Raw genomic sequence first — 72,089 nt, 5'->3', positions numbered from 1 at the left:
AAATTGGGTATCAACAGCTGTCCCTCTTTACCCGGGAAGGATGAAAGAGTTGTCGGGTAAAGATATGATGGCCAATTTTGACCGAATGAAATAATTTTGAAGAGTTTTGACCGAGCTCTGGTTTTTGAGCTACCTACATATCCCTGGTATTACATATATATATATATATATATATATATATATATATATATATATATATATATATATATATATATATATATATATATATATATATATATATATATATATATATATATATATATATATATATATATATATATATATATATATATATATATATATATATATATATATATATATATATATATATATATATATATATATATATATATATATATATATATATATATATATATATATATATATATATATATATATATATATATATATATATATATATATATATATATATATATATATATATATATATATATATATATATATATATATATATATATATATATATTGTCTTTGGACGGTTAGGATGACGTCCTCCGACCATGATGCCCTAGGCCATGAAGCGTATGATAAAGGATTCGCAGGCTATGAAATGATGTTCTCGGGCTATGAGGATGATGCCTCCGAACCATGATGCCTTTGAATAATGATATGCAAAAGATAAAATGGGGTCCTCAGGCCATGGCATGGCGTTTTCGGGCTATGAAAATGGTGCCTCCGAACAATGACGCCTTTGGACAATTTGGCGATCTTACAGCCCATGAAAATACAGAAGGTGGTGATCTTTCAGCCGATGCAAGACGTAAATAAAGGGTGGCGGTATTTCAGCCATACAAGAGAGATAGACTGGCGATATTTAAGCCATGCAAGAGAAATAAGGTGGCGGTATTTCAGCCATGCAGATGGAGGTAGTGCTTAATCTCAGAAGGCATAAAGTTAGCCTTATGCAATGTAGGAGATGCAGATGGAGGTAGAGCTTAACCTCGGAAGGCAGAAAGGTAACCTTATGCAATGCAGAAAATGCAGATGGAGACAGAGCTTAGTCTCGGAAGGCAGAAAGGTAGCCTTATGCAATGCAGAAGATGCAGATGGAGGTAGAGCTTAACCTCGTAAGGCAGAAAGGTAGCCTTATGCAATGCAGAAGATGCAGATGGAGACAGAGCTTAGTCTCGGAAGGCAGAAAGGTAGCCTTATGCAATGCAGAAGATGCAGATGGAGGTAGAGCTTAACCTCGGAAGGCAGGAAGGTAGCCTTATGCAATGCAGAAGATGCAGATAGAGGCAGAGCTTAGTCTCGGAAGACAGAAAGGTAGCCTTATGCAATGCAGAAAATGCAGATGGAGGTAGAGCTTAACCTCGAAAGACAGAAAGGTAGCCTTATGTAATGCAGAAGATAAAAGGCGAATAGTAATGAAATCTCTTAGCTGATAGATGATAGTTGATAGCTGATTGCTATATTGTGGTTGCTGTGGATGTCATATATGGATAGCAACTATAAATAGGTGATGATTTCGAGATTTGTGTTTCCGGAAAGTATGAGCGTATAGATATATCTGATGATTTTATGACTTGAGTGCCTGTATCCAAAGAAATATTGTGAGTTTTGTAAGGGGGGGAGGGGGGAAAAGGTTAGTTCATTTCCCCATGAGCTTCGCTTGTCCTGCTTGGCGTTGTGTATTATTGAGGTAGCGTTGCTAAACAAAGCAATTTTGATACCAGACATGCATGATTTAGAAAAAATGTAACATAAATACATAATTTAAAATAGTTTTCTTTAGATGGATCGATGAATGCGATGCGGTTCAAGACATTGCAACCTCTCCCGCTCCAGAATTTTGAGGATCCTCTTTAAAATTCTGCCCTAGTTTACTGGGCTGGTGCTTCTAAAGGATGCGTGCGATAAATGGCTGAAATCAACTTCGGAATTTTGAGGGTCCTCCTCAAAATTCTGCTCCAGCTTCCAATAGCGGGGGAAATGAAAATTTTATTGAATTGTGACTGAACCCATAGGGCTGCCTACGTATACTCTCTTAAACGGGAATCATGTCAGGCGTAGTTCAAATACATTATACAGGAAATCATAAGAGTTACACATAGTATCGCTTCACTGCATCTGAATTGATCGGCTTCGGCCAAACTTCACCGTCCATTTCTACAAGTATGAGGGCTCCTCTGGTTAGAAACCGGTAAACCATGTATGGACCTTACCAGTTGGGAGAGAACTTCCCTTTGGCATCATCTTGATGCGGGAAAATCTTCTTTAACACGAGCTGCCCCGGTGTAAACTGTCTTAGCTTGACTCTTTTGTTGAAGGCTCTAGACATTCTATTCTGATAAAGTTGACCATGGCAAACTGCATTCATTCTTTTCCCATCTATAAGAGCTAACTGCTCGTAGCGACTCCTTACCCATTCTGCATCGTCAAGTTCTGCTTCCTGTATGATTCTCAAGGAGGGAATTTCTACCCCGGCGGGAATAACTGCTTTTGTACCATAAACCAACATATAGGGAGTTGCCCCGGTTGATGTGCGAACTGTGGTGCGGTATCCCAATAAAGCAAATGATAACTTATCATGCCACTGCTTATGTTTCTCTATCATCTTCCTTAGTATCTTTTTGATATTCTTATTGGCGGCTTCTACAGCTCCATTCATCTGAGGTCTGTATAGCTGTAGAATTCTTGTGTTTGATCTTGAAGGTTTCACACATGGCTTTCATCAGGTCGCTGTTGAGATTGGAACCATTATTAGTGGTGATTGACTCTAGAATTCCGAACCGACAAACAATACGGTCGCGGACAAAATCTGCTACCACTTTCTTAGTCACTGCTTTGTACGATGCTGCTTCAAGCCATTTGGTGAAATAATCAATTTCCACTAGAATGAACCTATGCCCGTTTGATGCACCAGGCTCGATAGGTCCGATAACATCCATTCCCCAAGCGGCGAACGGCCATGGCGATCTTGTTGCAGTAAGCTCGTTTGGAGGCACATTTATCATGTCTGCATGTATCTGATAGCGATGACATTTTCGGACATACTGGATGCAATCCGTTTCCATAGTCATCCAAATATAACCAGCACGAAGTATTTTCTTGTCTAAGACAAAGTTGTTCATATGTGGTTCGCAGGTCCCCGCATGAATTTCCTCCAATAATCTGGATGCTTCCTTTGCGTCGACACACCTTAGTAATCCCAAATCAGGAGTCCTCCTATACAGAATTCCTCCGCTATGAAAAAATTTAGATAATCTCCGAAGTGTGCGCTTATGAGTAGGATTTGTGAGTTCTGGATATTCTCCCTTTGTCAAATATTCCTTGATATCATGAAACCAAGGTTTTCCGTCTGCTTCTTCTTCTACATGAGCACAGTAAGCTGGCTGATCATAGATATTTACCAGAATAGGATCAATGAAATTCTTGTCTAGGTGATGTATCATGGACGATAGGGTAGCCAATGAATCGGCAAACTCATTCTGAAATCTGGAAACAAGTTGGAACTCTGTCTTTTGGAACCTCTTCCTCAACTCCTGTACATGATGTAGATAAGGGAGTATCTTGGAGTTCTTGGTTGCCCATTCTTCTCGGACCTGATGTATAAACAGGTCTGAATCTCCGATTACTAGTAATTCCTGAATGTTCATGTCAATGGACAGCTTGAGCCCTAAGATGAAGGCTTCGTACTCGGCCATGTTGTTGGTGCACGGGAACCTGAGCTTGGCAGACACTGGATAATGCTGGCCGGTTTCTGATACTAGGACCGCTCCTATGAAAACTCCTTTAAAGTTTGTTTCTTTGTCGAAAATCATTCTCCAACCATCATAGGATTCTGCAATATCTTCCCCTATGAAAGATACCTCTTCATCAGGAAAATACGTCTTTAGAGGCTCGTATTCTCCATCCACGGGATTTTCAGCAAGATGATCTGCCAGTGCTTGTCCTTTGATTGCCTTTTGAGTCACGTAAACAATGTCGAATTTACTCAGCAGGATTTTCCACTTAGCTAGCTTTCCAGTGGGCATGGGCTTCTGAAAGATGTACTGCAAAGGATCCATTCTTCATATGAGATAAGTAGTATAGGCACAGGAATAGTGCCTCTACTTCTGAGCTACCCAAGTTAGAGCACAACAGGTGCGTTCCAATAGAAAATACCGGGCCTTGTGCGGGGTGAACTTCTTGCTAAGATACTAGATGGCCTGCTGCTTTCTTCCTGTTTCATCATGCTTCCCCCAGGACACAACCGGAAGCTCCATCCAGTACTGCAAGGTAGAGTAATAGAGGTCTACCCGGCTCGGGCGGGACCAAAACTGGCAGTGTTGACAGGTATTCCTTGATTCTGTCAAAGGCTTTCTGACAATCATCAGTCCATTTGGTAGCGGCGTCCTTCTTCAACATCTTAAAGATTGGCTCACAAATAACAGTGGATTGAGCTATGAACCGGCTGATGTAGTTAAGTCTTCCCAAGAAACTCATAACCTCTTTCTTTTTCTTCGGTGGTGGCAATTCTTGGATGGCTTTGACCTTTGACGGATCCAGTTCTATTCCCCGGCGACTCACAATGAACCAGTAGTTTTCCGGTAGGAACCCCGAATGCACACTTGGCAGGATTCAGCTTCAAAGTGTACCTTCTTAGTCTGTTGAAGAACTTCCTCAGATCTTCTATGGGGTCAGTGGCTCTCTTGGATTTGATGATGACGTCGTCTATATACACCTTGATCTCTTTGTGTATCATGTCATGGAATATAGTAGTCATGGCCCTCATATAGGTGGCCCCAACATTCTTTAACCCAAACGACATTATCTTGTAACAATACATCCCCACGGTGTAATGAAAGCCGTTTTCTCCACGTCTTCCTCATCCATCCATATCTGATGATACCCAGCAAAACAATCAACGAACAACTGCAGTTCTTGCTTAGCACAGTTGTCAATTAGAATGTGTATGTTCGGCAAGGGGAAGTAATCTTTCGGAATGGCCCGGTTGGGATCGCGGTAGTCGACACAGACTCTAACCTTCCCGTCCTTCTTCGGCACTAGCACAATATTGGCTAACCATGTTGGATACTCTACTACCCTGAGAACCTTGGCTTTGACTTTCTTGGTGACTTCTTCCTTGATTTTCAAACTCATGTCAGGTTTGAACTTCCTCAGCTTCTATTTTACTGGTGGACATGTCAGATCGGTTGGCAGTTTGTGAGCTACAATAGATGTACTGAGACCAGTCATGTCATCATAAGACTAGGCGAATATGTCCTCATATTCCCTTAGAAATTCCGTGTACTCTTTCTTTTCTGATGGTGACAGATGAACACTGATGCGCGTTTCTTTGACATTTTGTGCATCTCCCAGGTTGATAATCTCAGTTTCGTCTAGGTTAGACTTAGGTTTGTTCTCAAAATCCTCAACCTCTTTAACAACCTCTTCTAGTATATCATTTTCTTCTGAGTCTATATCCATTTGTTGCGTTGTCTCATTGCATCTCACAATCGTCGGTTCATCAAGATAAGTAATAGTAATGTTGTGTAAATAAAGTAAACGATAAAAGTAACAAGAGCAAGATTTATAAGAAACTGAAATGCTTTGATAAATTTCATAATTGTTTTGAACATTGGAGCTCTTATTTCAATATTAAAAATGCGGAAAGAAAGTCAACTAGCAAAAAATAAAGATAATGCATGGTGTTTTGTTCAGCCTTGCTACCCCGAAGATTTTCGGGCCCTGGTGGTTCTGAGGGACTAATTGTTGAGGCATGCTCCTCGGCTTACGGCCTGTATGGAAGGGCCTTGTGAAGTAAAATGATGATGCGAGAGTTCATGAACTAACCTTGGGGGAGAGGAATAAAAATGAAAAATAAAACAAAAGGTAACAAGTTAGTGAGGATTATAAGGAAAAGATGTTGCAATATTTAAACACATAGTGCAATAATGTAAATCGTGTCCTAATTTGGGAGCCTCGTTGTGCCCGAGGTAGTCCTAGCGACAAGTTGATTTGGAGAAATTATAATGCTAAATGCCTCATTTTATTGATAAAAATAAGACAAATCCCAAAACGACACTAAAAATAGCAGAAAATAAAATGTCACTAATGGCCATTAACCTTATTACATTTAAAGCAAAATGAAAAGATCCTAACTACTTGGTCCCAGAAGGACCTTCCCCAGACTCGACATCTTTAGCTCCATTGAACAGCTTCGCAGTCCCAGCAGCAAGTAGGCTATATCCAGGTATCCTCCTTCGTTTCCCTCAGCATTCTGGCAGTTTTTGATCCTCTGGATGAAGACAAGGTCAACAAAAAAGCATACCTCGGTGCTATTGGGTTGTTTCATAGATTTGCAAAGATGGAAGACGACCTTTTCATCACCCACTTGGAAAGTGAGCTCACCCGCTTCAACATCAACCAATGCCTTCCCTGTTGCAAGGAAAGGTATACCCAAGATAATAGGAACCTCATAGTCCACTTCACAATCCAAAATGTCAAAGTTGGCCGGCAAAATAAATTTGTCCACCCGGACAAGCACGTCATCAATAATGCCTGAAGGTCGCTTCATCGATCGATCCGCCATTTAAAGTCTTATTGAAGTTGGTCTAGGTTGCCCGATACCCAAAGTTTTGAAAGCCGAGTATGGCATCAAATTGATACTAGCTCCCAAGTCACATAGAGCCTTGGCAAAATTCGCACTCCCTATGGTGCAAGGAATGGTGAAAGCACCGGGATCTTTAAGCTTCGGGGCCATTGAATGCACTATAGCACTAACTTGGTGAGTCATCTTTATAGTTTCACAATCCATAGAACGCTTCTTTGTAACCAATACTTTCATGAATTTTTCATAACCCGACATTTGTTCAAGTTCCTCCACCAAAGTCACATTAATAGATAAGCTCTTCATCATGTCAATGAACTTTTTAAACTGATTATCATTCTTCTGCTTCGCGAGCCTTTAAGGATAAGGTGGAGGTGGCCTTGGCAAAGGAGCCTTGGCTTTTGGCACAACCGGCTCCGGCATATCAATTATGTGTTCCCTAGACGGGTTCACATCATTTTGGGTTTCTACCTCAACTTCTTGAATATCATTCTTCACATCATTATTCACATTTTCATCAACCACATCTTCAACTACCAAAGGGACTTCGTCATCTTGCAACTCAACATCATCATTCCCGACTTGCTTTTGCTTAGAGGCATTCACATCACCGCCTCTCCCACTTCTTGTTGTGACCGCCATAACATGATTATTCCCACCCTTTGGGTTCACTACTGTATCACTTGGTAGAGCACCCTTCGGGCGAGTATTCAATGCCTGAGAGATTTGTCCTAATTGCACCTCCAAGTTTCGGATAGAGGTGTTGTGAGAAGCTAACTATGCATCAGAATCCGCATTCCTCTTCATCATCTGCTCAAACATCATTTCAATTCTACCCATATCATTACCAGAAGAACTAGGGCCTTGAGAAGGGAAAGGGGGTGGATTGTTCGGTTGTTGGTACATTGTGGGGCCTTTGAAAGCCTTGCCCCTGGTTGCCTTGGTTTCCACTGTTGTTCCACCCGCCTTGATTGTTATTGTTGCGCCAATTGTTGTTATTTCCATCCCAATTGCATTGGTTGTTGTTTTGATTACCCCAATTGTTGTTTTGGTTGTCATTGTTCCAATTACCACCACCTTGTTTTTGATTGCCCCAATTTCCTTGGGGTCGCCATTGTTGGTTTGAAGAGTTGCCTTTATTGCCTTGATAGTTGTTGACATATTGTACCTCTTCACTTTGATCATCATAACTATCATTTTGAAACCCATCACATGTATCATCAAATTGCTCAGAATTCCCTTGATTTTGTTGCCTCATTTGCCTTCTCTTATTGACAAGCATACTAACACCCTTCATGGCATTCACTTGGCGAGGATTCTGAACTTGTTGCAACTGAGCCTTAGCCAATTGGTTCATAGTAGTAGTAAGCTCAGTTATTGCTTGCCCGCGATCATGTAATTCCTTGTGCAAATGGATAACCGTAGGGTCACCTTGAGGCACATTTGATCTACTCTGCCTTGCTGAAGAAGTGTCCGCCATTTCATCAAGTAGATCACATGCCTCATCATAAGAAAGCTTCATAAAATTGCCCGCGGCCAATTGGTTAACAATTCATTGATTTGTATTATTTATGCCCCGGTAGAAAGTTTGTTGGATCATGGCCTCGGTCATATCTTTGGGCACTCCTTCACCGTCGTTCTATACCGCTCCCAAATCTCATGCTAAGGTTCCGTTGGCTCTTGCTTGAAGGCTAATATTTCATCTCGAAGTGCCATCATATGACTAGGAGAGAAGAATTTGGCAATAAACTTATCTGCCAACTCATCCCAAGTTGTGATGGAATGGTTGGGGAGTCTCTCGAGCCAGTCTAATGCCTTCCCCCGAAGTGAGAATGGGAAAAGTCTCAATCTCAGTGCATCCTCGGATACATTCGTCTGCTTGCTCCCCCAACATGTATCTACAAACCCCTTGAGATATTTGTAGGCATTTTGATTCGCATCGCCCGTGAAGTACCCATGCTGCTCAAGTAAGGTCAACATCACATTGGTTATCTGAAAGTTGCCCGCCCGGATTCTGGGTGGGACAATAGCACATGGATAACCCTGGTTCGGAAGTACTCTGGGAGCCACTCTTGGAGGTGGCGGAGGAGGGTCTGGAATATTGTCATTTGGATTCGCATTGGCATTGCGGCCTCTACGTTGTCCTTGAGGTGCAAGAGGCACCTCATCTTGCTCAAGATCATATACCTCCTCCCCCGCTATCATGTTTCCAAGAGGGTCATTAGCGTTGTTTAAAGCCATGTTGGTACCTGAGTAATGACACAAACAAAAAAGTAACAAAGAAGAAAAGAAGAACAATACACAAAACTAACTAAATAGATAGCCAAAACCGTTAGCTCCCCTGCAACGGTGCCAAAAAGTGATCGCAAACTACTCCACACTACTAAAAAGTAAGAAGAGAGGGTCGCAATAGCTTTTACCCAATTTGTGGGTCGGGATTATTTCCACAAAGAGCTAGGAATGGAGTCGGGCATCTATTTAGGTTGGAATTGCGTATTGGTTCCAAATATCACTTCTAATCATTTTTGGGTTTTCTTTATATTCTACTATTATCAAACTACAAATTATAATTGCTACTAGATTAACTATGAGTAAATTTCTACAAGTTGTATCTAATAGTTTAAAAGGCACTAGGGTAGTGGCATCCACCTAGGTGGCCAATTGACGGGTAAGTGAACCTAAGGCACGATTGACATGATTGGGGAATATGCTATAACCTTTGAACAATTTTACCCACTCTCACACCTCTCGGTAGAGAGAGTGATTTTGCCCGATTGACTTTCTCAAGACCAATAGGATAGGAAAATTTGCTCAAGCAACTAGGGTTCAAGTCGGGTATTACTCTCTCGAGGTTTAACCCTTTAATTGGGACTATCAATTCTCTTGAGTCCATCCCAATTCCTTGTTTGGAGACTTAAGCTCTCTTTCTCAAGAAGAACCCAAGTCAACGTAGCACAAACTAGTGTTTGCAACCACTAATTCATAGATTAAACCATGAAATTGACCCAAATAACAAACACCCATAGTCAATCTAACCTTAAATCACAATACCCTTCAATTACCCACACTAGGGTTGAGCCACAACCCTAGCTAATGGGTCTAGCTACTCATGCTTGAAAATAAAAATAGAGAAATAGATGAAGATAAAGACATATTAATTAATTGCTAAGGTAAATACAAAGATTTAATGATAAAAACTAAGTAAAAATGCCCAAAATGGCTAAGAAAAGTCTTCTCACGAGCGCAGCTAACGTCTGATAATATCTGATACCCTAAAAATGGAAAAAGTTATATTTATACTAAGATGGAAAAACTGGACAAAAATGCCCCTGCGGGGTCAGTGCGGACCGCACAAAATGGTGTGCGGCTGTACTAGTCTCTTGACTATGCAAAGTCAACTCTCTGAACCCAGGCTCCGCGGACCGCACAGAATGAACTACGGCCGCAGAGGCATCTAGTGCGGTCCGCGCAAACATGACCGCGGACCGCACAGGCTTGATCTTCAGAACTTGGCATCTCTCTGAACTTGGTTTTGTGGACCGCACAGAATGGTAGTGCGACCGCAGTGCCTTCAGTGCAGGCCGCACACTATCTACTGCGGCCGCATTACTTTAATGCTTGAAAATCAAACTCTCTGAATCTCCCTAGTGCGGACCGCACAAAGTGTAGTGCGACAGCACTAGGCCTGTTTCTCCTGAGTTTTGTCTTGTCTTTGGTACTTGTGCCGGATTCACTCCTTTTGAGCCAATTTTTGACATCTCGTCACTTTGTTGATCAAACCTGCAATCAAGCACAACTTATGAGCCTTTTGGGACTATTTTGTATGAATTTATAATCAAAGCGTAAGCAAGAAAGAGCATGAAATGCGTCAAAATCCTTAGTTATCAAGGGGGAGAAGGGATCACGCACAATTTCTCAACACCAAGGACTCCACAGCAAAATGGTGTAGCTGAAAGAAAGAACGGAACTAGAAAATGTTGTATGGACAGTGCTCATCGCCTATGGAATCGCCAAGAAATTCTGGGCAAAAGGAGTGAATACTGCTCTCTGCTTTGAGAACAAGTGTCGAACTAGGTCCCTTCTAAATCAAAACCGACCAAGAGCTACCTAATGGAAGAAAATGCCTTGTTCTTGACAACAGGATGGATCATCTTGGGAAGCTCAATGTAAAAAGATGAGTGAAGGAATCCTTCTGGGGTACAATCCACAAAATAAGGCCACAAAGTCTCCAACAAAGGGCACACTAAATGGTAGTAGGTGCTCATAGGGTATTCAACAAGACACTCTCCCTTGCCAAGAAAGAAATGGTGAGGATCAATATGATGAACCAATAATGTCTCTAGAAAATATCTGAGGCTTCAAATAGGGAGGATGATAAAGTGAGCAAGATAAAGGATATTGGCGAAAGACAATGCAACATCATCCTCCACGTCTCACAAAGAACCTGGTACGTCACCTACTACTACTGAAGCTGAAGGAAGAGTAAAGATGTAGCTCATGGCATTGCACAAGTAACAGAACACAAAGTGTGGGGAAATCAAATCAACCTCCGATCTCCCTCTTCAATCAACTTCTATCTCAAATTGGAAAACCAAAAGTTCCCATCTACGTAACAAGTCAATCACTCCCTTTCACTCTAGAGCTAAATAAGAATGTTGTCCTATGGAAAAGAAAAGTGCCTTTTCGAACGGTTCACCTGTCATGTTTAATGCCTCATTTTTTAGGAGACAAGGAAGCAAAACGGAATGGCCTCATCAACAACTGGAGAGAAACTTCAAAAAAAACAAGAGGATCAAACACATTGAAGGGTGAGATCTTCTTCTGAGGGTCAATATGAAGAAGGGATTGATCGGTGGAAAGCATTGCAGAATAGAAGACCAAACTCCAGATATCTGCATCAAAGCCTCCAGCAGAGAGTATTCCGGATAAATCAAGGTGAAGATGGGGTCACAAAGAATCTAATGAAGAACCTGATCCTCCATTTGTTGGTTGTGTATGACACCGTCAGATAAAGGTAGCTAAAGTATTTTCTGACCAAGCCTACATCACATCAATACCGTTGTAGGTAAACACGCATGACGATCATAGAAACTAAAGGTACAGTTATGAACTGCAAGAGGGGAGCTGCTAAAACCTTGTTCAAAAGTTGGCTCTGGCATCAGGTTCCTGTATCTCAGGTTAGTAGTAATGTGCTTAATTCTGCATGTTATTTCTAAGCAAAATAATAATAATAATAATAATAATAATAATAATAATAAATATTTTGTAATTCAGCTGCCACATCATCCGACTTTTCAACGTCTGCGTGTCATGTTTTGTCTTTCAAATCCTTTCATCCCCTCTGCACGGTAACACTTCCCCACAAACCTACCACCGTTTTCAGGACTATTTAGAATCTGTTTTCTTCTAATAAAACTTTCTTTCTCTCTCATGGCAAGTCATGAACCTTCATCTCCTTTGTATAGCTAGGATCTTCTCCCCATCTCTCTCTTTCTCTCTCTACTCGTCTACCAAGTACTCATGTAATGGCGATCGAACAATCATTTCATTCTCCCACCATTAACACCGCTCCCACTTCGTAATTATCCTTGAAATCATCTTCAGAGCGTCATTATTTCACGCCTTCTACCATCTTACCCACTCCTGGTTCCTCCTCCACTCCTACAGTTTTTCCATTTCTGATAAATCCTGTTTACCACTATTTTGAGAATCCTATGTCTAGTCAATCCTACGATCTCATCAAAGACCACACAGGAGGTTTTACTCCTCGAGTGTTAGAAGCTCCTGAGGATGATCCTGACCAGTATCTGAACTCCTCCATATTGGACTTAGTGACTCTCAAGGAGTCACTAGAAAAGGAAACAGCTCATAACATCATGGCTATAGCTGCTGAGAGTCTGATGAGTGAATGAGCATATCTCTCTTCTGAGTACCAGGGGGAAGAAATTCCATTATTAGGAGATGTAAGAACCACAGCACTCCTCGAGTCCTTGGCTCATGAGATATTCCCAGAAAAGCCTTCGGATGAACCTGATTCTCTTGCATGCAAATTCACTCTTGCACCTCCAGTTCACTCCAAGATCTTAGAGTCCTCCTCCAAATTACCCACCACCAGGTCACTACAGCAGGAGAATTTTGAATCCTCATTGCAAAAAACTAAGGGGAGTGTCAAGACAAGGAAAAAGAGGAAAATGAATCCAAAGGATTTCATCAAGAGTGTGTCAGTAGGATAGACATAGATGCTTCTAGGGAACCTGGTTCCTTAGTACAACAATCTATGACAGTTGAGGAAACTGTTGAAGAACAGAAAGGGTCATCTGTGAAGTACAGTAGCAAGTCGTAACGGAGTCCAACTAAGCTAGCCGTGTCTGAAGACAATACTATAGGGATGGCAAGCTAGAAAGGAAAGTTGCCGAAGGGTCTAGCAAACAACAAGGGGAAACTGGTAAGAAACCTGGTTCAACAAGGTCCATGACCTGTGATGGTGTTCTGTGGCAGCAGAGATTAAGAACTCAAAAAGTGTTGTGGAGTGGTACATTTGATCCAGCAATTTCGGAGATGGCAGGCATGAGACTAATATTGGAGATTGTGGTATTTCAATAATGGGAACACCTGTTTGAAGGGAGCATGCCTCTGGTGTACGAAGATGCAGTACAAACCTTCTACGCATCGCTTTTCACTATTGAGGGGGATCACATCTGTGCGCTTGTAAATGGAGTAGACATTGTACTTGATGCTTCAATGTTGGGAAAGGTTCTCAGAATTCCGTGTGAAGGTGTGTCCTCAGTTAAGGGTGTCTGTGGAATAATCTTTCGGAGAGCTATCATGAAAGAGAAAGCTATTCAACAGGGGGAACAGGTCCATAAGAAGGTATTCCTTCCTGAGTACCAGCTTCTTTTTGAACTGGTCAATAAAGTTACCTAGCTTTGAGAGGTGCTCTATTGCTACAAAATCGGATAAGGTCCTAATGGAAGTGCTTGATGAGTTTGTCCCAATCAATTTGCCAGCAATCATGATAGACCATATGCAGAAGGTGACAAATTTTAAGGGTGGAAATCATGGGTTACCTTATGGCTTTCTCCTCACTCAGGTGTTCAGATTCTATAAGGTCCCATAGGGAAATCCCAAAGTAGGCACATGCAAGAAGACCTTCTCTAAGACCACTCTAGAAGAATGTGAATGTATAGAAAAAGTTTGTAGAAGCATCTTAACCATTTCTCAGTTGATCAACGCTCAAAATGCAGCCTCTGAGGAAATAAGAAGGCTGAGGGCTCGAAATGCCATACTGGAAACTCAGCTCAGTCAAGCAGCTAAAGGACCTGATTTTGTACATGAGGAAGTTTCCCGACTGACAAAGGAAAATAAGAGACTTCGGGCTCAATTACTTGAAGAACAACTGTCTCCAAATGCTAGACTGGACATGGTTCTCAAAACCATTACTGTCTCTTCCTCCAAGCCTCATTCCTTTAGTGTCCCCTAGGATCCTCCTAGTATCAAGCTATTTTTGCTCTAACATCCTGTGGCTGCTGTTTTACTTTTGTTTGCTTGTTTTTGTAATGGCATGTTGAACTTAACCATTACTACTCCTGAATTGCTTAGTCCAATCTAAACATTAATAAAAATAGCTCCATTTTCTTTGCTTGTAAAATACTATGTTCCTCTAGCTTCTCTTTTCTGTCATATTGTGTGCACATATGTGGCATGAGCTAGCTGTGTTAGAATTCTTTATGCTTATTACCTATTTGTGCTCTTATTCATACCTGCACTTTTTAATGATGCCAAAAGGGGGAAGAGCAGGTTGAGGGGGTAATATGCTTGTGTAAAGGTGAGGGAACAATCAAGTCTGAGATTGAGGGGGAACTAAAATCACAAAGAGGGAGATCTAAGATTAAGGGGGAATTGGCATCTCATCTGGTTATTTCTGCTCTAAACAAATACTATCCATGTCTAAGTTTGTCATCATCAAAAAGGGGGAAATTGATGAGTTTTCAATGTCTTAACCTTATGCTTATTATCTTTTGATGGTCTAACAAACTTGTCATGAAGAACTAGATAGAGAACCTGGCCCACATGATACATTTCATGTGAACTTGTCGAAGTCTGAAAATCGACAAATGAATGAACGACCACTAGGAAGAACACAACAGGGACATGATGACCTGGTCCCTTAGGTTTCTCTGACACAAACAAGTCAGTGACTGTATGCAATCAATATAAAGAGGAACACAACAGAGACCTGCTCCCTTAGGGTTCTCTGACAGAAGTACAAGTCAAGTACACAGCTGGAACGTTAGAGAAGAAAGTGACCATCTGGAAACTATCACAGAAGAGGAACACAACTAGGACCTGGTCCGTTGGTGTGTCCTGATAGAAGTACAAAGTCCACTATCCAGCTGGAACGCAACTACCCAGAAGTGGTTGTGCAGACAGTCAGCGGTCACTTTTCATTGGGAAGAAGCGTATACCAAGAGTTGACATCACTATCCATTGTGCTATCTTTTGTGATAAAATAACCTGGTGCAAGACACACCATTCTTCGTGCATTCAATGATATTCTCTCAAGAAGCAAAAGTATTCATCCGGCATTGAAGTCACTGGTGAGTCATGAACAAGAAGACAACTCCTTTAAGGATTAGTTTCTAAATGAGTTTATGTATATCTATAGTTGAGTTGTAATCTTATTATTTGGTCGTCATTGTAATTCCTAGTTTGCTTTCTTAGAAGCGTTGTCTTAGGAACAAACAAAATTTGTAAACTTCTGAGTTTATGTTGTGACTAGGGATAGTCATAAGTTTAAATCCTTTGTAACTAGGAGAGTTATAGAGTGGCTTGTGGTGGTTGCATCACAAGTTAGTTTAAAGTCTTTGCAATAGGGTGTTTTCAAAGTGGCTTGTAATAGGTAGATTACAAGTTAGTAGAGTTAAAAGCCTACAAGAGTAGGTCGTGGTTTTTTGATCCCCTTTTGTAGGATTTTTCCACGTAGAAAATCTCTTGTCTTCTTTACATTCGGTCTTTACTGCGTTTTACTTATCATCTCATAGAGGACCAGGTACTCTATAGTTTGGTGGACTCATATAAACTAACAACCAAACATGTTAATAAGATACGTTGGTATTCCCTATAAACTAAGGACAAAACTGAACATGATCCTAGACTGTCAGATTTACTGCATGAGTTCAAAGATCTAATTGATGAACCTACACAATTGCCATTGTTTGTTTGATCACAGAATAGTATTATAGAATGGTACTGAACAATCAATAAAAGGCCTTACAGATATCCATCACTTAGGAAAGAAGAGTCCTTAGTTGAACAGATGTGACACCAGGGAGTCATTCAACCAAGTAGTAGTCCTTTTGTTGCTCATGTGGTATTGGTTGGAAAGAAAGATGGAACTTAGAGGATATGTGTTGGCTATAGAGATTTGATTGAAGCTACTATAAAGAACAAATTTTCTATACCAATTTTGGATGATCTACTGGATGAATTTGGAGGATCTAAGTCTTTTCTAAAATAGATCTTAGGTCTAGCTATTACCAACTGAGAATGGCCACTAAAGATACACCCAAGACTACTTTTAGAACACACTTAGGCCATTATGAGTATCTAGTCATGCCATTCGGTTTGTCAAATGCTCCTGCTATATTAAGGATGGTGAATTTTATGTTCCATTCCTTTCTTAGAAAGTTTGTGTTGCTATTCGTTGATGATATTCTGATTTATAGCAAAAGTTTGGAAGATCATTTGTGGCACCTAAAAGCTGTCTTTCAGAAGATATAGAGACATCAACTATTTTCCAAGAAAAGTAAATATTTCTTTGGAGTAAAAAGGATTGAGTACTTAAGCCACTTTATTATTGAAGAAGGTGTATCCACTGGTCTACAAAAAGTAAAATCTGTGAAGCAATGGCCACTACCAACAACCACTAAAAACATGAGAGGATTCTTGGGGTTGGCTGGGTACTATAAAAGGTTGATTCAAGGATTTGTTATGATATATAAGTCACTGACTAAACTCTCACACAAAGATAGCTTCAAATGGTCATCACAAGCTTCTAAGGCTTTTGAGAAGTTGAAGACAGCCTTGAAAATGCTCATGCATTGGCCTTACCTTTACATCACCAAAACCTTTATGGTGGAGATTGATAACAGTGGATATGGAAGTGGTGTTATCTTAATGTAACAAGCTCATCCTATAGCCTTCATCAAAAAAGCCTCGTCACGTAGATATGCTGCATTTTCAGTTTATGATAGGGAGTTGTTGGCCTTAGTTCATGCACTAACTAAATGGTCTAAATACTTATTGGGACATAATTTCATCATTAAAACAGACCATAGGGCATTCAAGTACATAATAGGGCAGAAGTTACGTTAATGTGGTTAACTAAATTGATGCCCTTTGATTACGTTATTGAATACAAAAAAGGAGTGGAGAATAAGGTTACTGATGCATTACCAAGATTATCAGGGGTTGAACTACTGGACTTGGTGATGTCCACAACTGATTTTGATTTACTCTAGGCTATAGTAGATAGTTGAACTTTTGATAAGGATCGAAAAGAACTCACTGGACAGTTGAACACCAACCCTACCACTCCTTCATAATTTACTTGGAATCACAATCAGTTGAGAAAAAAAGGTGGATTAGTGGTTGGAAAATTTTAGAATTTAAGAAATGATATCATTAGACTACAGCATTCTACTCCACAGGGTGGTCATTTTGGTGTAGATGTTATACTAAAAAGACTCCTAACTCTGTTCTATTGGAAAAGTATAAGAGCTGATGTGAAGGCCTTCATTCAAAGGTGTGATATTTGTCAAAGGAGTAAGGCAGACTTGGTAGCTTATCTTGGTATACTACAATCTCTGCCTATATCTGAGGTGGCGAGGTCTCAGATTAGAAGGGATTTTATATATGGCCTGCCAAAATTCAAGGGTCATGAGGTGATCTTGGTGGTTGTTGATAGGTTGAGCCAATATGCTCATTTTATGCCTCTGAAGCACCCATATACTACTCAGTCAGTCGCCAAAATATTTTTAAATGTAGCTGTCGGATTGCATGGGTTGCCTGATACTATAATAAGTGATAGAGATGCAGTATTTCTAAACTAATTTTGGTAGGAGTTGTTCTCATTACAAGGAGTCCAATTGAACACATCCACAGCATATCATCCTCAATATGATGGTTATACTGATATCTTAAGAGATGCTTGGAAACATATTTGAGGTGTTTTTGCACTAAAGACACTTCTTTTTTGGTATTCTTGTTTACCTATGACTGAAACCTATACAAAACCTCATATCATTCAGCCATTCAAACCACTCCATATGAGGCTCTATATGCTCGACATCCACCCTTGTACCTACCCTACTTACCTGATGAGTTTGCTTCTTTGAAGCAGACAACATTTTGATACACAGGGAACTGAAGTTACAGCTGCTCAAGCACCACTTGCATAAGGCTCAATTGAGGATGAAACAACAAGCTGACTCTCACTGAAGGGATAGAAATTTTTTAGTTGGGGATTGGGTATATCTCAAGGTATATCCCTACAAACAATCTGCCTTATCTTCACAACCATTCCACAAATTAGCTGCCAAATACTATGATCGATTCTACGTGGTTAAAGAGTTGGACCGGTTGCTTATACCTTACTTTTCCTCCCTTAGTAAAAATCCATCCTACAGTCCATATATCCCTCTTAAAAAAGTGCTATGAAGTGCCAGATCAAATTACTTACCCACTTACTACTAACATTGCTAGTCCACATTGTCCTAATAATGAATTTATATTGCAAAGAAGAATGGTGAAGAAGAAAAATAAAGTTGTTCACCATTACTAGTTAAGTGGAATGGTTTATCAGTAGATCATGTTACTTGGAAGTTCTTCAATGTTTTGAAAATAAGGTATCATCATTTTGATCCTTCTGGTCAAGGATTTTTTGCGGATGGGAGTATTGATACACATAATTCAGTCGACTGAGCCACAATTCAGTTGATTGATCCACATCAGCAGAAGTAGTTACAATCAGACAAAAAACATTTAGCATAGTGCCAGTCGGTAAGAGTTTAATTAGTTCAAATAACAGAAGTTATAATGTATTTCAATTCTCAATCGAGTAGTATAAATCATTATATTGATTTCTTAAAAAGGTAACGAGAAAAAGTATTACAAGTTTCCTATTATATTTCTTCTTCTTCAAATCTTCTTCTCTTCCATCTTTGAGTTGATAAACTTGAGTATACTCTATAGAACTCTTGTGCAGCTACTGAATTCTCGAATAACCATTCTTGAAATCAGTATTAGTAACAATTCAGATAATGGCGTGTAAATTGTGGTGTTGGCAAATTTGACTATCGCTTGCCAATTTATTTAGGCTACAATTGCTAAACCTACTCTTTAACCTAAAAAGTTGCTATTTGTTATTTGCAGTGGTATATATTTGTTAATTTCCCTGACAAAAAAAGTTATGTAGTGTGAAGTGGGCTTCCAAATATGGTTTACTCCTTCGAATTTTTTTCATGCCTATACACTATTTGAAATCTTATTACGAAAAATGTTCATATTTTGGTATTTACCCTACCTAAATATATTTTAGTTACAAATATATACAATCCACCTTAAAAGGCTCCTAATCAATTATCTGTGCCTTCAATCAAGGGATTTAGTTACACCTTTTTCAAACATTCGAAGACTAATCTTTCAGTTCTTTTCGTCTTCTCAGTTGAATATTATAATTAATTTCGATTCTGCTTTTCTTTTAATTTTTGCGCAATTTTTCTCCAGTTCTCTTCGCACTTCCCAATTTCATGGCTGAAATTAGTTACTAATGTCGTCCTTTTCTTCCTATTCTCTTTCATTTTCCCACTTTCTGCTCTACTTTGGAAAGTTATTACGAGTTCCCAAGTTTTTTTTTACTCCAAGTGTTTATGCTAGGCCTTTGATTTTTACATAACATCTCTGTATGGAAATTCAGCGCTACATCCAGTTTAGCCAAGTATAGCAATTCTGAATCACGTAATCAAAACTGCTAGACTCTGGCACATTCCCTTTTCTCAACATAATGTCCATAAGATCTACTGATTTATCTACCTTCCGTGCTGACAAAGTCGCTTAATCAGATAATTTTAATCAATATTTTTCAGGAATGAGGCCTTTTAATAATTTGTTAAATATGACATTAGCTATAAAAGTCTTGATTTTTGCACATTTCAAGATGCTAGATATTTTTATTCTTATACATCTTAATCTGTCAAGAGAGACTAAAAAAGATTTTTAGATTTTTGAGCATAATTCCTTTTCTGCTACTTGAAATCATGGTACAACTCCTCATTTTTCAGTTTTTATTTTTTACTCAGATGTATTCTATGTCTTGAATATTTATGCTCCTGCAACTGTGAAAGAATTCGCTAACAAAAATTCAACTTTGGCACGAATTTTTAACTGCATTGCAAATAGGTTAGTCAAAGGTTAATGGTGCAAGGATACTCAGACGTTTGGACAATATTTGGTTGAAGTTAATGGAAAAAATAAAAGTATAAAAATATAATATATGCATAAGAATTATATATTATACAACTTATCTACAATTTATCTACAACTTTCATACATTATTTATAACAAGTCATATACAACTACAGTATCATACCACTTAAATACAATTTTTATACAATATATCTACAACTTATCCACAACTTTCACATATTATTTCTACCCAGTTATATACAACTACAATATCATACAACTTATTACAATATTTTTCAACTTTTATACAATATTTAAATAGAAAAAATATATACATATGTATATATATATATATATATATATATATATATATATATATATATATATATAAACAACATAATACAATATTTCTACAACTTTACTACAATTTCTGCAGTATAATGTATGTCATGTCTTCTTATTGTTCTTCTTTGAGTTCCAATCTGAAATTCAGCCAAATTAAGTTTAATCTTCACCAAAACACCCTCAAAATTGAGATATAAACTCCAAACCATATTCCCAGTTTTTTGCAACAACACTCAATCCAAACAAATAATGATTTTTAAAAACCCAAATTCGAATTCAAAGCTTCAAAGCTTTTTAATGGTTGTCAATGGTGGAATTGCTGCTCTCTTTTCCTTAGCTTTACGTTACTGAAATTAGGGATTGAGAGATAGAGAGAGACGTAGAGAGAATCCCAATTCTTTGCAACAACACCCAATTCAAACAAATAATGTTTGTTGAAAACCAAAATTCGAATTCAAAGCTTCAAAGCTTTTTAATGGTTGTCAATGGTGGAATTGTTGTTCTCTTGTGCAAGACACGTGGAGGAGGGGGTGAAATGTGGAGAGATAAACGTGGGGGCAGTGGGACACGGAGAGAGAAATGGGGAGGAGTGGGATTTGTATGTTACAGTGATTGTAGGAATTGATTAATTATCCTTTAATCCCAAAAATATACATAATTGGTAATTTTGTATATAGAAGGTAATTAAAGAGAAACTTGAGCAGGGAGGGTAATAAAGTTTCCAATGGTCTATAGGTATGTAAAAATCCCTTACTCCTTTCCCAAAGTTAAGGTAAAAAAAGTTCTCATTATGTTCATTTCATCACCCGTCCATCCCCAACCAAATAATGATCAATGAATTTTAGCACGCCTGATGCCCTTGTACTTTCTATTAAAAAAGTATCCAAAGAAATCCTTTAAGGTGATATCTATATATTATATCTATATAAAAGAGGGAAATGAAAAGGTGAGGTGGTACTGTATTGGTCAAAATCTGACCGCTATGGCAGACCCATCTGAGATCCTGTCCAAGTGGCGAGATAGTGGACGACGACATGGTTTGCTCCCAACCCCGCGTTCACAAAACCCAACAAGTCAAAAAATAACACTCAGGGAACGACAAAGGTGGACGTGGTATGAAAGTGGGTTGACTCGAGCACGAGAACGCAATAAGGATTCCATGACTATATATAGGGAGGGAACCTTCCTAGACTGGGGGGGATTCTTCTCTTTCCCTTCCCTCTCCTCTGTAATCTTCTTAGCAAAAAGAAGACAAAGCAATCTCCAAAAAAATATGTAAAATGGTTACCTCCACCGATTAATGAGAGGAGAAATGAAAAGCATTAATAAGATTGATTGCCCCTATTTTGTCTTGTACATTATATTCTGATTTGCTTATAGATCTGGAGTTTATTACGTTTGACTAAGATTTACCTCTTCATCTTCTTCAATTTATTTAATCAAAAAAGTTTCGATATCTTTTGGGTCAAACAATTTGGTGCCGTCTGTGGGGATTTCTTAGTGAAAACTTCCTAGTCTCCTCCAGATCAAAAATCGAAAACATAATCACCCACCGAAACTAATGGTAAGCAAACCTCGCACGCCAACCCAGGTCATGATGCTATACACAAGCAGAAGTTGCAACCAACATTCTCTCTCGCATGCCAGGCAGCCCACGAGCCAGCCAAAACGAGCCTAGCCTGCATAGGACGAAGGCACACACAAAAAGGGGGAAGGGAAATGACTTAATACGGCTACCGAATTCAGAAAACATCACCCCCATCAACCATTAAAATTCCAAACAAAGTGAGCAACGCCACCGATCCACCTTCTGTTGTTTGCTCAAACAAGAACACAAACATCGCGTGGGCAAGCGAGCAAGGAAACCCCCCAACTGAAGAATAGGGGATTGCTACAAAAGGACCAAAATATCGTCTGCCAGACAAACCCAACTCCTAGGAAATGATACCCCTTAAGTGATACCCCCTTTCCCTCACCAAGAAGGTGTCCCGAGAAAGCCCTCTCGGGGACCTAAAGACCGGACCGACAAGGGGAAGCTCCAACAGGTGCGTGAAACGAGTGTGAGCAAAGCAGCATCATTTTCTGCTCCCCAATACGAAATTCCCCGATGCAAATAAAATCAAGCAAAATGGGACTCCCGCAGAAGATACCTAACTCTCCAAAACATCGGGACTAACGACAGATTAATATTTCGACAAAAGTTCGAAATAATGCCCTAAATGCCAAGGGCCTTCGCCAAAAAGAAGATTTCGACTTCGATCGAACAATGACGGGTTAATATTTCGACGAAATTTCAAAATAACACCCTAAAGGCCAAGGGCCTTCGCCAAAAAGAAGGGTTCGACCTCGATCGAACAATGACGGGTGAATATTTTGATGAAAGTTCGAAATAACACCCTTAAAGGCCAGGGGCTTTCGCCAAAAAGAAGTGTTCGACCTCGATCGAACAACGGCGGGTGAATATTTCGACGAAAGTTCGAAATAACACCCTTAAAAACCAAGGGCCTTCGCCAAAAAGAAGCGTTCGAGCTCGATCGAACAGCGACGGGTTAATATTTTGACGAAAGTTCGAAATAACGCCCTTAAAGGCCAAGGGCCTTCGCCAAAAAAAAAGAGTTCGACCCCGATCGAACAACGACAGGTTAATACTTCGACGAAAGTTCAAAATAACACCCTAAAGGCCAAGGGCCTTCGCCAAAAAGAAGAGTTCGACCTCGATCGAACAACGACGGGTGAATATTTCGACGAAAGTTCGAAATAACACCCTTAAAGGCCAAGGGCCTTCGCCAAAAAGAAGAGTCTGACCTCGATCGAACAATGATGGGTTAATATTTCGACGAAAGTTCGAAATAATACCCTAAAGGCCAAGGAACTTCACCAAAAAGAAGAGTTTGACCTCGATCAAACAACGGCGGGTGAATATTTCGACGAAAGTTCGGCATAACACCCTTAAAGTCCAAGGGCCTTCGCCAAAAAGAAGAGTTCGACTTTGATCGAACAACGACGAGTTAATATTTCGACAAAAGTTCGAAATAACATCCTAAAGGCCAAGGGCCTTCTCCATAAAGAAGAGTTCGACCTCGATCAAACAACGACGAGTTAATATTTCGACGAAAGTTCGAAATAACACCCTTAAAGGCCAAGGGCCTTCGCCAACAAGAAGAGTTCGACCTCGATCGAACAACGACGGGTGTATTTCGACGAAAGTTCAAAATAACACCCTTAAAGGCCAAGGGCCTTCGCCAAAAAGAAGAGTTCGACCCCGATCGAACAACGACGGGTTAATATTTCGATGAAAGTTCTAAATAACACCCTAAAGGCCAAGGGCCTTTGCCAAAAAGAAGAGTTCGACCTCGATCGAACAACAACGAGTTAATATTTTGATGAAAGTTCAAAATAACACCCTTAAAGGACAAGGGCCTTCTCCAAAAAGAAGACTTCGACCTCGGTCAAAATAACGACAGGTTAATATTTCGACAAAAGTTCGAAATAACACCCTAAAGGCCAAGGGCCCTCGCCAAAAAGAAGAGTTCGACCTCGATCTAACAACGAAGGGTTAATATTTCAACGAAAGTTCGAAATAACACCCTAAAGGCCAAGGACTTTTGCCAAAAAGAAGAGTTCGACCTCAATCGAACAACTACGGGTTAATATTTCAATGAAATATCAATATAACACCCTAAAGACCAAGGGCCTTCGCCAAAAAGAAAAGTTCGACCTCGATCAAACAATGATGGGTTAATATTTTGACGAAAGGTCAAAATAACACCCTAAAGGTCAAGGGCCATCGCCAAAAAGAAGAGTCTGACCTCGATCGAACAACGACGGGTTAATATTTCGAGGAAAGTTTGAAATAACACCCTAAAGGCCAAGGGCCTTCACCAAAAAGAAGAATTCGACCTCGATCGAACAACAACGGGTTAATATTTCGACGAAAGTTCGAAATAACACCCTTAAGGCCAAAGGACATCGCCAAAAAAAACTGTGACTCACGACGGGATATTACTTCGATGTAGGCTCGAAAGTAACATCCCTGTGGCTAAAGTCGCTATTAGAAATAGAATTGGATCTCTTTCGGGCTATGACATGATAGTACCTCGACATAAGCCCAAAAGCATCGTCCCATCGATCAAAGCCGTTATCAGGGTCCTATTCAACCCATGTGACATTAAATTCCCTAAGAGTCGAGAACTTCTCATACAGGAATCTACTACTTTGCACCAAAATTATGAAGAGCAAAATGGGAAAAGAAGTACAGAAAGCATATGACAATGGAAAATCCCTATTTACACAATGTTACTGCGCAAACAGCCGCAGATTACATACGGCTAAAATCAACGGAGTCCAAGAAAAAACAATAAACAACAACAACAAAAATAATAGACAAAGATAGCAATTCTTTCACTCGGCACCATCCCCAGGAAGTCCTCCTTTATCATCGCGCCCTCATCAGCTTTCGGTGTCGCAGAGTCATATCCACAGTTAACACGAGCTTCTCGTGTCTTCGCCTATGCTCTTTCATAAGCGGCCTCGGTAACATTGCCCGCCTTACACAAACTCTTATATATGTCCTACTGGGCTTCAGCATGAACCCAAAGCTCGTGCAAGTGGCAGAGAACAGTGGTGGAGGAAGATTCGACTTGAGCCAATAGTTGCTCCTTTTCGGCCTCCACAGCGGCGAACCGATCCCCCAAGGTCGATGCTTCCCGGTCAATCTCACCAATGCGTTCCTCGAGCCTCGCCTCCCTTAGCGTGGTCGTCGCCCTCTCCGATTCCTGCTCGGATTGGAGGACGTGGATAGTGTTCTCCAGGGCCGCAACCCTTACCGAAGCCGAGGACCAGGAACTCTCAATTTTCTCTAACCCTGCAACCTTTCTCTCCAACTCTGCCAATTTTCCCATCCACTCCGCGCTCATCGCCTCGACCCGGATAAGGTTCTGATCCATCCCAGACTGCATTGACCTCAGCTTTCCCTGAAGATATTCACACTCTGTGGAAACCCCTTTGCCTAACTCAAGCTCCTCGTCCTTCGCACGAAGTTGCTCCTCGAGCACGCTACTTCTGCGAATGGCCTCCATCAATTGTTGGTCCCTCTTCTCCAATTCCTCGCCAAAGGATCGAGCACCGGGGTTCTCCTTCAGCCGCTCGTGCATCTCACGGCACTTATTGTGATAGCACCGATATTTCTCCAACGTCTTCAGGAAAATCTTGGCCCAAATGTCAGCCCTACGAGCGCTCACAATCTCCAACATGTACGTCTGAAAATTGAAAAAATGGGTTAAGACCATATTGTCCAGAAAAATAAAAGGAACATGAAAGAAAGACGAAACGTGCCCTTAAGCCCATAGTGGCCACTTCATGCATCAAGTCAATATCAGGAACGTTTCGAAGAGCCTCGTTCTCGGCAGCGAAACATAAAATGTCGAACTGCGGCACCAGATCCTCTGTGTCCCCCAAGAGATTAATATCCGATGAGATCTCAAGAATACGGGACGAGCTTCCTGCATGAACCACCGAGCGGGTAAGACCCTCTTCAAACATCCTAACATCATCAGGAGAAAGGTCAGATTCAGATTCGTAGTCATCGACCACGACACCCTTTCCCTTTCCAGCGGCCGAAGAAGAAGCATAACCAGGCACCGAGGATGAAGGCCCGTCCAAAACAGTAATAGCGACATCAGAAATCTGACCCCCCCATCACGGCAAGTTGTTGATCGATCAAAGCGGCAGAGATCTCCGTCGATGGGGCAGATACAACGACTGGTTGTGTCTCTATGGGCAGAGTGGTATCAATCCCCGCCTCAGTACCCCGTCAAAGGAAGGTCTTCCTCCAGATGTATCACGACCGAAGGGGTTGATTCGGACTCCACTCACCGCCTCTTGGATGGTCCCTCTCCCTCCTCGGCACGGGAGGATTCACCTGATGGATAAGCAACATGGGCTGGAATCTCAGTTTGAGGGGCGACCTTCGTGTGTACGGCCACAGCCGTAGATTCAACTAAAGCAGCCCTCGACGAAGGTCGAGTAGTAGATACTGAAGCAGGGCGAGCAGATGATATAGACAACGAAAAGCCAGTGGATGAGCCCTGGCTCTCTGCACTCTCCCTAACATCGATGAACATCACGTAAGAAATCGAGTAAAAAAGGAAAAGGGGAAAGAATAACCAACAAAAACAGTCTCTCACCAGTAAAGAGCTTGAGTCCATATCTCTCATAGAAGGACGACCATGTGCGGGTTCCCGCCATATGAGGAAAGATGGCGCTCACCCACTCGGGATACCGTCAACAGGTGTAGGGGTAGTTTCGCGCTATAAAAACATAAGTAGTTTAGTACTAACTAATGGAGAGAGGTCGGACATCACTCCGACAAAAAAGTATAGAGACTTACGTGCGAAGTTCCATTTCTTAGGGAACCCTGTAGGATCTGCCACAAGGTGCTCGGTCCGCACATAGAAGTAATTCTCATACAAGCGACGGTTGGATCTATCGTCCATCTTCACCACCAGACTCTTCAACCCTCGGTAACGCATGTGGATCATCGTTCCACGAATGAGTTGAGGGGTGAAGATATTGAGCATGTGCTCCAAAGTAATCTCACGACCCGCAAGCTCCGCAAACTTAAGCAGCATGAGGAGTAATTTGTACAGGTACGACAAAAGTTGAGCAGGACATACCTCGTAAAAACAGCAAAACTCTACCACCAGGAAAGGGAGAAGAAGTGTGTATCCTACAACAAATGGGTAGGCGTAGAACGCGCAATACCCTAGGCTGTCTAAGTGGACTATCTCGTTCCCCACCACCGGCAGTATTTTGACATAGCGAGGGATTCCCGACCTAGCCCTCATTTCTGCGATCCCCTCTTCATTTATAATAGAGGGAGCAGGTTCTGGATCCTCCCCAACGGGATTGTGGAAATCATTCCATGCTCTCCCAGGGCGAGGCAGGATCTCAGCCACCGAGGGGGCCTCCTCATCTTCCACCACTTCTGTTCCTCCAATGACCAAAACATCACTTTCCGGTGCCAGAATTAGGGCATGGAGGTCAGTACGAGAAGAATCGCCAGCCATTTGTCTCGATTTGATAAAACAAAGGAATAAAGAAAAGGAGAGATGAAAATTCTTGGCTAACCAGGGAAAATTAAAAAAATCCAATGTATCGAGAGAAAAGAAGATTCGCAAAGTTCTTTCGAGTAAAAGGCAAAGAAGTGTGTCCATCACATGGTGCATTCCTTCTATTTATTAGTGGCATAAATCCCTCAAGCACGAAACCCAAGAGTCGCCAATCGAATTTGATAGGACATGAAACGGTTCAATCCCCTAGGAACGTGTGTTATAATGGCGGCAACCACGAACAACGTTTCAAGTTAAACAATGTTTCGGTTCCGAAACGGCTGCAACTGTCCACGGATATCGAAAGGGAGTTGTTGCGTCATTTGAAACCTAAGGATCGTACCCAAGGGGTAGGTAGTCAGATTTCTCTCAGATATGTATCAATCACAATCCGTCTGCCAGGCCCAACAAAGGATGACCCCGACAGACAGGGGGACTAACTGTATTGGTCAAAATCTGACCACTACGGTCGACCCATCCGAGATCCTGTCCAAGTGGCGAGACAGTGGACAACAACATGGTTTGCTCCCAACCCCGCATTCACAAAACCCAAAAAGTCAAAAAATAACACTCAGGGAACGATGAAGGCGGACGTGGTATGAAAGTGGGTTGACCCGAGAACGCAATAAGGATTCCATGATTATATATAGGGAGGGAACCTTCCTAGACTGGGGGGCTTCTTCTCTTTCCCTTCCCTCTCCTTTGTAATCTTCTAAGCAAAAAGAAGACAAAGCAATCTCCAAAAAATATGTAAAATGGTTACCTCTACCGATTAATGATAGGGGATATGAAAAGCATCAATAAGATTGATCGTCCCTATTTTTTCTTGTACATTATATTCTGATTTGCTTATAGATATGGAGTTTATTACGTTTGACTAAGATTTACCTCTTCATCTTCTTCAATTGATTTAATCAAAAAGATTTCGATATCTTTTGGGTCAAACAGGTACCTCTTTTTGGCCAAGAAATCCACTTATCTTTTTTCTCTTTTTTTTTGGACCTCCCCCCTTTATTCTTATCATTTTCATTCAGTTAAAATTATATTTTATCAAGAGGCCATAAATTCACTCTACTGAATTTTATGTACCGGTGCATCCTTTCTTAATTCCTTTATTTTTCTATTTATTTTATTGTAAGAAACGGGTCATGCAATACACAATTAAAGAGGACCACATTCATTTATGTATTTACTTTTAAGCCACTATTTAAAATGTCTTTAGGTTTTAGCCATTGCTTTAATAAACTTTAACAGCCCGGATGAAAATACGTTTCTGCTCATGTCCTTAACTTTTGAACTTAACTTCAGGACTACATGTCCTTAACTTTTGAACTTGTAACTGTAAGTTCAGGATCAAGTATCCTTAACTTTTGCGCTTGTTAGTCTAAGTTCAGGACCTATTATCCTTAACTTTTGGGCTTCTTAGCCTAAGTTCAGGTACTATTGTCCTTAACTTTTGAGCTTGTTAGTCTAAGTTCAGGACCTATTACCCTTAACTTTTGAACTTGTAACTGTAAGTTCAGGACCTATTGTCCTTAACTTTTGGGTTTCTTAGCCTAAGTTCAGGACCTATTGTCCTTAACTTTTGGGCTTCTTAGCCTAAATTCAGGACCTATTGTCCTTAACTTTTGAGCTTGTTAGTCTATGTTCAGGACTTCAGGACCAAGTGTCCTTAGCTCTTGAACTTGTAATTCTAAGTTCAGGACCAAGTGTCCTTAACTTTTGAACTTGGAACTCGAAGTTGAGGACCAAGTGTCCTTAACTTTTGAACTTGTAACTGTAAGTTCAGGATCCATAACGTAGCAGAAAACCAAACGTTATTTGTATTTTTTCACAATAAAAATAAAAATAATAATAATTGCAATTTATATATAAGATTGATGTCAAATTACACAACAGAAAGCTAATAACAAAAAGAAACAACTAAAAAAAATAATAGACTACAGAACCTTCATTTTCTCTTTCATGAAATATCTTCTAAAAGGCATTCATGGTGTTTTTTTCGAGACACAAACACATGAATTAAAAGACTTTATACAGAAGGAACTAATAAGTTATAATGCATTTAAGGATGTAAACTTAGAATAGCTTGGCTGAAGGGCGAGTTTAAGATCAGAGACATAGTCATGTGTTACTGAGAGAAAAAATGCACATAAAAGATTAAGAGAGAAGCACACATAGCCAGCCACTTCTATACAGAGAGAAGCGAGGGTTTGGGAAGAAAAGAAATGGAAGAAAGGGTAAAAATGTCTTTTCAAAATAATTTTAATAGAGTAGTGGCTATTTTTGCTCAACATTAGAATTGGTGGATAAAAAATAAACACCACCTTATTTAGTGGCTACCACACGCCATTTGCTTTATGTGAATCATTATAACTCTTCTTTTCATTTTCTCTTACTATAAATGAATGAAAATAACAGCGGCGTGGGGGATCATGCAGCCTCTATATCTTGCTCGTTGCTTTCCCTTAAAAGGCTCAAATAGGCTGAACGACACATTCTTTTCCGTTATAATATCACTTTGTATGTGTGAGCCTTGAACACCACTATATATGTACACCTACTCACCAAATAAAGATCTAGCATTTCATGGTACATCTTCATTTAGTATGTTTATGTTTTGAACCCAAGATACCATGGTCGTTAGCAGGAGTCGCAAACGAGCGGGTCAGGTTGGATATGGTTTGGGTTGAAAATGGGTAATGAAAAACGGATAAACTATCTGACCCGACCCATAATTAATACAAATAGAAAACGGGTTAACCGGCGGATAATATGGATAACCATATTATCCATGACTTCTTGAATATGATCACTTTTGGGAGAATTCCTAGTCTCCCAAACTTGGGGAATCCTCAATTTGAGGCTTCACAAATGTAAAAAGTTAAACCCATTAATTATCTATTGGTTATCCATTTTCTAAATGGATAATATGATTCTTATCCATATTTGACCCATTTTAAAAAGTTAATCATCCAACACATTTTTTAGTGGATAATATAGGTGGTTAACTGTTTTGTTTTAACCATTTTGCAACCCCTAGTCGTTAGTATGAGTAAAAAATTGGTGTAATTCTGCTTTGTCTGTATTCTTTTTTGGACAATGTATGAGGTGTATTTTTTTGAAAGTTATTGTGTTTCTGTTGGTCATTCAATCATCTCTGATGAGTAGCAATAGAAAAAGGTTGGGGCTCATGACTTGAGTGTCTATGGCTATGGGCCTATGGCCGAAGGATTTTCATTTCCTGCCTACAGGCTGCAAGTATTGCTTTTGAAATCTGGAAAATTATTGCTCGGCTATAATGTTACAATGTTTGAATTCACAGGCTGAAAGTATTACTTTTGATGATCTCGAAGATTACTTCTCTGTTGGCTCTATTGTAACAATATCTTATCTAGTATGCGCAAAATTAAAATTACATAATTGAAAGAACATATATTTTTATTTATTTTGTAACTAGAAATTATAGGTAAGAGAATTTGATGAGTATTCTGAATTATGTATGCCGCAAGTGTACAAAATATATTGTAAAATATAAATATAAATATATATATATATATATATATATATATATATATATATATATATATATATATCATTCAAAAAATTCTATGGAAGGAATTAATTCCTTCTCTTATATAATGTCTTATTGAATGAGAACGATATCGTAAAGAAAATGCAACAACAAATGATGGAGAAAGGCATATCGCCATTAGGGGTGAAAAAATAGGGGTTCGAGAAATTAAGAAGATGAGAATGGTGTTGCTCACTTATTTGCTTAAAACAAAAATATAGATGATATTCTTATGTGACTTTTGGTTTAGTATCTGAAAACTTAAGCTTTATAAAAGGCCTTTGGTTGAAGTTACTTAAGCTTTATAAAAGGCCTTTGGTTGAAGTTATAATTTGTTCTGTTTCGATTATCTTTTTAAAGGAACAAAAATAGATATACTAAATTAAAAGAGGCCTTTTTTGCACGGATAAATTTACTAGTTTATACAATAAACGAAGAGTCGTATATATGGAAGCATGCTGAAAACGACGATAAGTTCTCTCATACGATATGGCAAAGTATAACATGAAATGGGACTTCCCAACAAGGGACATATCAACAGTTCACTAAAAGTTTCCCCATAGAAGAGCTCACCCTTACTTTCAGTTACCTCTTCATGAGAAAGAAGATCACTAACCTATATCTAGGTAGCCTAAATCACACACATAGATGCATGGAGTCTTGCCTAATGCTTTATTGTTCTTCTATAACATAAATTGACAAAATAATATTACTGCTAAGTGAGAAGATTGCATTACGACTTAGAAAGCACAAGCCTCTACCGTCTTACTTTGTACAATTTCATAACTAAACACTTGTATTACCTATGCATTGTATGTGGCATTGGATACGTCATTGGAGCACCAGGAACAACTGCCCCAGGATGTGGAGGCCGGACACCATATGCCATATGTGTTGATGGTGGAAGATTCACTGGCGTGCCAACTGCAGAAACAAAGGGTCCTCCTATTGGTTGTCCAATGCTTGTTGCTCCATATATACCAACGCCAGGAGGAGCAGCTGATGCAGGTGTTGGTTGTTTGCTAGAACTTCCTGCAGCAGAACCATTTGATTGGCCAGTAATCGGACCTTGAGGCACTGAAACTTCTCCAGTGTTAACACTGGTAATGTCATGTATGCTTGACCGTCTCCTGTCCCTATTCATAGAATTTAAACGTATGAAGTATTTTTGAGCATGACTGGCCACTTGTGTAGGAGTACGCGTCACAACAAAATTTCGTGAAATACTTCGCCAATCACCTTTCCCGTATTTGTCCAAACCAAGAAGGAACAATCTGTTTTCAGAACCATGAAGATAAAGGCAATTATGAGATCAATTGCTACTTCTGCTTCAAACACAAGAGTTAGCTTCAACAGACACAAATAGCACAGCAGTAAAAAAAGACAAGAAAGAAAACATAGCCTTTCAGATTAATGCACCACTTTTCAACTTTGTCATAGAGCACATTGCACACAAGAAAGCTCACCAAGCATCGCATGAAAGAATGTATTTTTCAGGTAAACTAGGAAAGGATATAGATTGACATAAAAATTGAAATTTTGTTCAGTGGTTCTCAAAAAGCAAAAATATCATTGAGAATATATATTTTCACTTCCAGTCAAGAACTCCCATGTCTAGAAGATGAAAGTGGCAGAATGAGGATGTTGAGATGGATGTGCGGGCACACCAGGCTGGATAAGATTAGGAATCAAGTTATTTAAGACAAGGTGGGAGTGGCTCCGGTGAAGGACAAGATGTGGGAAGCGAGACTTAGATGGTTCGAGCATGTGAAGAGAAGAGGTGTCGATGCCCCAGTAAAAAGGTGTGAGAGGTTGGTCGTCAAGGGCCTAAGGAGAGGTAGGGGTAGATCGAAGAAGTATTGGGGAGAGGTGATTAGGCAATACATGGTGATGCTCCAGCTCACAGAGAACATGACCCTTTATAGGAAGATGTGAAGGTCGAGAATTAGAATAGAAGGTTAGATAGCCGAGCGTCTTCTTCATACCAGCAGTTCTAGTGCACTATTTAGTGCTAGTCTTGTATTCTTGTTCTCAGATTCCTGTTATTATCGGTTGATTCTTGCACTTCGGTTTTCTGATTGCCTTGCTGGTAACGCTGCTTATTGTTATTTCCTGCTTTTACCTTTCTTGAGCCTTTTATCCATTTTACTTTTGTATTTTTTCTGACGTCTACCAGAAATAACTTTTCTACTTTCTCAAGGTAGGGGTAAAGGACTGCGTACACATTACCTTCCCCAAACCCCACATGTGGGATTTTGCTGTATGTGTTGTTTTGTTTGTTTGTTTTCCAGAATTCTTTTCGATTAGTTCTATCAAATACACTTCTCGTCCTGTTATTGCATAGATCTATCCAGTACAACTTTTTCATGTTATTCCAGATAACAAGGCAAAAACAAAGGAAGATGAAGACTGAGATCAAAGTTAAAAAAATATAAAGCCAGATTAATAGGTCAACATACTTATAGGTTGGAGTTCAGTTGCGAGAGTAATAAACTAACCCTGGCCGAGCTGGAACAACTGCACCAAACTTAGCAATTGATTGATTAGAATATATTTCATTTTCAAACTGGTTTGGCTCCGGTCAATTCAGTTCAATTATCTTCTTAAAGCAACCCTAACCTAATAATCTGGATCAAATAAGTCATATTAGTTGAGAGAAAAGAGGCTAAACCTAATGATCACATCATACTTGATCCTTGCAACCAACGATTCTGAATTTTCTGATTGCACAAACAAGATCAAGTTTCAGGCAGTTAAGAGTCAGGAATCGGACTAAAAAGAGACCTGACAAAGTATTGGCTTGATAAACTGGAACTATCTCCCAGAGGAGATACAATCGTATACTATAATATCTTTTGAAATAGGAACAATTTTGTGGATTGCAACTACATAATACAATATAAGCTCAGACCACTGAGAAAACAAACGCCACTTATGTATCACATTACCAACAGGAACATCAAAATAACAGATAATCTACTTAAGTAGGCAAAATCATCTCTCGTTAATCTAAGTAGGCAAAATCATCTCTCGTCTTTGAGAACCAAGTCTATACATTATATAATAACTAGTGGTAATATGATCATAAAAAATACTTACTCTCTTCTGCATAGATACTAATGTTAGTGCAGGTGGCTAGAACAACAACAACAACAATAAAATCACTGTAATTCCACAAGTGTGGTCTGGGAGGGTAGTGTGTGCGCAGACCTTACCCTTACCTTTAAGAAGGTAGAGAGGTTGTTTCCGGTAGACCCTCGGCTTAGGAATGGTAAAAGGAAGGGCAACAACAAGTACACCAATCAGAAAACCGAAGCAAAGATACAAAACAAACACTAGGTACTGCAATCAGAAAGCCGAAACGAAAGCAACAAATAATAACAGAAGTCAAGGAATACGAGAATACTCAAATGACACTAAGTCAAGTACTAAAGTTACTGTTACAGACACGGACAGGCTCGGCTACCTAACCTTTTACCTTTATTCTCAACCTCCATACCTTCCTATCCATGGTCATGCCCTCAGTAAGCTGGAGCAAAGTCATATCTTGCCTAATCACCTCTCCCCAATACTTTTCGGCCTGCCTCTACCTCTCTTTGGGCCCTCTAGGGCCAACCTCGCACACATCTTCATCGGTGCATCTATGCCTCCTCTTCACATGCCCGAACCATCTAAATCTCGCCTCCCGCATCTTGTCCTCCATAGGGGCCACACCAACATTATCCCGAATAACTTCATTTCTAATTTTATCTAATCAGGCATGCCCGCACATCCATCTTAACATCCTTGTTTCAGTCACCTTCATCTTTTGGATGTGGGAGTTTTTGACTGGCCAACACTTCGCCCCATACAACATAGTGGGTCTGACCACTGCTCTATAGAACTTATCTTTTAAGTTTTGGTGGCACATTCTTATCACACAAAACACCGGAAGTGAGCCTCCATTTCATCCATTCCGCCGCAATACGATATGTAGCATCCTCGTCGATCTCTCCATTCCCTTGTATAACTGACCCAAGGTATTTAAAATTTTCTCCTAGGGATGACTTGAGAATCAAGTCTCACGTCTTCGTCCACTGCTTAAGTCGCACGGCTGAACTTGCACTCCGAGTACTCTATCTTGGTCCTGCTCAACATGAAACCTTTAGACTCCAGGGTCTTCCTCCAAACCTCTAACCTCTCATTAACACTGCCTCGCGTCTCGTCAATCAGTACAATGTCATATGCAAATAATATGCACCACGGCACCTCCTCTTGAATGTGGTGCGTTAATGCATCGATCCCCAAGGCAAATAGAAATGGGCTGAGGGCTGACCCCTGGTGCAACCCCATCATAACTAGGAAGTGTTCCGAGTCCCTTCCCACTGTCCTCACTCGAGTCCTAGCTCCATCATACATGTCCTTAATAGCCCTAATGTATGCAACAAGAATACCTCTAGCCTCCAAACATTTTCACATAACCTCCCTTGGCACTTTATCGTAAGCTTCTCTAAGTTGATGAACATCATATGTAAATCTCTCTCTCTTCCTATACTGATCTATCAGCCTCCTAACAAGATGAATAGCTTTCGTAGTCGAACTTCTCGGCATAAATCCGAACTGGTTTTCAGAAATAGTCACAATCCTCATCAACCTTAGCTTTACCACCCTCTCCTAAACTTTCATAGTGTGGCTTAGTAACTTGATTTCCCGGTAGTTGTTGCAACTTTGGATATCACCCTTATTCTTATACAACGGGGCCATCGTACTCCATCTCCATTCTTCGGGCATAGTGCAGGTGGCTTGAATTGGGAATATTTATGGAGTGCAAAGACAATAGAGTGTTTTCTATTTCTGTCTTAGATGAAAATCTATATCTATTAAACAAATAAACAGATAATTAAGCACTTTATATAGTGGAACACCACAAATGTTTCTTACAAGCTAGACATACATTTTACAAGGTTCTTTGAACAATTTCTATGTTAAAATGGTCATCAGTGGCGAAATAATTAGTTGCAGGAATATGTTTGAACTTTTTCCTGTTGGTGATTGAAGAAACACGTTAGATCCCTTATTCACAAAGGTTCTCTCTATAAACTACTTTTCTACATCACTACAATAACCCAAAGGATAACAAGGCCACCACTACCTCCTCCTGAGTTGATGACAGCTTAATCAACTCACCTAGTTGCCCATGAAAGCCATACCAAGTCATATGTCCATACTCCAATGTTTTTTCTCCGGAAACAAAGAAAGTCTGCTCTCCCTTCATGGACCAAAACTTAGATTCGACCCCCCTATATTGCAACTAATTCTTTTTAACTAACATTTATCTTTGGTGATTGTTATCCTTATTGTTTTTACCCTTCCATCTTTTCCCATCTCTGTGGTTAATATGAAATTCAAATGTTTCTAATTCTCTCATCCACTTCTTGTTGTTACACGGGCTTTCAATGATATTATTGCTTTCTCCCTTTTGTTCTTTCAATTTGTTGGAATAGTAGCAGAGCTTCACCTCGAAACATGGGAATTGAGCCCCCAGTCGTCTGCTTAGCATCGTTACGTTTTCTTCATCTAATAATATGATACCTTTGCTTTACATTTGGTGAAGATGGATTACACTATTCGCTTGCATTTTCCTATTCTTAGATTTCTGTTATCACTTGTTGTTTCTTTCGCTTCGGTTTTCTGATTGCACTACTTGGTGTTAGTCTTATATTTTAGCTTCGGTTTTCTAATTGGTTTGCTTGTTGTTGCTGCTTTCTTTTATCTTTCCTGAGCCGAGGGTCTACCGGAAACGGCCTCTCTGGCTTCTTAAAGACAGGAGTAAGTTTTGTGTACACACTACCCTCCCCAGACCCCACATGTGGGATTATACAGGGTTTGTTGTTGTTGTTGGCATTATACCATTCTTCCTCCATCCAAGGCAAGAGGTATTCTTTAGGGATGTGTTCTAAGGAATCATCACCTCATTCCAAAACAGTCACCTCTTGTATGGCTGCAATCTCTAAAATGTTAGTCGGAACCAACTTCAGTTCTTTCTCCTTTGTCAAATCATTTGGGCGGGCCTCTTTAGAAAAGGCTACATTATAAACTACTTGTAACTTCGAGAAATCGAGCTTCTTAACCATTTTTTCAAAGGCCTCAATGTCTACACCTACTAGATTCAGGAACAAAAGAATAGCCAAAGTGGGCCGTAGTTTCATTAAAAAGCATATCGAGTTACCCCAATATATGCACTTTGCTCGCCAACTGTTTTTTCCATTCAACGAGATCTGAACTGGACTAGACAAAGACGGTCTAGCGGTGTGCAATTGGATTTGGGTCTCGTCCTCTTTTACCGGATACATTGCACCCCTTGAATCCTCCACGTCATCCTTTGAAAATTTGTCGAGCGATTTAAATTTTGAACCATGTAAAGATCGAACATGTGTCTCCTAACCCACATAACAAAAGAGCTCTCATTTCATACTATCAAATTCCTAGCTCTCTAATTTTCCAATCACCTTGACATCTTCTGCAACCCAAGCACACATAGGGAGTAGATTCTACCTTATACCATCCCAATTTCCAATTTCAGACAAGCATAAATGTGGTTGTCCCTCCATTTCACACAAATTTGATCCGACCTGAGATATTTCACACGAATTCAATCCTACCTGAAATGACATTATTTGGTGCATTGCTTAATTTAATAAAATCACCGCAAAAATCATTGATTGCTCGATAAACCTTTTTCGACCAAAGATGTAATTATAGCCCTAGAAGCCTAATCCAAGTGTACTCAGGTTTCACATCTTCTCTGGGGCATCCAATGACCGATAACCACCAATGTAGCATGAGTATTCCCCGTCTAAAATACCACTTTCCTACCAATCCTCAGTTTCCTCTCTTGATGGAAACTCAAATTCAGACATGTGTCGTTCGTGTTAGAGATTTGGATGTGTCAAATTTTTTCATGCTTCTGCCCTTCTATTTTTAAGTCAAAATTTTCATTACTGAACACAAGTCAAGTGTCAAAGGTATGTACAAGTTGTGTATTTAACTACAATACACCATGGTATTCTATCTTTATACCAAAAATATAAATACACGAAAAAGATCTACAGTACTTTCTACATCATTCTCACTATTTTGAGACAATCTTATATTTCTTACATTCCATAAGCATCAAAGAAAAAGGGTTGTTTGGCCCACTTCTTGATTTTCGAGCATTCTGGAATTTTGTTACCTCGGCTCAAAAGAAGCCACCCAAGGAATTACTAAGGAAATTCCTTCTTGTATTCAAGGACTCCTCCTCTATCAATAAACTTCTTTTTTTCCCATAAAGTTCTATCAGGAAACATCTCTATTTTGCAGCAATTCCTCTTCACCTTCACCTTTGTAATGGTTTACTGGATCCATCTTGATGCAATGCTGTCAAATGAAGAGAACTAGCGCCTACTAAATAAAGGAAAGTGATGAAACTCCCATTGTTAGATTTATTTTCCCAATTGCTAAAGTCTGGAGCACAAAATATTAATCCATCTAGCATGACTTTTTCCATCTCCAACATATCTCTCCACAGCCCCCTTTAAGCCAGGTGAAAGTTCTGACATACCTGCTATAGCATGTGTGGACAAAGTCATAACTTCCCAATGAAGTTCTTGTTTCTCTCATACATTTGTATCAGCGAGCCTTGTCGAAATACCTCTTGCCTAAATATCTCAATCAGCTTTTATGAGTTTCCAGCAACAAAAGATGTTCTCTTTTCCTTCATCTTCAAAGTGTACTGGTTCTATTCAATCACGTTTCATGTCGCCATACACTAGGCTTAAGTCATTGAACAATTAATATGAAACTCATTGTACTTGTCACCAGAAATTGGTCGAAGTTCTGTCTAAACAGGGGTTTAAAGAGAAGTCATACATTATATTTCATCTCTCTTGATAAAGGATGAGAATTTTTAGAAGGTTCAAATTTTTATTTGTATTCATCAAGAAAGAAATTAGAAGGTACTATGACTAGATTATTCGCTGCTAGAGGTTGGGGGGTTGAGCAGACACAAAATGCGGAGTTCTGCAGGACTTAGGCAAGAGATAGAGCAATACTTCTGATACATGGGATACGCTATAAAACATGGACAAGTACAATAAATGCTTTAAAGATGGACAAAAAGCAGCAACTGAGAACACTCAAGTGAGACACACAGATTAATTAAATTATGAATAACTTAAACCAATTAGAACTGGAGAGCAAGAAAAGAGTAAGGTGGTGTTTGCGCCAAAAATTTAAAACACTTGGTTTGCAAAAAAATATCAACTTTTGCGGAAGCTTCTTTTCAACCAAATGCCAAGAAATAAAAACTTTGCTGTTTCTGGAAAAGCTGAAGAACTTTTCTTTCTTGATGTTTTGGTTGAACAGCAGTTATTGCAAAAATTGAATTATTTTTGTTGAAATTCTTTTTCAAATATCTGAAGCAAACGCCACCAATCTCTTTCCTACATGCACTTAAGAGGATAAGTAATTCCCGTACAAGCTCACTTCAATGGCACATGTTAGCCAATGCAATTACAATAGTGTCGCTCATTTGGGAGGTTTAGAAGCAAAGGAACAGATAGAAGGACAGATCACAAGGTTGTATCCTTTTCTTTTTGATATGGCAAACACCCCTTCCGAGGAGTCAATAGGCCCTCTACCGCTTTGCTTCATTGGTTACTCGAACCCTTTGATCTCAAAGTTGTGGGAGTGTGGAAGGTTACTATTAATATCTTGAGACTACATATCCTAATAGAACTAGTTTGAGCTATGAGTCCTCCATTAGTATGCATTGACGAAGAAATAAAGGGGCTGTTTTTCAGGGTTTTCCTAGAATTCTGCAAAGATTAGGAGTATTTCATCCGCTCATGATCAGCTTACTGTTCGTCAATAATAGGATCATTAGGCTGACCAGATTTTGACAAAATCATTTTGCATACAAAGTAGAAAATCACTGAGGAAGCACTCAAGCACATCTGTCTTCCTGGCTAAACGACGAGAGCCACAATAAATAGGCCCTTTTAAGATAATTTCACCTTCAATATAGTTTTACTCATAGATACCCATCATATCTTAATTCACTCATTTAACCGGTAAATACATGATTACACTGGCTTCAGATAAACTTTGCTGTAAGCCACTAACTGTACACTCCACATGAACTTATCTCACAAAATTTGTCAGTGCTGCCCTATTCTCTCTTATTTAAAGTCAACCAAGTGGCATCCACATTTCTCTTTAGCATAAATAAACATGCTAAATGGGACACCTGCATTCAACATTATTTCATGCTTCTTATGGAAAACGTAGCTTCACAAACAATAAATTAGAAAATATTACCAAAGCAAGTGAGGAATGAAAGTCAATATACTCTCTGTGCTTTGATCTTACCTGACACAAGAACCAGAGACCTACTTAGAATAGGCTTTTTTTCTGTTATCTAATACTCTTCCAATATTTGATATTTGATATTTTATATTTGATGACCAAGAAATCCATCTGGGGTTAACCCTTAAGACCAACCCATTATTTGATATTTTACACCATATCTGATAAACATTCTGTCATCTACAATTGTCTGACAGTAAATTACTTCTAAAAATCAACAAAGCATACGCTCAAGCCAAAAGGTGTTCATTTTTTCATATTCTATGTACGAGGGGAAGCAACTCAACCCAGCTAGAGAAAATTTAGTGAAAAAGGTATCAGAACATTCCGCCTTGCCAAGGAAAATAAGCTTGAATTGCCATGATAATTCAGATGATATTATATTGGTTCAAATAAAAAAGATATTCATTTATAACTACTACCATCAATTCTTCCAACTGTTGTGGAGGTTGTGAGTTAACTCCATTCAGAATTTCAGCAACAAATTCATGAAGATATTTTGTACAGTAAGCTTAAGAGAAAAACAACAGATCTGTTTGGTGCAATACAGTTACTTATGGTCAGCAGCCACGTTCAGATGCCAAAACAGAAACAGTGAGGACCTTCGCTCACGCTTGCCAAAGAAGATGTCAGAAGCATTTGCAAAGAAAGATATACACTGAATATTTCCGGTGCAAATTGATCAACCTTGAGCTCGGGATTAAAGTGAAAGAGTTCCAGTGTAGCGTTTTAATCACAGAAGTGGAAGCATCTTGTAATCATTTATATGGATATACTTGAATAAACATAAGGTAACACAGGGATAATATGTAATAGTGGATAACATTAATGGCTATGTAAACTTTGAAGATATGTAAGCTTGAATTTTTTATGTAGAGAGTAGAAAAGACTTGTACATATAAAGAAATGGCTACACACCTATGTTCATCCTCTGTCCATGCAATACCTTTGCGACGCTCCTGATCCGCCCTGGTAGACTTACCTCCATGATTTGATTCACCATTTGAATTCCCACTCTTCTTTCCTATTCCTTCATCAGCACCATGGCTTGTAGAACTGTCGGAAGAAGAGTTATAACAAGGTAAAGGAACACAGCCAGACTCGATCCTGCTAACATCATCTAGTAAGAGGTCGTAGTGATGCTTAACCTCTTTTAAGGTTTTCCCAGGAACATCAGACGCAATTTTCTCCCACCTATCCGGAGAATCCTCAGGATAAGTTGCCAAGGCATTCTCAAATGCTTTATCCTGCTCTCTACTCCATATGGAGCTACTTGACTCATCTATTGTCATCTACCCTTGTTAGTTGAGCTTATACGCAGAAAAGAAACAGACACAACTGAATCTGAACAAGTTCTCAACAGTCCCCCAAAAAAGCTTGAACAATTAGAGCTTTGCGGAAATTGGGATCTGAATTATTGCCTCAGCAAGATATACAATACACCAATTTGAGTATCAGAAGAGAGATATAGAGCAGGCCAATGAGCTCAATGAGAACAGAAACAAAGGGAGTCCAAAAATAGCCAAACAAACTGAAAAGCAGAGAGATGCTAATGGATGCAAATGGTGGTTTCCTTCACCAAATCAAGAATTGGACACTTGTGGATTGCTGACCATAGTGATGAAGAAACGAGGGACCCTAGTTTAGTTAGAACATGAGAAATATCTGAAAGTCATAAAAGCAAAAGATGCAATATAGTAGAGAAAATAGACAACTTTAATTACTGACGGTGATTCCAATTCCATGGTAATTAGGACTAATTTACCATGAAAAGTGACTACCATGATTAATCCAAACATACCCAAGAAAGACCCAGAAGACCATATTTGGATAGCAACAGTATTCCAATTGCCACTTATTAATCCCTGCGATGACCCAACGGCCAAAATTCCCTTCTTGATAACAACAGCACTGGTCCACAACTAAAAGCATTTCGAGTAGAGACCCAACATTTACAGTAAAACACTGCGGCTTCCTTTTTCATTTGTTCTCCTCAATACAGCCACAGATAGTAAAATTACGAAAAAGTTTTAAAAAAAAAAGTCCTTTTTAACCAATAAATGCAAAGCAGTAAGTAATATGAAATCACAAAATTCAGTTCCCTGCCAACATGGTTTTTCCAGCACCCTGATTAGACAAACACTTTGAAAGCGACTAAATTGACTGAGCAATCCACCATTTATTATGAAAACTTTACCTTTTTACATTAGATAATAATATGTATTCACCGTCACACCCTGCTATTAAGGGTCATGTGTTCAATAAGCTCCAGCTGCGCCATATCCCGCTTAATCACTTTCTACCAAGACTTCTTTGACCTACCTCTACCATTTCTCATACCTGTATTGGATAAACTTGGTTAATGACAGCTGGGGGAATGACGGAGTGACACGTCGAAATAAAGATATGTGGGATGTGAGTCAGCAAACAACTGACATCGGATGCAAGCGTGCAATCAGTGCTGAACAAGTTCCAAAGACAGAGCAGTTGGTAAGAAGAGTCAAAGCATTGTCTTCGGGTATATTCAATAGGCAATCATTACAAAGAATATCTCCATTTATAGCCAAATATTATACACCCATCAATAAAGTTTTTGTTCTCATTCAAGAGGAGCTTGATTTGAGGATCTTGTCTCCCTGAATATGGCTATAAATCGAATGATTAACATCCATTGTAGACACGAGAAATCTCTACACACAAAAAGCTACAATCTATTGTCATATTACGCTCAATTCTAATACTTGGACATTGCATTCACTCTTGTCATCAGAAAAGGCTAAGCTCTTAGTTAGGCTTGTTATCTTCTTTAATTTCATTTGACAATCTTACTTTGTTCTCATTTACTTAATATTTTGGGTCAAATCAATTCGTTTGTCTATAAACCACGCTATAAATTCAACTATAATATTTTACAGGTAAATAGTTTGGCACCCACCGTGGGGTATAGACATCTGTGTAGTTGCTTTGATCCATTCGTTTGTTACTAGCAAGTCTTGACTCTTTACTTAGCAAAAATCAGATATGGCAGCTAATGATGCCAACAACGCTTACAATGTTGGAGCACAAGATGAACGAGAAGATAAGTTCCAGTGTGATGATTCAACCAGCAAAACCCGCAACGAAGGGGATGAAGCAACCCCGATTCGCAAAGGGCAATATCCTCAGCATGTGCGAGGCCTAACTCTTGATGCGAAGGATGGCACGTTGTCGAAACAGTCAAAATCTTTAGAGAACAACAAAAGGCGTTTATGGATCACCTCTTAAGGCAAGATTGTGTGATGACGGAATTGAAGCAGGCGTTATCGGGTGCTTCCAATAATGCTAATGGAAGGACTCAGGTTCCTCCCAGCATTATCGCAAATCAGACGGCTCAAAGAACCAATAACAACACTCCGAGGGATAAAGTCGCTTTTGACAAAGCCGGAGGGATCGGTAGTGGATCTGGGAACAACTACTTGAATTATCCTTTCAAAATCGAGCTCATGAGATTCATGAGAGAAATGAATGAACGAATGGATCAGAATGCAAAGACGTTTCATGCTTGGATGGATCAAATCCTGGGTGCGCCGGCGGTGCTAAAAGGAGCACATTCGAGGAAGTATACACAGTTGTCGTTTAAACTAAGTGCGATACCGGAACTGATCCCAAAAGAGGTTTAAGATGCGTGATATTCCGAAGTATGATGGGACATCGGACCCACAGGAGCACATCACGACCTACACCACGACAGTAAAAGGAAACAACTTGGCTCAGCATGAGATTGAGTCGATTTTGTTGGAAAAGTTTGGCGAAACCCTCACGAAGAGTGCCTTGACATGGTATTCTCTCTTACCCGAGCATTCAATCGATTCTTTTGAAATGCTTGCATAGTCTTTCATCAAAGCTCATTTTGGAGCAAGAAAGATCCAGGACAGAAAGGCGGATATATTCAGAATTTCGCACGGGGAATCCAGAGCTGCTACGAGAATTTGTGATAAGGTTCAAGAAAGAAAGGATGTTGTTACTGTTGATACCCAATTTTTCCTATGTATAAAATACTTTCAAAATAGCATGTACATACATATATAAGCATGCCCAAGAGTTTTGGTATTTTTTCCTAATTTTTAAGATTTTAAAATCAATTTATTATCTATTTTAGCAGTATAAAGACCAATAATTACTTCCAAAATAATCAATTTTGGTGAATAATTTATTTTATTCCCATATTTATACTAAAATATAGTTAAGGTGTTTTTTGTATATTTTTACAAATTTATTTGGTATTTAAAAGACTAAATTGCATATAATTGCAATTATAGCCTACTTTAAGATTAATAGCATTTTATAATTGTAAAATTGGGTCCAATATTTTTAAATCAATATTTATATACTATTAATTGTTTCAGTACTTTTCATTTACTTTTTAAAAACATCTTCACTTTTTTATAAAATAAAAAGGGAAATTGGCTATTTAATATTTAGTCCCATTTTTATTTCAATAACAGCCCCATTACATTTCAATTGTAGCCCTTAATTTGACTCAATTAAACCGACCCAATTCCAAATGACCCGCCTGGTTCCTACTATTGATCCAGGTCGTTGATCATTTTGATCAACGGCCACAAACCAACCTTACCTTTTTTAACCCCAAACGACTACCCTAATCCCTCATTTCCCATCTCTCAGCCGCCTTTGAAACGTCGTCTCTCAAACTCTCCGAAACCCTAGCCTCCTTCTACCCCTCTTCAACCACCACTCCACCGGAATCCATGGCGTCTCCGGCCATGGATGGTCCGTACTCATCCTTTCTCTCCATCAGACCTAAACTATTCAAGGTTTTGAAGCCCGACTTCAATGGCTCTCCTTCTCAGAGCTGTAGATCTATGGCTTCTCCGGCCATTACCTCGGCATGTTCAAGCAATATGAGTCTTTTCGACTCAGGATCTGACTTTCCTCAAGACCTTTCTCATTTCTAGGGTTTTCTCTGCAACTCTAAGCCGTCTGAAGTTCTATACCCGCCTATTTTTCATAGATCTGTGATATGTCTGGGCTTTATTTGACATTTTAAAGGTTTTTCCCAAATTTCCTTTTTAAAATCGTTCAATTTTGATTTTAGGGTTTCTGAAAAATTTCTTCAAATATCTTTCTGATTCTTTCCGTTCTTTCTTTATGTGTGTTTATCTATGTTAGGCTCGTATGTTTTCTTTTCTACTACGCATGAGTTTTCTCTCTTGTTTCTTTTTCTATTATGCAAGACTCTTATGCTCTCATGTTAATCTGTGTTGTTAATCCTTATTCTTTGCTATATGTGTTTATGGTTGAGTTCTTTGATTTTGTTCACTTTACTGAGTTCTGTTTGTGTTCCTGCTAAGCATATTTCATCTACTTTTGTTTAAAGCTCATATCATCTCTTTCTTCTGAACTTGTTTAAACTCCGAATTTTCTCAAACATGTTCTCATGACCTTGAATCAGTTCTTTCTATCATGTATGTTTGTTTCTCATAAAGTCTTTGGAAGAGACTTCTGAGCCTCTTTCAATGACCTGCTCTCTCACCTCTATGTCTGACTCAATTCGAAACCCTAGGATTTGGGGGTTTCTTTGGCAAGTGATATTAGGGTTCCACTTTGGGACCCTAGGCTTTCAGACTCACTATGAGTCTGTAACTGAACTCGATTCCCTTTTGTTTGTGACTCTAAGGCTTTCAATGTTAGACTCTTTTTCTGAGTAACCTGACGATTCCTTTCGTTTGATTGGTATGCTTTATATATGTGAAATTTCTCTTTCAAAAAGTTTTTACCAACTGATTGATTGATTCTGAAATCCTTTTAATAAGGCTGACGAATTGTTACTGATTTTTCTTCGATTGAACCTCCTTTACCTTTCTTGACTTGGTTCATTTGAGTTGAACCTGTAATTTTGGTTTCATGGTTGTTTGATTGATTCCCTTGCCATATTTGGCACAAACCATGTATCATTGATGGTTTTCCTTAAATAACTTCTATGTATTTACCCCTTTTGTGCTACTTTGAAAGGTTTTAATAAAAATTTATTTCCTTAACTGGATTTTACCCGTTGGAATCAGAATCCCTTAACCAAAGGGAGAATGATTTCAATGATATTTCCTTGCCTTTCTTACTTGTTTCTCTGCACTATAAAAGGGACTACCCTTCTGCACTTTTAAGATGACTTTGAGTCCAATACCTCGAACTTTTAGATCAATACTTTCAACTTACTTACACACTTTATTGCTTTGAGTTCAATACTCTTACAACATTCTGCTCTTTTCTGGGATCTTTTGGTATTTTTGCTTGCAATTTGGCTTTTTCAAGACTACTTTTACTTGTTTGTTTTCCCTGAAACTGGTATGTTCTAATTTAGCTTTCCTGCCCCACCCCTATGTGTTTATTTACAGTTTTCTGCAATCCTATTTACTTTGTTGTTCATGATTAATGTTAACTATGTGTGTTCTTTCCTTGCATCTATTTTCTGTTATGAATCCCTACCCATATTCCCTTCTATGTGGTTGAGTTAAGTTTCATGGCTTGGCAGTATCCAAATTACTGCCCAGGTCCAAACCTGATCCTCAATGGATCCTAACTCCCAATTTTGGCTGACAGGCTGGTCAGGGGTGTGCCAGCACTCTTAAATTGTTGGGCATGACCACCAGCCTGCCATGGCCTTCCCTAATCCCCCTCTATGCACATACACTTACTCTTAGATTCTAAGTTCTATCCCCATCTTATGAGCCATGCTTTGGGACCCTGAGTTCCCTCTGAACTTGGACATTTGAGGGCTGACTTTTCCACACTGCACTATAATCTAATTCTGCAATGTGTTTGGGGTGTAAGCACTACCCTGAGTCCCTTTGAGACTCTTGGGAACTTTGACACATACCAAATAAGAGAAAGGCTTTTGGAAAACGGATCCTGGAGGTTGGTTTATCTCATATTGCTAGGCCTTGAGTCTGAATTAGGCTGTTTGGTTGCAGCTAGAAGTTCTGATGTACTTTTTTTGATTCATTCAGGTCTGGAATAATTTGTAATAACTGTGGGGTTCTAGTAAAAAAGGGAAGTTCATTTATGTATGTATATGGGTAGACAACATGCTCATAGAGATTACTATTTACAGATTCTGCATTTATGCATATCATATAGTACTCCTGCCTATAAGTCGTCTCATTATTACATTAGAAACCATGTCTATAAGTTTCTGTATATAGAAATCATGTATAAGTTTTTGCACTTATGCATTTAGAAATCCTGCATATAAGTTATGCATTACACGTAGAAATCTTGCCTATAAGTTGTTTCATTACTGCATTAGAAATCATGCCTATAAGTTTCTGCATATAGAAATCATGACTATAGTTTTGTTTCTGCATTTCTACATATTCATTTGTCGTTAGAAAAATAATCATAGGTTTAATAATAATCAACTTCATTCTAGATACCATGCCTATAGGGCTCCTGCACTTACATAATCGTTTTAAAATCAATAACGCTTAAAAATCATCCTTATAGGAGCAGCCGTCTGAATCTGATTCGTCTATTTTATCTATAAGTCTAAAATCAGTAGTAATATTTGTTTAATATCTGCAGAATTTAATTGGTTCAAAAATCAGTAACCCTTCTTTAAAATCAGTATACTTCCACCTAGGCGAGCAGTAGATAATTGTTTAACTGTGTCAGTTTTAATAAACTACAACCAGACAAGGCCTAATTTGGACTCCTCATTTGAGAAATATGTGATGAAGCATCATGTCCTAACGCTTTAAATTTAATTCAGACTATAACCAATATTTGAAGTCATGCTAAATAATTTGCTCCTTTAAGTGAGGAGGCTTGTTTGAGCCCTTAAACTGCTATTTGTGTCCCCCTATTTGCTTATGTGTTTTGTTTGTCGCATTAGAATTTTGTCCTTTCAAAACTCTGAAAGCCCCAACCTCCCTCCCTTTAGGACTAGTAGTCCCAAATGCCTCCGGGACTGATAGGATCGGGACGGGTAATATCATGCAATAAGTAACGACACTACTCCGCGTTTAATACCTTAACATGGTGGGAAAGGGTAGATATGGACATGATTACCGGTGCGCTAATACCACGTGCGACCCCTCTTCTGAGGAGTGATTGCCGGGTATTACATTGATGTGATCCATATTGTTTGTAAACCTAGGACCCCTTCCCCTTTACCTGTTATCCCTATTTTAACTGTCCAGACTATTTGCTTAAGATTTCTATTTTCTTTATCTTTCTTCAAACTTTCAATTCACTTGCAACATTATGTGTACATCCCCTTCTATTTGAGACCTTTATTTGCTTACTTGTTAGTTAAAGTCACAATTGTAACATGGCCGGGAACCACACTAGTGGATCTTGGGGGTGCCTAACACCTTCCCTCGAGATAATTTTTAGCCCTTACCTGAACTCTGGTTTTCCAACTCGAACTCTTTTTTAGTGTCCTAATGCACTTTAATCATTAGGTGGCGACTCTTCAACCCAAAAAATCCAATTCCCAAGAGGGAACGAGTTGTCATCCCAAATGTCATGAACCCGATTTCACTTTTAGAAAAAGGGGGCGCGACAGTTACCTGCGATTCCGGACTAGTGGGCAGTGGAGGAATTTACAAAGGGTCTCAATCCACTAAGTTTCGTCGCCTCCCAAAAATTAAAGGAGAGTTTGCTCGAGTTTTAGGCGACCGCATGGGAAAATGTTCACAATTGCTACAAGTCGAAGATAAGAATAGAAGATGATCAACTTGGCTCCTCGGTGTCCTCCAAAGGACAGAATCGTGATTGGAATCAGGATAAATTCAAAAGTAATTTTGATGTGGATTGGAGACCCTCTAGAGTTCATTTTCAACCTTACGAGAGGCCGATGGGCGTGGTAATAAAGGGTTCCAATCGTCGGATATGTTCCCTTACGATAGAAGGACGGATCGTGGTTAGAGTAGCAGCTCGTTATAGGAAAAAGAGGTGTCAGGTTCTCGATATTCAGCGTCTCTCAAGTTGTCCAATTACAAATTCAATATCAGCTTGGCAGAATTAGTGTCGACAATGAGGAATACTCACTCCGTTTCAATTTATGTGAACCTATTTTCTTTTTAGTCCATTGCAAAAAGAATGATCCATTTCTATATTTGGAAACAATTAACCTTGATGCAGTGATTTATAGACACACAAAATACTTGTGCCTCATTTTACACCACAAGTTCAAAAGACTTCTCTGTTTTCTTAAACTTCGAGTCCAGTCAAATAGGTTCATATAAATTGAAACGGAGGGAGTATTAAAGAAGCTCAGTCCCGAAACCAATCTGATCAAATCCTAGCCAAAGGGATCCTAATATGTGATGTGAATTCCATGGGACTCACGGCCATAGGACTAGGGAGTGCCAACATCTTCGTGAATAAGTGGCGACATTGTTGAAGAATGGTCACCTCAGAGAGTTTCTAAGAGACCGCGCCAAGAACAACTATGGTAGAAATTGGGATAATGTGAAGCCATTGAAGTTGGTGGCATGGTCATCTTGGATGACAATCAATATGATCTTCGGAGGCTTTGAGGTCCGGGGTGACATTTTCAACAACAAAGAAGACGAAAATATTGGTGACTCACAACAGGAGGATCTAGAAAGTGTCATAAGATGGAGAAAGATGCAGACGGACTCCTCCCACCGCATAATGATGCTTTGGTAATTTTTCTTAATATTTTAGATTTTAAGATTAAGCATGTTTTGGTTGATCCAGGAAGTTCAGCCGACATCATACTAGCTTTGGAGCAAGCAAATTTAACCGAGAACATCATTCCGGTGACAAAGATTCTGGCTGGCGTCAACTTAACAAGTATGACCACCCAAGGAGAAATTCTGTTTCCCACACATACCGAAGGATTAACAAAGACCACCCTATTTGAAGTAGTAGATGGCGACATGGGCTATAACGTGATCCTCAGAAGACCTTGGATACATGAAACGAAGGTCGTACCTTCGACCTACCATCAACTGTTAAAGTTTCCAATGTCGAAAGGGGTCAAGCAAATCAGAGGATATCAACCGACAACAAGGGAGATTAACGCAGTAACCATTTTGTCACGCCCCAAACTTAGGGAGCGCAACTGGTGCTCACCCCAGTGAACCCGGCTGAGGATGCCTATTAGATGCTTTCCACCCAAACTCACTCATGAAGAAAGAGAAGACGTATTTTCATTAATTAGATAATAAGGAGATCATGTATACAAATACTACATCATTTCATTAGTTATTTTATTTTAAAGTCTCAAAATACACATATTTTTGATAGTTTGAAGTGGAATAAATGATTCAAACACAACAATATTTCGCCCGACTTTCTCAGCACCCATGTACAACCCACACTATGTCGACGGAGCCTCTAATAGATACAAAAGAGTGCTACAAAAGTGCCAGCAACAAGGCCCCTGTTATATCTCAAGTATAATACATAAGGAACAAAATATGTATGACCCCGAAATGAAATGGGGCTCACCAAGACTGCTGGGAGGAAGATGTACTGCTATCACTGATCAATGCTACCTGCTTTAGAACCACCTGATCCATTTGAAGATGTAGCATCCCCGGCAAAAGGGACATTAGTACCGTCGAATAGTATTAGTATGTATAACTAAATACCATCTTAATAGAATGAACAATAATACAAGAAGGAATAGTCATGAAATTAAAAGAAACCTCAAACAATACCAAAACATCAAGTTAAGAATCACATAAGCTTTCAAGTAAATTTCTATATTTTTAGGTTGGGAAATCTTTAGCATCAATATACCATCACTCATAATACCACCGCACCTTTATATGGAGTCCGATCACGACCCGTTGTTGACACCCCATTTTTTCCTATAATATTTTTAAACGCATATATACCTTTAAAACTATGCATTAGCATCGTTTGATATTTTTCCATAATTTCTATAGTTTCAAAATTAATTTACCCTAATATTTTATTTACACAAATAATTATAAAATTGCATCACAAATGATTTTAAAATATTTCTTGATTTAATATTACTATTTATAGTCATATTAAGTTCAAATTATATCACAAATAGCTAGATTTACACTTTTTGGTTATAATTCCGACAACTTTGCAATTATAGCTCATGCATATATTACTGCATTATTTTACAAGAAATTGTCCATTATATTTTTAAAATATTGAATAATTATTTTGAAACATTTCTATGCATGAAAATTGTTTTTGTAATTTATTAATTATTTTATAAATAAATTTTTATTTACTTACTTGGATATATAATAAATAGCCCTTTATTTTCAGATTTAACCCAGGAGAGACCAGCCCAAAACCCTTTTAAAAATCAGCCCAATCTCCTTAGGCCCAAGCTACGCCTGCCCGAACCAATTGCCCGCCTAATCATGGCCGTTGATCATTTTGATCAACGGTCCACAATCCCCTTACCATAATTAACTTCAACGACCCCCCCCCCAAAATCCTCTCATTTCTCACCTCTCATATGCCGTCACCTCTTCGCTCTTCTCTCAAAGTCTCTCGACCTAACCCTAATTCTAAGCATCGTCACCGGCGTAAACCTTCACCTTATGACGCTCCTATGGCTTCTCTGGCCAGTCCTGGCCTTCTACGCACCATGGCTCCTCGACTTCTTTGCCCTTGAGAGGATCTCATAGAACCCAAGTAGTTCTAGGTTTAAACCTTGCTTGTTAGCCTGTCTCATGCCATTTTTTCGACCATGAGTAAGGAATTTCTCTTTGTTTTGTTACGAATCTATGGTTTCTAAACCTATGCTCTCATCTCTATTATGTTTTCTAAAAAAACCCTAGTCTATTACCTTCGATCATTTCCAGATTTGTATAGATCTGAGATGAATCGAGCACTATTACATGTTTTTCTCTAAGAATTTCTGGTTTTAATCGATTATTCTTGCATTTTCCTAAAACTAGGGTTCATTACAAATTGTTTCCAAAAGTCTTTTCTAACTTCTAACTACTTAATCAACTCTCCTTTTATCTTCTTGTCTGAGTTTTACCAGAGTGTTCAAACCTTAGTTGATTTTGTGATTTTTTCTAACTTTTGCTTCGATTTTGGGTACTTTCTATATTACCAGTCATATTACTTCGCCCTATTTCTGGGGCTTAAACATTTTTTTTATCAAATCCCATATTCTATGATTTTTAACCTAATTAATCTCTATCAGGGTTCGCATATGTTTTTCGGCTAATTTCTGTATTTTTGTGAAGTTTACTTAGCCTATTTTCTATTTGTGGAAGTTGATATTTCTTTCCATAAATCAGTATTACTTTGAAATTCTGGCTGATTGATTTACTCTGTTAAAGATTCTTATGCATAGACTTTATTTGTTTCCTTATTTATAACTTTAATTGGTCATTTCTACCTTAATTACTTACCCGTATAACTTTGGGATTCTAACTAATTTCTTAATTAGTATGGTCTGGACTCCTTGCCTTAATTAAAACCCCTGTTGTTACCGTTTAGCTAATTGCCCCTAATTAAAGGAGTCTATTCTGAACTCCTTATGTGATTGGATTCTGTGACCCCCTAATTGTTGGTTTCTGATTCTTTTACCTTATTTGCTCTACTCTTGAACTGCTATATAAGCACTCTCATTCTTCTACTTCAACACACAAACACTAAGTTCAGAACATACACTCACACTCAAACTCTCTCTTCTTTCTCTGCTACTTGTGATAACTATTGGTCTAGCCGGCTGAAAGCCAAGGCTAGACATTGGAACTATACCTGCTTTACATTCTGCACTTTCTTCTTCAACTGGTATTTCTCTACTTAAATTTTGAAATTCAAACTCCATGTGTTCCATTCCTGCACTAGTTCAATTGGCTATGTTATTTAATTTGTTTCCCTATTTACTGCTTTATTCAGCATTTCTAAATTCTATCTTCTCTTGTTCAATGCATAATCAGCATGTCTAAACTTTACTTTATTATTTGATACTTGTTCATCATGTTTACTTAGTCCCTGCTTACCCCTCCTTTAAGTGATGCGATCATGTTAGCAACTTAGCCTCCTAATGAACTTGATTGACCCTAATTGTATGGCTAATTCTGTCCAATGCACCCCTATTTTCAACATGATTTTTTGCATTCCTGGTCTATGTTATCACTACCTATTATCATGGCTAACTTGTTAAGTCTTTGAGTCAACAGACTCCTAAGTGTTCTGTGCGTATGTTGTCTATATACTTCCCCTTCATGTATCCCTGACATAAACTCTATATGTTCCCAGCCCCTTCACCCTTGTGTGTAAACTGTCTATTAAATGGTTGTGATTCTAAGTATTCTAAGTCTTGTGTGATTGTATCCTTGCTCTTCTCAGAACTGATTTCAAAACTATTTTCTCTCTTAGTATTTTCTTAAACTTTTTTTTTCTGAAAATCTTTCCACTCCTAAAGGTTATCTCTATACTGTTTTCTACTAAATCTTTCAAAACTATGTCAAGCACTCTCAATTTACTCTTAGACAATTAGGTTCTGCCCCTCTGGTATGTGTATTGCTTAGGGATCCTTGAGATTCCTCTGAACTCTGGCACACCATTGTTGGCCCTTCCACACTGCACACAATCAATCCTCTATTTGAGAAAAGTCTTGGTGTGAGCACTGCCCGGGATCCTTCCTTAGGGAACTCTGATGCACCAAGACACATTATTGGCTGTGAGATCTTTGGCTTCTGAGACTGTGTTGAAGGCCTGACATTCCCAGGTTTACTTTGGGCCTAATTTAGGCTCCCTATAGTATAACTTCATTTTATGTAATTCATTTGATCCTGGGCTGTAATAATATTCTTTATAAGTAGATATTGGGGTAATTAGTAAAAAAAGAGGGTTCCTATATGATTTTTGTGGGGAAACCGGGTAGAAATCCTACTTTAGGTTTATATTATGATAGAAATAATGCTTTAGGACTATGTTGTGCTTATCTGCAAATTGGAATCATCCCTTAGGTTTGTGTTGTTTGCATTAGAAATCTTGCCTTAGGGTACTCACGTTTATTATTTTGCATATTAGAAAACATGTTATATGTTCATCACTTCTTTTCTGATTCTGCAAAAGTTGTTATTACTTGGGAATCCTGTCATTGAAGTACTGCTGTAATCATGCTTAATAAAATGATCATCTCTCTCTGTGCATTAGAAATCCTGCCTTAGGACTCTGTTTGCATTTGCTCTAAATCATGTCTACGTCGCTTAAATGAATAACTATCTTTAAAAAGGTTTTAAAATAGTCCAACACATAGATATCATGTTCTATGTGAAATTAATGGTCTAACACTCTGAAATTATTCTGTTTATGTGTGAAACTGCCCAGGTTTAACAGGCTTTAAAATCAGTAGGCAAACTGATTAGGATTCTGTCACTTCGCCTTAAAACAAATGCTGCATATTCTGTGTTTGTGATACTCATCTAGATATCATGCTCTAGGGCCTTTTGAAATTCTTTGAAATCGGCTGTTTGAGACGTGTTACTTATTTGTTTATGTGTGGAAATAAACATGAGCCCCTTAATTGCTTCCATATTTGACAGTCCTATATATTATTTGTTGTCGCTTAGATTTTACCTTTTTAAACACCTTAGGAGGGTCTAGTACTGCCTAAATCTAGAGGTCCTAAACACCTCTAGAACCACAAGTAAGAGACGGGTAAAGCACGCTTAGAGTTTGTTAATTAAACTCGCTTATATAACCGCTAAGGGGAGGGTAATGGGTAGTAAAAAGGATATGATGACCTGTGCGCTAATACCATGCGTAACCCCTCTATTTGAGGAAGGCTTACCGGGTATTGTACAGATGTGATCCTATAGGCTAACCAATTTAGGACTTTCCTTCCTCAATTCACATATGTGTGCCTAGACTGTCTAAATTCCCTTAATTTGCATATGACTGTCTAAATTTCCTTAACTTGCATCTGCGTGCTTGGACTGCCTAAACTTCCTTTATTTGCAAATGTGTGCTTAGACTACTTACCTGTTAAATGACTAATTCACATAATTGAGTTTGTCTGGGACCCACCGTTGTGGACCTCGAGGGGTGCCTAACACCTTCCCCTCAAGGTTATTTCGAGCCCTTACCATAATCTCTCATAATGCAAACTGGTTACATGAGTTAACTGCTCTAGGTGCCCTAACGCACCTTAATCCGTTAGGTGGCGACTCTTCAAATACCCAATTCCCAAAAGGAAATGAGTTGTTCCAAAAATGAATGTCGAAACCCAGACTCCACGAGGAAAAAGGAGGGGCGACAGCATGGCGACTCTGCTGGAGACATTTTAGGCTCTTACCATAACGAACTTATTTTTATGAATTAATCTTAAGCATGCTTTATCCCGTGAACCTTCCCCCTTATTTGAATTTAACTGCTTATTTTCAAGCATTTATGCTTTCCTTTATTTCTTGAAAACTGACTTGTCTCTTTATTTATTTTTTTGGTAACTATCTTTTAATTATTTAAATACCACATTTATCATTTTTTACGTGCAAATACTTGACAACATGCTATTTATTGTTTCATAAATTATGTTCAACATCATATTCCACTCGTACGTAGTCAATACTATAGCAACGCTTGATGAGTGTTTGTGCTCTTCCTATATATCACCCTTTTAAATTCAGAAAGGCGTATTTGCGATAAAAATAATCGATAAGTAGTGTGTTCGACGGTTCCGTGCCTTTCCCCCTCAAGTTGTCTGCTTGGGGGTCCCAGTCTAGACCTCTATAGCAACCCTACTCTGATTAATTGTGCATGCATTATGGTCAAACTTAGCCGGGTTAATATATTATCCGCATAATAACCCTTTAAGACAAGCCTCCTCCAAAAGTCCACCGAGTTTCCATAATCCCAACTGGCACAGCCACGATTGTGTGCATTAATTTTGGGAAATAAGTGCCAATATGCTAATCATTGTTGTATAAATAGACGAACATAGAAGGGGAAAGGGCCTAACCATCTTTTGTTTCGCAGAAAATGAGGCACGAAGTCCCCAGATTTGGTATGGTCGGTATCATACCTTCACTTTTGCTAGATTGGTGAAGGGATCTTCCCTCAAGTGACCAAAATCATGTGAAACGATTCTTAGGAAATTTTCCTTCACTGTTGGATATTCAGCCAAACAAAATGTTGACCGAGGCTGCCACTATGTTTTGGGACAAGGAAAGGGTCGCGTTCTGCTTTGGGGATATAGAAATGACTCATCTTCTAGAAGAAATAGGGGGATTTTTTGGATTGCCTTAGGATAGCCCTGTTTTATTAGCACCTGAAAATCGCACCGCTAGAGGATTTCCTAAGATGATATGGCTGAAGAAAAATGATGATTTGGAGTGCCTGAAGAAATCCTACATACCTTCGACTTCCTCTATGAACGATACGGTCACAGTAGCTCTTACTATATTTTTGATGATGAGTTCGCAATCACCTCCTTGGGATGGGTTCATCGTAGGGTTTTCGTGTTCATTGTGTATTTCTTGGGCATGCTAGTATTCTCAATCCAAGGGGATAGAATCTATACTAGGCTGGCCATGGTGGCCAAAACTTTGATGAACGGGATCGAGGGGAAGACATATACCATTGTCCCTATGATCATTGCATATATGTAGCGGGCCTTGAAACACTGTCAAAAAGGGGTTCAAATTCTTTGAGGGTTGCAATTTGCTGTTACAGGGTTTGTTAGAGCATCTCCAAAAGGGTCAATACCGTAAGGAGTTTCCACGAAGGTCGTGGAATGACCACATAGCTTTCCATCACCCTAAGAGAATGACTTACATTCTAGACATGTTTCCTCAACCTAAGGATGTTGTAGGATGGGTGCAGTTTTTCAACAAGTTAACTGAGGACCAGGTTTAGAGGATGTTCGAGTGGTTCCCTACCGACGAGTTCATTATCAGATCCAGAGATGTTCCATACTTAGTATTGATTGGGTTAAGGGAGATATACCCTTATTCTCCCCTCAGGGTTATGAGACAGGCAAGCAGGAGACAGGTCATACCACGAGTCGCTAAAATGAGTCACTTCATAGTTGATTTCCAGGGTGACGCCATCTCTTATAAGAATGAAACGCAACATATGTGGACTCTGAAGATTATCGTGGAAAAGGATACCATCGAGCCAGACCGATATCATGCGGGTAACTCATACTTTTACCCCTCATGGTTGGATGATAATCTATCAGGAATCTTCGAGCCAAGGGTTGGTCCAGGAAACAGGGCCATAGACGAAGTTGCCGAAGCAGATGTGAAGTATAACAAGCTGTGCAAAAGAGTTCGTGAGTCTGAAGCTGAGCATATGGAGCAGCATAAGGCCGATATGGAAATGATTAATGAGTGGAAAGAGAGGTCTGTTAAATCCAGCGAAAGGCTGGAATACCTGGAGTACAGTCTGATGGAATTGGAAGGGAAGATAAGAAAGAGAGTCACTGACTGCCAGAATGCTGAGGGAAGCAAATGAGGCATTTGGCAAGGGCATTCTTACTGTTGAACCTGTGCGAGCTAGGAGAATTGATCGACAATAGCATCCGGTCTGGAGAGGGTCCTTCTGGGACCAAGTAGATTTGGTTTACTTGTTTTTCTTTTAAATGTAATAAGGCCAAACGCCATTAGTAACATTATTTAGTGTTGTTTTGGGTCGTTTATTTTTACATCAATGAAATGAGGCAATTGTTGGCACTGAATTTCTCCAAATCTATTTGGCACCAGGCATACCACGGGCATAACGAGGCTCCCAAATTAGGACATGAACTTACATTTCCGCAATATGTGTTTAAATACTGCAAACATTTTAGAACCCTTACTGACTTGTTTACCTTTTGTTTTTTATTCTTTATTCCCATCCCCTAAGGTTGGTTTGCACATACTGGCATCATCAGTGTATCACACCAGATCTAGAGGCCCTCCACCTCCTCCTCCTCCAAGTAATACAAAGAACAAAGGGAAAGCTAAAATGGATGATTTAAGAGGTATTCGAAAGGAAAATGCGGAAAATGCAGAAACTTCAGATGGTCGGAGTACTCTAGCACCAAATGATTTGGTTTTACGGTTGGAACAAAAGATACTGGAGCTATAGGGAGAACTTGAGCAGGTCTGCAACTTAGCTAACCTGTCCCTCACCCTGAACATCTCCGATATCAACCAACAAAATACCAAAAACCCAGCACCTCCCCAAAATGCACCAAACCAGCATCCACAAAACCTCCCGCACCGCATCAATACGCAATTCTACCTCAAAATCTTAATCCTTTACCGATACCAACTCTACCACAACACCATCATCAACCAATCCAATAACTACCAACCGCTACCTATCACACTCCTCATAACACGCCACAACCCATTCCCGAACCTCAAAACTCAACCAACGACCACTACTACATCCAAATCCTTGGAACTTACCAAAACAACCCTATATATGTGGAAACCGTACCTCACTCTACCCAACCAATTTCCTATACACCGGAATCCACTAAAAAGGACCTGCTCATCAAGAACATGGCTGAGGAACTCAAGAAATTGGCAAGTCGAGTTCAGGGTGTCGAATGAGACAAAGGGATAGAGGGTTTGAATTACGAAAACCTATGCATACATCCAGATATAGAACTACCATAGGGTTACAAACCTCCAAAGTTTGAGATGTTTGGCGGTACAGGTGATCCCAGGGTTCATCTAAGGACGTATTGTGACAAACTTGTCGGGGTCAGAAAGGATGAAAAGATCTAGATGAAGCTTTTTATAAGGAGTCTTATGGGAGATGCTTTGTCCTGGTACATCAGCCAGTATCCTAAGAGATGGGTCAATTGGGTAAGTATGACATCAGAATTTATGGATCGGTTCAGGTTCAACACGGAGAATGCACCAGATATCTTCTACATCCAGAATTTAAAGAAGAAGCCAACTGAGACCTTCCGTGAGTATGCTACCCGGTGGAGGTCAAAGGTAGCCAAGGTTAGGCCAGCACTAGAAGAAGAACAAATGAACAACTTCTTCGTTAGAGCACAGGATCTACAATACTATGAAAGGTTGATGGTTATTGAAAATCACAAGTTCTCTAATATCATTAAACTTGGTGAAAGGATTGAAGAAGGCATCAAGAGCGCGATGGTAACAAATTTGGAGGCACTTCAAGCCACGAACAAAGCATTGCAATCATGCGGCATATCAAAGAAGAAAGACGTAGGGCGGTAATGGTGGCCCAAGGCCCAAAATCTCCACTCACATACCAAACACCTCCGCCCGCATACCAAGCACCTCTACCCATATACCAAGAACCTCCATCTACCTATCAACCCTCATCTCCCAGATATTCCAAACTAGACACTGTCTATCACACCTATAATTCCCAACCATCTCATTTCCAGTCACCTCCAACTTGTCAAAACTACCCAAGACCCCGACCTAACTTTGATTGCAAACCACTTAGACAATACACCGATATTGTTGAACCCATCGACCAACTATATGAAAGTTTAAAGGCCACTGGTTACGTCACTCCTATTCCCACTGCGGCAGTGGAGAACCCATCTCAATGGGTCAACCCAAACAAAACTTGTGCATATCACTCTGGTATGAAGGGGCACACCATCGATGAGTGACGAACATTGAAAGATAAAATCCAGACACTGATTGACAACAAGGTCATACAGGCAAAAGAAGCTTCACCCAATGTCCTCAACAATCCTCTCCCGGATCATAGGGGCGGTGGAATACATGTGATAGAGATAGATGAGAAATGGGATCCTGAGGGGTCAATCGGGATTATTCGAGAAGGCGATGACTTTAAACCTATAGTCCCACTCACTCCTATTGTAGTACTGACGCAGTAGCCAGTTGAAGTTGAGGTAGCCGCATCAGTTCCATTCGAGGTAGAGGTATCTCCACTTGCAGCCACACCTGTTCCATTTAAGGTAGAAGTGGCCATACCTTTCACAGTGACAGTATCAACCACACCTCCTTTCGATTCAAAAGCAATACCTGGGATTACGTTGCCCAAGCTAGACAAAAAGGAAAGGCAAAGGTGGAAGAATCTGATGTTGTACAAGGAATGACCAGAACCGGAAGGGTCTATACACCTGAACACTTGGGAGGACCAAGTAAGTATGCCACTACCAAGCAGCCTGTCATTAAAATAAGACCAAATGACCTTTGGAGGAAAGTGCAGGCGAGGGAATACTCTGTCATTGATCATTTGAACAAAACCTCCACTCAGATATCCATCCTATCACTATTGCAAAATTTAGAGGCACACAAGAATGCTTTGATGAAGGTGTTAAACGAAGCTTACGTACCCAACAATATCACATGCGGAGAGATGGCCAACAGTATAGGGCAGGTGCTGGAAAGTGATAAGATAACCTTCCACAAGGATGAACTACCGCCTGAAGGGTTGAATCATAACCGAGCATTGCATATCACAGTACAATTTGAAGATAAATTCATCGCCAGAGTCCTGATCGATGGAGGTTCAAGCCTCAACATTTGTCCGTTAGATACTCTGAAAAGATTGGATAAATGTTTCCATGAAATACGGGCAGGAAGCATAAACGTGAAAGCCTTTGATAGGTCTCAAAGGGACACGATTGGGGAGATTAATTTTTGTCTGCAGATGGGGCCAATTTGGTTCGACATTGAATTCCAAGCGTTTGACATAATAGCTTCATACAATTTGCTGTTGGGCCGACCCAGGATACATGCTGCTAGGGTTGTGGCTTCCACACTACACCAGGCCGTGAAGTTCGAATGGAACCATTAGGAGGTGATCATTCACGGAAATGGGAGTAACCCTATTTACACCAGTCAAACTATCCTAGTTATTGGGAACAAAAGAAGTCTAGGAGGGGAAACTTATCGTCATGTCGAACATGTCAATGTTGTTGAGAAAGACAAATGGTGGAGTAACAAAATATAAAGCATACTAACATGGTATGGGTATGAACCCGACAAGGGACTTGGGAAGAATCTCCAGGGCATTACTAAACTTATACAACTGAAATGCCATGGTACTACCTTCGGGCTCGGATACCAGTATACATGGCAGGAGTATGATGATTGGTCGCCTCCATGACGTGGACCTTATTATCCTCTCGAGCAACCGGTGCCACATCTGGGTTAGACTTTTCATCAAGCTAATACAATATGGGGAACTGCAGAAGAAGAACCATTAGCCGGGCTGAGGAATTTGTTCTTAGAGGATGAGGATATGGATTGCAGTGCAATAATTGAGGAGGAGGAGGAGGAAGGCCTCACCATTCAGACTGTGGAGAAAGGAGTTGTTCTCAAGAACTGGACTACCACACCATCCCGGCCCCGCCGAGTCCCTGGGTAGCTTGGAAATCAACCTAATTTTATTTCTATATCCATGCTAGGCATCTAAGATTTTTTTGTAATTTTGTTTTAAAGACTCACTTGTTTCAAATAAACGCTCGATTCATCGAGTCGTACTTGTTTTGGAGGTTTTCAGTTTCAATCAATGCATTGCTATTTATTATTCATTATTATCTTCCACACTTTTCTTTCTACAACGTTATTATTACTTTTTCTGATGAACCGGTGACTGTGACATGTAATGAGGCAACACAATATAAGGGTAGTGACTCGAAGGAAGAAGATGAAATACCTGAGGAGGTTGTCAAAGAAGTTGAGAACTTTGAGAACAAGCCTAAGTCCAACCTGGACGAAACTAAAGCAATAAATTTAGGAGACGCTGAAACCATTAAGGAGACTCACATAAGCATTCACTTATCACCGCCAGAGAAAGAGGAGTATGTCCGTTTCTTAAAGGAATATGAGGATATATTTGCATGGTCATATGATGACATGACCGGTTTGAGCATATCCATAGTGGTCACAAGTTGCCCACCAATCCAATGTGTCCGCCAGTGAAGCAAAAACTCAGAAAATTCAAACTAGATATGAGCCTAAAAATCAAGGAGGAAGTTACTAAGCAGATCAAAGCCCAAGTTCTCAGGGTGGTTGAGTACCCAACCTGGTTAGCCAATATTGTGCTAGTTCCGAAGAAAGATGGGAAAGTCAGGATATGTATTGACTATCGAGACTTAAATAGAGCAAGTCCCAAAGATGACTTCCCACTACCAAATATACACATCCTGATCGACAATTGGGCCAAGCATGAGCTCCAATCCTTTGTAGATTGTTTCGCGGGTTATCACCAGATCTGGATGGATGAAGAAGACGCAGAGAAAGCAACTTTTATTACACCATGTGGGGTGTACTTCTACAAGATGATGCCATTTGGTCTAAAGAACACTGGGGATACTTACATGAGGGCCATGAAAACCATCTTCCATGATATGATACACAAATAAATATAGGTGTATGTTGACGACGTCATTATCAAATCCAAGAGGGTCGTAAATCACATAGCAGACTTAAGAAAGTTTTTTGACAGGTTAAGATGGTACAACTTAAAATTGAACCCCGCAAAATGTGCATTCAGGGTTCCCGCAGGAAAGCTATTGGGATTCATTTTCAGCCGCCAAGGGATCGAGTTGGACCCGTCCAAAGTTAAGGCTATTCAAGAGTTACCTCCACCTAGGAGCAAAAAGGATGTGATGAGCTTCCTAGGACGTCTCAACTATATCAGTCACTTCATAGTACAGTCCACAGTCATATGTGAACCCATCTTCAAGATGCGGCCTTTGCTACTCTATATTTCTATATTAGATGGAGCCTTCAGATGTGTGTTGGGACAACATGACGAGATAGGGTGAAAGGAGCAATTCCTCCCCTGGAAAAAATATCCGAAGATCTTCTCTTTCCTTTTCATTACAAACAAAGCATCTACTACTTGAGTAAAAAGTTCACACCTTACGAAGCACGATATTCTCTGTTAGAACGCACTTGTTGTGCTTTGACTTGGATGGATCAGAAATTGAGGCATTACTTTTTTGCCTATACCACGTATCTCATATCCAGGATGGACCCCATAAAGTACATCTTTCAGAAGCTTGTGCCGACAGGAAAATTAGCCAAATGGCAAATACTACTAAGTGAGTTCGATATTGTTTATGTAACCCAGAAGGTGGTCAAATGACAAGCATTGACAGACCATCTTGCTGAAAATCCTGTGGGAGGAGAATACGAAACCTTGAAAACGTATTTTCCTGATGAAGAAGTGTCGTTCTTGGGGAAGATATTACTGAAGCATGCGACGGTTGGAGGATGTTATTTGATGGAGCTGGAAATTTCAAAGGAGTGGGCATTGGAGCCGTCTTGGTATCAAAAACTGGCCAACATTACCCAGTATCTACTAAACTCAGATTTCCTTGCACCAACAACATGGCAGAATACGAAGACTGCATACTAGGGCTCAACATGACAATCAATATAAATATTCAGGAGCTGTTGGTAATCGGTGATTCATATTTTCTTGTGCACCAGGTACAAAGAGAATGGGCCACCAAGAATTCCAAGATATTGCCATATCTGCACCATGTACAGGAATTGAGAAGGAGGTTCATGAAGATAGAGTTTCAGCATGTTCCCAGGATTCAGAACGAGTTTGCCGATGCACTAGCCACTTTGTCATCAATGATACAACATCCAAATAAGAATTTCGTCGATCCCGTCCCGGTGAGGATCCATAATCGACCGGCTTACTATGCTCATGTTGAAGAATAAATAGACTGGAAGCCTTGGTTTCACGATATCAAAGAATATTTGGCAAAAGGAGAATATCCGGACATGCCAACCACACTCAGAAATGCACTTCGGAGGTTGTCCAATCACTTCTTCCACAGCGGAGGGAACCTATATAGAAGAACCCCAGATTTGGGATTCCTAAGGTGTGTCGACGCAAAAGAGGCTTCTAAGCTACTCGAAGAAATATATGCTAGGACTTGCGGCCCGCATATGAATGGTTTTGTCCTGGCCAAAAAGAAAGTCATGGTAGATTTTGTCGGCGACCGGATTGTTTGCCGGTTTGGAGTTCCAGAATCAATCATCACTGACAATGCCTCCAATCTCAATAGTGATCTAATGAAAGACATGTGTGAGACCTTTAAAAACAAGCACAAGAATTCTACAGCATACAAACCTCAGATGAATGGAGCCATAGAAGCCGCCAACAAGAAAATCAAGAAGATACTAAGGAAAATGGTAAAAACCCACAAATAATGGCACGAAAAGTTACCTTTTGCCTTATTGGAGTACCGCACTACAGTTCGCACATCAACAGGGGCAACTCCCTACTTACTAGTTTATTGTACCGAAGTTGTCATCCCAGCCGAAGCAGAGATTCCTTCTTTAAGGATCATACAGGAAGTCGAACTCAGCGATGTAGAATGGATAAAGAGCCACTATGAGCAATTGCCCTTATAGATGGGAAAAGAATGAACGCAGTATGTCACAATCAGCTTTACCAGAACCGAATGTCTAGAGCTTTCAACAAAAGGGTCAAACCAAGACAGTTTGCACCAGGACAGCTGGTGCTGAAGAAGATCTTCCCCCATCGAGATGAAGCCAAAGGCAAATTCTCTCCCAACTGGCATTGTCCCTACATGATTCAGCGGGTGCTAACAGGAGGAGCACTCATACTTGCAGAGATGGACAGAGAAGTTTGGCCAAAACCAATCAATTCAGACATAGTCAAGAGATACTATGTTTAGACTATTTACATTTCTTCATCTGATGTAATTAAACTACGCTTGACCTGATTCCCGTTTAAGAGGGGATACATAGGTATCCCTGTGGGTTCGGTCATATCATAATAAAATTTTCATTTCTCCTAGAACCCGAAACTGGGGCAGAATTTTGACGGGGACCCTCCAAATTCCGGAGCAAGTCCAACCGATACCATCGCGTGCCAGAGAGTCAGAAATTGGTTAAGAAACTGGGGAAGAATTTTGAGAAGATTCTCAAAATTCCAAAGAAGGTTCAATGAGTTTCGTCACTCACCAATGATCGAAGAATCATCTACCAAACTGGGGCAGAATTTTGAGGAGGAATCTCAAATTCTAACACAAAAAAGCTGCAATATCTCTAAAATGTGTTTTAGTCACTAGTTCGTCTAAAATTACTTGATATTTCACTATGTTTTCTAAAATAACTCTATTTTCATCAATAAATGCATATTTTTGAATATAGAGTTGGTTTTAAATTACTTGATATTTCACTATGTTTTCTAAAATAACTCTACTAGTTCGTCTCCATTTGCATTTATTTTTGAAGGCCTCCAGAATGGAGCGGAGTAAAGCCAGCAGATGAAGGCACGAACCAACCTCACCTTACAAAACTTACAATTTTTCTTTGAGCGCAGGCACGTCTGACGTAATAGTAGCATTCACAAATATATACATGCAACAAAATCACTATCAATCGGCCCACCAGATACTGAATATATCTCCAGCTAAGAAATACTCTACTCCTATTTGTCAATTGTGTATTGCATAAGGCTAAGCATTGCCTTCCATCTGCATGGGACTATGCCATATCCCGCATCTTGCATGAGGCTAAGCCCTACCTCCATTTTGCATAAGGCTAAGCATTGCCTTCTCTTTGCATGAGGCTAAGCACTACCTCCATATTTGCATAAGGCTAAGCACTGCCTTCTATTTGCATGGGACTAAGCCTTGTCCCGCATCTTGCATGAGACTAAACTCTATCTCTATTTGCATGAGGCTAAGCCCTGCCTCCATATTTGCATAAGGCTAAGTACTTCCTTTTCTTTGCATGAGACTAAGCCCTGTCTCAAATTTTGTATAAGGCTAAGCCCTGCCTCCATATTTGCATAAGGCTAAGCTCTGCCTTCTCCTTGCATGAGGCTAAGCCCTGCCTCCATATTTGCATAAGGTTAAGCACTGCCTTCCATTTGCATGGGACTAAGCCTTGTCCCGCATCTCGCATGAGACTAAGCTCTATCTCCATCTACATGAGGCTAATCCCTGCCTCCCTATCTACATGAGGTTAAGCTTTACCTCCATACTTGCATAAGGCTAAGCCCTGCCTCCATATCTGCATAATGCTAAGCTCTACCTTCATTTGCATGGGACTAAGCCATTTCCCACATCTTGCATGAGGTTAAGCTCTACTTCCATACTTGCATGAGGCTAAGCCCTGCCTCCATATCTGCATAAGTCTAAGCTCTGGATTCACTTGCATGGGACTAAGCCCCGTCCCGCATCCTGCATGAGACTAAGCTCTGTCTCCATATCTGCACGAGGCTAAGCTCTGCCTCCAATTTGCATTTTTGTCAAGACTAAGCACTGTCTCTCCGGCACTATTCTACTTTGCTCTTCTTTCGGGCTAAGCTCTGCCCTCAACCTCATAAGACTAAGCCTCGTTTTGCTGATTCTATCATCATATTATCGCATCTTATGGGCTAAAATATCGCCAACCTGTCCAAAGGTTCCATAGTCTAAAGGCTTTATCCTCATATTTGGAAGACACCATGTCATGACCTGAGGATCTCTCAAACTTGCACATCATTATTCAAAGGCGTCATGGTTCGGAGGCACCATTTTCATGGCCCGAGAACATCATTTCATGGCCTGTAAATCCCTCATTGAACAAATCATGGCCCAGGACATCATGGTCTAAGGACGTCATCCTCCACTGTCCAAAGACAACCCTCATGGTCCGAAGGGAATCTGCATCATGTTTTAATTTTCTGCACAAATATATATTCGTAGAATCTCCTTATTTGCAGGTGACTCGGTAAGCAACCGACATCCCAATAGGAGCAATCCCACTCTAATTCCTTCAACTACCTTAAACTCAACCGCTCACCACAACCATTCTTTCATGTATCCTAAAATCTCGTGTTCGTTCTTGCAATGACTTCATCGGTATATTTCGCTGATGATCCAGAACTACACACGACCTGATTCCTATAAAACCAGGGATATGTAGGCACCTCAGAAACCAGAGTGCGGCCTAAATCTCTCAGACCATCTCGCTCGGTCAAAATTGGCCATTATATCTTTACCCGACAACTCTTTCATCTTTTTCAGGTAAAGAGGGACAGCTGTTGATACCTAATTTTTCCCTATAATATTTTTAAATGCATATATACCTTTAAAAATATGCATTAGCATCGATTGACATTTTTCCATAATTTTTATATTTTCAAAATTAATTTATCGTAATATTTTATTTATACAAATAATTACAAAATTTCATCACAAATGATTTTAAAATATTTATTTATTTAATATTACCATTTATAGTCATATTAAGTTCAAATTATTTCACAAATAGCCAGATTTATACTTTTTGGTTATAATTGCGACAACTTTGCAATTATAGCCCATGCATACATTACTGCATTATTTTACCAGAAAATGGTTCATTATATTTTTAAAACATTGAATAATTATTTTGAAACATTTCTATGCATGAAAATTGTTTTTGTAATTTATTAATTATTTTATAAATAAATTTTTATTTAATTACTTGGGTATTTAATAAATAGCCCTTTATTTTCGGATTTAACCCAAGAGAGACCAGCCCAAAACCCTTTTAAAAATCAACCCAATCTCCTTAGGCCCAAGCTACACCTGCCCGACCCAATTGCCCGCCTAATCATGGTCGTTGATCATTTTGATCAGCAGTCCACAATCCCCTTACCATAATTAACCTAAACGACAACCCCCCAAAACCCTCTCATTTCTTACCTCTCACACGCTGTCACCTCTTCGCTCTTCTCTCAAAGTCTCTCGGCCTAACCCTAATTCTAAGCGTCGTCACCGGCGTAAACCTTCACCTTATGACGCTCTTATGGCTTCTCCGACCAGTCCTGGCCTTCTACGCACCATGGCTCCTCGACTTCTTGGACCCTTGAGAGGATCTCAAAGAACCCAAGTAGTTTTGGGTTGAAACCTTGCTTGTTTGCCTGTCTCAGGCCATTTTCTCGACCATGAGTAAGGAATTTCTCTTTGTTTTGTTACGAATCTATGGTTTCTAAACCTATGCTCTCATCTCTATTATGTTTTCTAAAAAAACCCTAGTCTATTACCTTCGATCATTTCCAGATATATATAGATATGAGATGAATCGAGCACTATTACATGTTTTTCTCTGAGATTTTTGGTTTTAGTCGATTATTCTTGCTTTTACCTAAACCTAGGGTTTATTACAAATTGTTTTCCAAAGGTCTTTTCTGACTTCTAAGTACTTAATCAACTCTCCTTTTATCTTCTTGTCTGATTTTTACCAGGGTGTTCATACCTTAGTTGATTTTGTGATTTTTTCTAACCTTTGCTTCGAGTTTGGGTACTTTCTATGTTACCAGTCATATTACTTTGCCCTATTTCTGGGGCTTAAATGTTTTCTTTATCAAATCCCTTATTCTATGATTTTCAACCTTATTAATCTCTATCAGGGTTCGCATCTGTTTTCTGGCTAATTTCTGTATTTTTGTGAAGTTTACTTAGCTTATTTTCTATTTGTGGAAGTTGATATTTCTTTCCATAAATCAGTATTACTTTGAAATTCTGGCTGATTGATTTACTATGTTAAAGATTCGTATGCATAGACTTTATTTGTTTCCTTGTTTATAACTTTAATTGGTCATCTCTACCTTAATTATTTACCCGTATAACTTCGGGATTCTTACTGCTTTCTTAATTGGTATGGTGTGGACTCCTTGCCTTAATTAGAACCCCTGTTGTTATCGTTTGGCTAATTGCCCATAATTAAAAGAGTCTATTCGGAACTCATTATGTGATTGGATTCTCTGATCCCTTAATTGTTGGTTTCTGATTATTTTACCTTATTTGCTCTACTCTTGAACTGCTATATAAGCATTCTCATTCTGCTCCTTCAACACACGAAGACTAAGTTTAGCACACACACTTACACTCAAACTCTCTCTTCTTTCTCTGCTACTTGTGATAACTATTGGTCTAGCCGGCTGAAAGCCAAAGCTAGACATTGGAACTATACCTGCTTTACATTCTGCACTTTCTTCTTCAACTGGTATTTCTCTAGTTAAATTTTGAAACTCAAGCTGCATGTGTTCCATTCCTGCTTTAGTTCAATTGGCTATGTTATTTAATTTGTTTCCCTGTTTCCTACTTTATTCAGCATGTCTAAATTCTATCTTCTCTTGTTCAATGTATAATCGACATGTCTAAACTTCACCTGGTTATTTGATACTTGTTTAGCATGTTTACTTAGTCCCTGCTTACTCCCATTTAACTGATGTGATCATGTTAGCAACTTAGCCTTCTAATGAGCTTGATTGACCCAAATTGTATGACTAATCTTGTCCAATGCACCCCTATTTTCAACATGATTTTTTGCATTCCTAGTCTATGTTCTCACTAGATATTATCATGGCTAACTTGTTAAGTCTCTGTGTCAACAGACTCTTAAGTGTTCTATCCATTTGTTGTCTATATACTTCCCCCTTCAAGTATCCCTGACATAAACTTTATATGTTCCCAACCCCTTTCACCCTTGTGTGTAAATTGTCTGTTAAATGGTTGTGATTCTAAGTATTATGAGTCTGTGTGATTGTATCCTTGCTCTTCTCAAAACTGATTTCAAAACTGTTTTCTCTCTTAGTATTTTCTTAAACTTTTTTTTTATGAAATCTTTCCACTCCTAAAGGTTATTTCTATAATGTTTTCTACTAAATCTTTCAATACTATGTCAAGCACTCTCACTTTACTCTTAGACTATTAGGTTCTGCCCCTCTGGTATGTGTACTGCTTAGGGATCCTTGAGATTCTTCTGAACTCTGGCACACCATTGTTGGACCTTCCACACTGCACATAACCAATCCTCTATTTGAGAAAGGTCTTGGTGCGAGCACTGCTTGGGATCCTTGAGGTCCTTAGGGAACTCTAACGCACCAAGACACATTATTGGCTGTGAGATCTTTGGCTTCTGAGACTGTGTTGAAGGCCAGGCATTCCCAGGTTTACTTTGGGCCTAATTCAGGCTCCCTATAGTAGAGTTTCATTCATTTATGTAATTCATTTGATCCTGGGCTGTAATAATATTCTTTGTAAGCAGATATTTGGGTAATTGTAAAATGGGAGGGTTCCTATATGATTTTTGTGGGAAAACCGGGTAGAAATCCTACTTTAGGTTTATATTATGATAGAAATCATGTTTTAGGACTATGCTGTGCTTATATGCAAATTGGACATGCCTTAGGTTTGTGTTGTTTGCATGAGAAATCTTGCCTTAGGGTACTCACGTTTATTATTTTGCATATTAGAAAACATGTTATATGTTCATCACTTCTTTTATGATTCTGCAAAAGTTGTTATTACCTTGGAATCCTGTCATTAAATTACTGTTGTAATCACGCTTAATAAAATGACCATCTCTCTCTGTGCATTAGAAATCCTTCCTTAGGACTCTGTCTGCATTTTCTCAAAATCATGTCTACGTCGCTTAAATGAATAACTGTCTATAAAAAGGTTTTAAACAATCCAACACATAGATATCATGTTCTATTATAAATAAGCATGAAACCACCTTTTGCAACATTAATCGCCTAGATCAGCATGCCTATAGGACTGAATAACTTCAACTTGTTTTAATTAATTCCCAGAATTATGATTGCATACAGACCTGCGCCTAGGCAAGCCTTAGTTAATTAATGGTCTAAAACTGTGAAATTATTCAGTTTATGTGTGAAACTGCCCATGTTTAACAGGCTTTAAAATCAGTAGGCAAACTGATTAGGATTCTATCACTTTGCCTTAAAACAAATGTTGCATATTCTGTGTTTGTGATACTCATCTAGATATCATGTTCTAGGACCTTCTGAAATTCTTTGAAATCAGTTGGTTAAGACGTGCTACTTATTTGTTTATGTGTGGAGGTAAATATGAGCCCCTTAATTGCTTTCATATTTGATAGTCCTATATGTTATTTGTTGTCGCTTAGATTTTACCTTTTTAAACACCTTAGGAGGGTCTAGTACTGCCTAAATCTAGAGGTCCTAAACACATCCAGGACCACAAGGAAGGGACGGGTAAAGCACACTTAGAGTTCGTTAATTAAACTCGCTTATATAACCGCTAAGGGGAGGGTAATGGGTAGTAAAAATGATATGATGACCTATGAGATAATGCCACGTGTAACCCCTATATTTGAGGAAGGCTTATCGGGTATTATACAGATGTGATCCTATAGGCTAACCAACTTAGGACTTCCCTTCCTCAATTCACATATGTGTACTTAGACTGTCTAAATTCCCTTAATTTGCATTTGACTGTCTAAACTTCCTTAATTTGCATATACATGCTCGGACTGCCTAAACTTTCTTTATTTGTAAATATGTGCTTAGACTACTTACCCGTTAAATGACTAATTCACATAACTGAGTTTGGCTGGGACCCACTGTTGTGGACCTCGAGGGGCGCCTAACACCTTCCCCTTAAGGTTATTTTGAGCCCTTACCCTAATCTCTGGTAATGCAAACTGGTTACATGAGTTAACTGCTCTAGGTGCCCTAACGCACCTTAATCTGTTATGTAGCGACTCTTCAAATACCCAATTCCCAAAAGGAAATAAGTTGTTCCCAAAATGAATGTCGAAACCCGAGCTCCACGAGGAAAGAGGAGGGGCGACTCCCAATCGGCTAGGTCGTCTCATTTGAGACATTCACCACAATCATAGTTCCAATTTAAATTTCCAGTCACAATTCCCAGCACAGTCACCACCATGTGTGCGACATGACGTCC

The 72,089-nt window shown here is 39.4% G+C and overlaps 1 protein-coding gene across 1 annotated transcript; it reads right to left on the bottom strand.

Moving 5' to 3' along the window:
* Positions 1–31,507: 31,507 nt before the first annotated feature.
* Positions 31,508–42,020, bottom strand: LOC104221389 (transcription factor SRM1). The gene is made up of 2 exons (XM_009772454.2): positions 41,354–42,020; positions 31,508–32,322 (listed from the first exon to the last, which is right to left on the bottom strand). The coding sequence occupies exons 1-2, from the start codon at positions 41,725–41,727 to the stop codon at positions 31,848–31,850; spliced, it is 849 nt and encodes a 282-aa protein (XP_009770756.1). The 5' UTR covers positions 41,728–42,020; the 3' UTR covers positions 31,508–31,847.
* Between the last annotated feature and the right edge of the window lie 30,069 nt (positions 42,021–72,089).

This window comes from Nicotiana sylvestris, chromosome 4 (genome assembly GCF_000393655.2).
Source record: "Nicotiana sylvestris chromosome 4, ASM39365v2, whole genome shotgun sequence".
Classification (NCBI taxonomy): domain Eukaryota; kingdom Viridiplantae; phylum Streptophyta; class Magnoliopsida; order Solanales; family Solanaceae; genus Nicotiana; species Nicotiana sylvestris.
The sequence above is the reverse complement of the archived record's forward strand: the minus strand, read 5'-3'. Positions and strand labels throughout refer to the sequence as shown.

Excerpts from the sequence above, each read along its gene's own strand:
- LOC104221389 (XM_009772454.2), bottom strand. The coding sequence starts at position 41,727 with ATGACAATAGATGAGTCAAGTAGCTCCATATGGAGTAGAGAGCAGGAT. Across the intron at positions 32,323-41,353 it reads TGGACAGAGGATGAACATAG|ATTGTTCCTTCTTGGTTTGG; the intron begins GTGTGTAGCCAT and ends TTCTGAAAACAG.